Here is a 72,089-nt window from a genome sequence, read left to right as displayed (position 1 = left end):
CCGGCTTGCTTGAATCCTGATAGAGCAGTGAGAAAGGGACTCATGTCTGAGTATACCCTGCCACACCTATAGTGGCCAAAAACGATTTACAAAAAGGGGGTGGTGATGAACAGAGTGTCTGAGTTAAACAGACCACTCTTACGCAGTCCAAAGATCAGGGCTTGATCCATCACCGTTATTTATCTCACTGCCCCATCCCAGCTCAGAACCTGGCTATATGCAAATCAGTCTGTCCCTGGCCCAGTGCATCATGGGAACAGGGCAGACTAAACTACCAAGCCAATTCTTCACCAGAAAGGAGACAAGCTACCGGGGACCGGTTTCTGGCATTTCAGCCTTCTTCGGCCCGGCTTGCTTGAATCCTGATGGAGCAGTGAGAAAGGGACTCATGTCTGAGTATACCCTGCCACACCTATAGTGGCCAAAAACGATTTACAAAAAGGGGGTGGTGATGAACAGAGTGTCTGAGTTAAACAGACCACTCTTACCCAGTCCAAAGATCAGGGCTTGATCCATCACCGTTATTTATCTCACTGCCCCATCCCAGCTCAGAACCTGGCTATATGCAAATCAGTCTGTCCCTGGCCCAGTGCATCATGGGAACAGGGCAGACTAAACTACCAAGCCAATTCTTCACCAGAAAGGAGACAAGCTACCGGGGACCGGTTTCTGGCATTTCAGCCTTCTTCGGCCCGGCTTGCTTGAATCCTGATGGAGCAGTGAGAAAGGGACTCATGTCTGAGTATACCCTGCCACACCTATAGTGGCCAAAAACGATTTACAAAAAGGGGGTGGTGATGAACAGAGTGTCTGAGTTAAACAGACCACTCTTACCCAGTCCAAAGATCAGGGCTTGATCCATCACCGTTATTTATCTCACTGCCCCATCCCAGCTCAGAACCTGGCTATATGCAAATCAGTCTGTCCCTGGCCCAGTGCATCATGGGAACAGGGCAGACTAAACTACCAAGCCAATTCTTCACCAGAAAGGAGACAAGCTACCGGGGACCGGTTTCTGGCATTTCAGCCTTCTTCGGCCCGGCTTGCTTGAATCCTGATGGAGCAGTGAGAAAGGGACTCATGTCTGAGTATACCCTGCCACACCTATAGTGGCCAAAAACGATTTACAAAAAGGGGGTGGTGATGAACAGAGTGTCTGAGTTAAACAGACCACTCTTACCCAGTCCAAAGATCAGGGCTTGATCCATCACCGTTATTTATCTCACTGCCCCATCCCAGCTCAGAACCTGGCTATATGCAAATCAGTCTGTCCCTGGCCCAGTGCATCATGGGAACAGGGCAGACTAAACTACCAAGCCAATTCTTCACCAGAAAGGAGACAAGCTACCGGGGACCGGTTTCTGGCATTTCAGCCTTCTTCGGCCCGGCTTGCTTGAATCCTGATGGAGCAGTGAGAAAGGGACTCATGTCTGAGTATACCCTGCCACACCTATAGTGGCCAAAAACGATTTACAAAAAGGGGGTGGTGATGAACAGAGTGTCTGAGTTAAACAGACCACTCTTACCCAGTCCAAAGATCAGGGCTTGATCCATCACCGTTATTTATCTCACTGCCCCATCCCAGCTCAGAACCTGGCTATATGCAAATCAGTCTGTCCCTGGCCCAGTGCATCATGGGAACAGGGCAGACTAAACTACCAAGCCAATTCTTCACCAGAAAGGAGACAAGCTACCGGGGACCGGTTTCTGGCATTTCAGCCTTCTTCGGCCCGGCTTGCTTGAATCCTGATGGAGCAGTGAGAAAGGGACTCATGTCTGAGTATACCCTGCCACACCTATAGTGGCCAAAAACGATTTACAAAAAGGGGGTGGTGATGAACAGAGTGTCTGAGTTAAACAGACCACTCTTACCCAGTCCAAAGATCAGGGCTTGATCCATCACTGTTATTTATCTCACTGCCCCATCCCAGCTCAGAACCTGGCGGTGCGCGGACGGGCGCAGACGACTTGCCTTTGGCGCACCATCAGCGCGCCGCCGGCGTGCCCGCTGAGCCCATTCTCTGCGCGGTTGCTCCAGAGTGACTCTAAATTCGCAACACTGTGCGTGAAAACTAAAGCGCTAACCCCACAGCTCGGCGGGCCCACTCTAACAGGTGGACACCGCCGGGGTTCGAGTGCGCTATTGGCGTCAGTAAGTTATAGCTAATTCACCACATAAAAATGCTAAGAACAACAATCAATATGTGCAGTGTTAAAAATACTTTAAAAGCACAGCTCGTACAGCCCTCCCAATCACAAGCGATTCCCAATGTCTTTGAGGCGCAGTCGCTCCTGTGTGACACTAAATACGCGACACTGTGCGTGAAAACTAGAGTGCTAACCCCACAGCACGGCGGGCCCTTTTCTGACCTTTAATGTCTTAGATCAGTACTACTCACATATTTGGAGCCCCATCCATCCTTTTTTCTCTGCTTAATATTTATAAAGCGCACAGCTACCTCCGGAGAGGTGTCCCGGTGCTGGGGGCTGTTGGGAAGACTAAGCGTTCTATTGCCCCAAGTCACATGATGCTGGGCTATCCTGCCACCGGTGCAAGGGATCGAACTGTGAACCCCATGGTCTGGAGGCAGGCACCCTGGCCGCTGTGCCACACCTATTCCATTAACACAGCAAGTTCCATTGAAAGTACCATAACAACATGTGATGTTGCATAAGGTAAGTAACTGGGCTCAAAGAGGATGTTTAGTGTAAACTGGCATATTAATTCTGATCGCCCTGCTTGCCAGATGTTTAAAAATGGAATGAAACTGTGTCCGATTGATTATATTTTTATGCATGCCTGGTTTCCTTGATAAGATTTATCAGCTTCAGAGTAAAGCAGATAGAGAGAAGTGATCATTACCCCAACATTAGGAAATAACCATAGGGGCCAACAGAAACAGAAAAATTGTACTTTCCCTACAGGCAGAATACCATAAACGTCTCACCATGACAATTATTGAGGAACATCTGGCAGAACTGGCTAATTTCCAACAGAGTTAAGATATGACACAAAGGTAGCTCTGAGAAAGTGTCAGGGAATACTTCTCTATTCCATATAGCAGCAGCAGGATTATTATGATGATTGATACACCAGTAAGCATGTGATGAAAGAGCCTTATTTGAGTATACATCTCAGGTGATAACAGAGGCTAATGCCACTATGATAGTACTGGGCTCTTCTTGTGGTAGGCAGTGGGCAGGGTGAGGGAGGAGAGGAGCCTTCATATTTATCATCTGCAACTCCCAGAAGGGCTGTTTCCTTTAAAGATTAGCAAGAAGAGTGTACTGTTAACTACTGCAAAAGACTGATAGTGTTTAAACTATAAAATATCAAATGATGTGGGAGAGAAGCTCCCTTGGATCCAGACAAAGGATTTTGACATTACATCTCAGATTGTTGAATTTACTTGAGGCAAAACGCGTTCTGATTGTGTCCAATTTGGAATTCCAGCTTGATGAAGCACTGCAGTGACTGAACCACAGGAAGGTAATTGTTTATAAGCTTTCTCAACTTTTGGAACTTGTGACTCAGGTTTTGGTGCTCTTCAATTAGCACCTGGAACTTTGTGCTCAAATAGAGCATCGGCAGAATATGGTGTACAGAAATATTGTCAGACATAAATACTGATCCCAATTAACATTTACCAAAATATTGTCCCATTGTGTGCAGATTTTCTTTTATTATTATATCAATGGGGTGATATTTTTGTAGGAGATGTTTAGGGCATGATATTTACGTCAGGAGATATTCTGGCGAGACTCTAGTACCGCACTCTTCTGCGCAATGAGTCTGCGTATTTCACCTTTTCCAATAAGTTCCAGACAGATAATGAGAAACAAAATATATTGGCAATAATAATACCATGGTGCCCAGTTTAGTCATGAATTCCAAATGTCTTTATTATGAAATTCATGGCTAAACTGGGCACCCTGGTACTATTATTACCAATACTTTTTACGTCTCTTCCTCTGTCTGGAATCTCTTTATTATGGTGATAGAAATTCCAGTCCTACTTCCCCAGGGGTCACTATGTTCTGCTGTATATGGAGAGGGGTGCTCAGAAGGGACGAGGTTCCGTACATTGAGTTTGGCGGAAGCACATATTTTATGGCAAATTCATCATTCGCTGCTCTCAGGAGAAAATCTTCAGAGTTCAATTAAATGTCCTGTGCACGCTATGAACTACAAATTCTTTAATATTTTCCTCTGGAGGTAGGTGTGATTGTTGTACGTTATAGCTTTCAATCCAGTATTTGTCTCTGTGGCATTTTATGTTTTAAGATGGTATAAACTACCAATCCACAATGTAGGAACATAAAAGAGATGGTCATGGACATGTAAGGCTTTCTGTTTAAATGATATACAATATGCTGCCATGTATGCTGTAGACATTATGTAAATCGACATGAGAGGGCTTTCTGTCATGGCTTAAATATAGCCATATTTAGCACATTTAGCAGTTTGTGAAGAGGAAGTCCCTATTACTTGAAAGGCCCAGTTGTGAGAAATCAGGACCTGTTTGCAGTGTCCCCCCACTTTTTGCCCTCATTTTGACTACTAGTTGCAGGCTTTCGAACTCTGATTCTGATTATGTCCTGGGCTCAGCTAACCAGACCCTCGGCATGTCCTCTGAATAAAAGTACGTAATTAAGTATCATTATAATTGGCAATGGCAAACCCTGTAAGTCCCTAGTATATAATAAGGCAAGGAGAATTCAAACGACCTAAAAGTCCCTACTGCATGCTAGGGCAGGGAGGTTTAGATGCCCAGTGGAATACCGACATTAGAGTATGCACTGCTGTGTTGCCTGCTGTCATTTTAAAAAGCCTGCGTTGCCTTGCAGAATAATTTGGCGAGATAGAGACAAGGTCCATAAAGTCACATTAAATCTTCTCCAGCCTAAACATTTATCCTTATATATTTCACATTGCTTAGATTTATTGTTTCACATTACTGTGGATCATGGTATTTTTTGATGGGAGAATAGCATTACCTATCTTCTGGTCATTCTACCTGCACCAGAGGATCCTGTATCATCTAGGCTCCATCTAAGCGCTGGACTTCCATGTATGATAGGTAATGTACCCTGTATGAATATCAGTTTTTTATTATTATTTTTATTTTTACATCACTGGTGTTGGTACAGCTCTATTATGTACCAACTTTGTCTCTACCATGTTGTTCTCATTCAGAATCGTCGAGCCAGTCTGAGGTTCCACACTACCCTCAGCTATAAACTCTTTGGGGTCCCACGAGGTGCATAATGAATTATCTACTTGAGAACTCCTTTATAACATGGAGTTACTGGATTAATAACACTTATTATTTTTTCTATTCTCTTCTAATGTCAAAAACCTTTCACAGACTCTGTTCTTTCGTCTCATCTTTGGGATATCGTTCTTTCATCTAATCTCTCACCCTTAGGTGTCTTTGGTATTGTTGGCCTTGTTCTATCTCTTGGTGATGGATACTTAGTAGATATGGCACAATGCCAAGCTTAACTATTTGATATGTGTTTTTGATAGCTATAATTGGTTTGCAATTAGTTTTTTTTAACCCTTTCAGTCTCATTCGTCTGAGTTTTATCTGCCCCAAATCTCTTGGTAATTTACAATGCAGTAGGATCGTCTTTTTTCTAAATATTTATTCATGTTTTGTTTGTACATGCACCCTCTCTCTAGGTTTCAGTTATTTTGTACATGGTTTCCTGATGAAGGCACACAGCCGAAACGTGCGTAGGACACAGATTTCCAAGAGCCATGCCAGAAATGATTGTCCTCTGTACACATTGATATGATTATTTTGTCTTTATGTTCTTGACATTAACTGTATCATGTTAAACAGTTCTTCACATACCAATGATTTACACTGTGCATATTGTATCTGATATTTGATCAATACAAGAATCGTATCTCTGTTATTTGACTTCTTGAACCCAGTGTGAGCATACTTATAGATAGATATCCATTTATATAATGTCATGCATTGCTCTATATACATTATGAAAATAGAGCAATAGTCCCAATTTTCATTCAAAAACAATTTGAAAGAGATATGCCAATCATTTTTACCTTACGTTCATGCCAATATTAACCTATGTTTTAATGTTTTCTCTAAAAAACAAATATTATCATGTTTGTTGCAAATTTATTGAACCAGTCTTACAATTACATATTTTTATAATTAATATATATATGTGCGCACAATAGTACTGTTAAACAAAGACAGAGCATAGCGCTTTAGGAGTATGTCTTCCATGCCTATTTACATCACGTGACATGGGAGAACCATAAAGACTGCACTTTCACGAGCACTGTGGGTATGAAAACAATAAGCAGACTACGTTTCCGCATGTAAGCAAGGTTACTTTGTTAACCGAAACATGTCATAGCTGGAATAAAGACGTAAAGTGCCACGAAATCCTGGTGTCCATAACTCTGCGTCTTTTCGTGACCGGCCCGAAGCAAAAGAAGTGGAATTAATTGCTTCATATTGAATTGCGGGAGGCGGTTGATCCCGCCGAAACAGACCCCCTCCCCGGAAGAGGCAGCCGCTCACAACCATCTTTGAATTGGGATCTTGCAAGGGTTATTAGCGACTACCCCCGCAAGCAGTTAGAGAACGGTAACCGGACGAAGTTACGACAGCCGCAGTGTCGGAGGGCCCTCCAGCGATGCATACACTCAGGTGAGTGTTACAAAAGATTTGCAGTGGTGGGGGGGGTGTGGACAGGCGTAGCTGAGCCCCCATGAAGGAGCGAAGCAGACTAAGCAGCTAATATGTCAGCGGAAGTCGTCCGGGAGCGGGAGGCGGCAGCTGAGGAATTGTTCAACAACTTGCCAAATGTGCCCATGAGAACAAATGCATAGGTGAGTACAAGTGCAAGAGCAGATGATACAGCCAAAAACTTGCTAAAAAAATTTGAAAAATGCATGAGAATGGAGATAACCAAGTGGTGGGAAAACAAGTTGCTTAAAAAGTATCAGTAGGCAGGGCGGGTAACTCGTGGGCTCAGGTTCCTTTTGGCGCTGAGCCATGAGAACACGGACCCTGCGATGCTGAAAGGATGGGGCGAAAGAGCCTGGAAGCCTCAATGAACCTAGTTGTTATCCTCATAAGCAAAGCTCATCAAAGAAATTGAGGCTATCAATGAAGCCCTGGGGAAACTTGAGCCAGATGATTTCATCACAAAAACGAGAAAAGAAATACAGGAGCATTTGTCAAAACAAGAAGAAAAAATTAAAGAACGCAAGGTTTTCAAATTCGTTCGGGACTGAGTGGACTATGTACAAGGCCAAGTATATACATTTGCCCGGAAGTTTGCATCTGCCAAAAAACATAAAATCGACCCCACAATCACGGCCAAAAATGTAGGTCAACAACAATCGGCAGGACCATCTACAGATCCGGTAACTGACAACAGTTCTGTAATTAGTGAAACTAGCTCTGACTCTAGTTATAGAGGTACAAATGATGACATGGGGAAAATAAGAAGACTTTGGGCCGAATGTAGGTCACCAAATACCGGTCGGTAACGGCCGAATTCGGCTGTTACCGACCGGTATTTGGTGATTGAGATGTAGAGGCCATTGTTTTACAAAATCGGTAAATTTACCGGATCGGTAAATTTACAGATTCTGTAAAATACAGAATCGGTAATTTTCCCGATTCGGTGAATCCCATATGTAGGTAGCACTGTTTACAGTGCTACAGGCCTTCAGAATTCGGTATTTTATCACCCAATACCGAATTCAGGTGTACATGCACATCTGTGCATGTACACCTGTGCCATGTGACACACAGACATGCCCTTAGGGCATGTATGTGTGCCACATGGCACACAAGCCTGGAATTGGGGTGTTACAGGGTGTCAAAGTGACACCCCGTTCACCCTTGCAGGATTCTGTATTTACCGATTCGGTAAATACCGAATCGGTATTTCCCATTGATTCCTATGGGCTTCAAGGCCCATAGGAATCAATAGGAAATACCGATTCAGTATTTACCGAATCGGTAAATACCGAATATTACAGATTCGGTAATTCAAAAATAAGAATTACCTACATCGGCCCCCTTCCTATTTACCTACTCTTAAATACTGAATCGGTATTATTCGGTATTTAAGAGTAGGTAAATAGGAATTACCTACATCGGGCCCTTGATCTGGGAGAAGAAATTGATTTATTAGTCGTGGACACCCTGAGGACGCGGAAGCAAACACAGCCTACCGGAAGCAACGAAATGCAAAAAAAGCAAATTCTAACCCAAAAAGAAGATAGTGGCACAATTGAAAACTGACATTAAAAATGACAAAACCATCATAAACCTTTCTACAATGGAACTAACAGACAGAGAAAAACAAATACTTCTGCTGGGCCTCTCATTTTGTCCACCTAATGATTTTAATTATGCTCAGACTCGTATCGATATCTTCAATTTTATTCGGAAACTCAAATTAATAAAGTTCTTTACAATAAAACAAAGATTGGAAAGTAATCATGTTGAACAATCTACAAAATAAGGAAGTAGTCTCAAAGCCTCAGATGTCCCTACCTATCTCACAGCTCAATCTGTTATGCTTGAGTCAAGTGGAGAAACGGATAATGCAAACCTCTCTACACAACAACAGTTCCTACATGCGGACATCTTACGAAAGGGAGCAGGGAGCAACCCCTTTAAAAAGAAATCCACATTTATACCACAAATGCCAAAAGATTCAATTGATATCTTCTATGAAAGGATCACAGATGATATAAAACAACTGTAATATCGAGTCAACCGGAATACACAACAAAAAAATAACAAAGAAATTGAATACACATGACTTATCAATAAACTGAGCATAAATCATGATGTAGTGATAAAACAATCGGACAAAGAAGGCAACATTTTGCTCTGGCCCCAAAAAGACTATATCAAAGAAGCGAAGCGACAACTGGCAGACCAGATTTGCTATAAACCGACCACTATGAACAAAAACAATAATGCGAAAGAGATGTTGGTTAAACAACTGCTTAAATTTGAGCGTGATGGAACCATATCAGTGGAAGAATATACATTTCTCTGGGTAGAGCATCCAGTTATTCCATCCATATACTTTGTACCCAAAATGCATAAAAATGTGAGCCCCATCCCCGGACGCCCCATCATCTCAGCGATTAACAGCAGCACTATGAACAAAAACAATAATGCGAAAGAGATGTTGGTTAAACAACTGCTTAAATTTGAGCGTGATGGAACCATATCAGTGGAAGAATATACATTTCTCTGGGTAGAGCATCCAGTTATTCCATCCATATACTTTGTACCCAAAATGCATAAAAATGTGAGCCCCATCCCCGGACGCCCCATCCTCTCAGCGATTAACAGCATGGGAGAACACATATCACAATATGTTGATTATTTTTGCAAGACTTAGTAAAAACTCTCCCATCCTATGTTAAAGATACCGGAGATTTCCTCATAAAAAATCAAAGACATCAATTGGGGTACAAATATGCAATTCATCACTGTAGATATGGAGTCATTGTATACCTGCATTGACCACAACATGGGGCTCAAATTAACAGAAATTTTTGGGGGGACCAGACCGGCAGAGTGCTATGAGCACAATAAAACAATATTCAAATGTATCAGCTGGTGCTTTAACAACAATTCATTTATCTTTGGGTTATAAATGTACAAACAATTCAGAGGTGTGGCAATGGGATCCTGCTTCTTCCCCAGCTACGCCTGCTTGATTGTAGGCTGGTGGGAGGAGCAGATCCTATAACCAATACATCTCAAAAAATACGCTGGACAGGTCAAACATTGGTTCTGGTACATCAATTATGTTTTTGTGGTATGGCAGGGCAGTAAAGAAAGGGCCAACTTATTTGACAAGACATTAATGATAATGCAGCTAACTTAAAGTTCCCCTCATACATTAGTGAACAGGAAGTAGACTTTCTCGATGTTAAGGTCTACATACATGAAGGAAACATTTACACTACCCTTCATAGAAAAGCTACCGCGGGAAACTCAACGCTACATGCCTCAAGTGCACACCCACAACATCTGGTACAAGGCATTCCTTATGGAGAGCTTTTAAGAATAAAAAGAATATGAAGCACTAGAGAATATCAAAAAAGTTGCACTAGGGATGCACTTCAAAGATTTCGAGAGAGGGTATAAAACATCTACCCTCAATCAAGCAGTAGCAAAAGTTAACAATAGGGAGGAGCTACGCTTGCAACCAAGATGGCCGCTTAGGCTCCCGGCTCCGCCGACCTCCGTCCCCCGCTGGATAATCCTGCTACATATCCTGAAATTCCGCCCTGCCTCCGGGTGTGTGAACCGTTACGCTGCACTTTGGTGCGATCCCGGTATTTCTATCAGCTTTGTGGATGAAGTTACGTCGAGTTTTAGTTTGGGGCCTACACCAGCTTGTGAGCCGGGGACTCAAGTACTGGCCCAGCCGGGTCCCAGTTGTACAACATCGGCTGTGGGTGAGCATCAGGGTCCGGTCCCTGGACGTGGAACCATTTTTAAGCCCGATTTTGACGGCGGTTGCTGCTCTGGCTTACCATCGATGAAGGGTTGACGAGGCACGACAGTGCGCTGTGGGTGTGGGTCCCTGGCCCGGGGACCCGGTTTGCCTCCGCCGGTGTTTGACGGGTTGGGATCTACGCTTGTGGCACCGGAGCCTGGATCGCGACCTTGGTAAGTCCTCAGTCTCCCTCTGCGACAGTCCGTTCTAAAAGTTGTCGATTCCCTCGGGGTAGGCCGGGCCTTGGGGGGGACGCGACCATGGGTGTCTTGGGACAAGATTCGGCGGGATGGACTGAGTATGAACCATCGATACGATCTATATTGGCAGCCATCGGGACACTACACTCCCATGTGGAGTCCGTTGTCCGAAAAATGACTGCGGCTGCATACGGACTCGGACAAGAGGGACCGGACCCAGTGCTGTCTCAATATCCTGATCAGCTTATACCACCCACGGCGGTCCCTGTAACGGCAGTGGGCCCTGTGCCACGAGAGGGGTCGGAGCTTCATGGCAATGTGATGGCTGACAATCGTGTACTCGACGTGCTCGACGGATTGCCAAACCCACCAACATCGTCTACTAAGTAAGGTTTAATTGTCGATGCCCTTCCGGACACTCTTGATGGAATCTATCTATGGAACGATTCAATGTGTATTCCCTCTTCGTCGCTTTTGTTATCCTCACATAGACAACGATGTTGGGAGCTTATGTCGATGAGGGTCATCGTTGATGCCGACAGGGTTCCCAGAGTCTTTGCAACTTTGCCTCTTCTCGTACGGAACTTTACTGAACTGTTTCCATATTTCGAATATCATGTGGAGGCGAAAATCTTTCTGGAGGGGGCTCGTACGCCTGATCAGAAGGGTCAAGGATCAGACTAATTGTTGGGGTGTAGCACCATGGGTTTTCTGAAGTGGGATTCGTTACCATTGTGTTTACGGGAGGCAGGGTGGTAGCTGCTGTTTCCCCTGTTTAATTTGAACTTTGCCTCTTAACCCCTTCGCTGCGGCGGCTATTCCGCCGCAGCTCTAAGAGGGTAGGGTGGCCGCACGGCGGTCACGTGCTTGTGACGGAACCGCTCCGTCACGGCACGCGGATGAGCTGTGCTTGTGACGGAACGGTTCCGTCATTAACGCGCCCGCTCAATGGAACGCGCCGCGCAGGTGCGCCGAGCGGGCCGTGACGGAACCGTCCGTCACAAGCACAGCTCACCCGTGGCTTGTGACGGAGCGGTTCCGTCACAAGCACACAAGGGGTTAATGGTGTCGTGTGTTTCTTATGGGGACTCTTGGTTCTGGCACGGGGAGGGGGTACCCGGGGCCTGTATTGAGATGTCCTCCTCCAAGTTTTACTACATTTAGTACCTAGTTAGATGGGGCAACAGGCACACAGCTAGTTGGGGATAGGGCGCAAGCCATATGCTGGGGTGCAGGGTGGGGGGAGGGGTGTTTCGTCCACCTTTGTAGTTTTTATGTTTGAAATCCTTCAAAATCCTGATATAGGTGGTCTCATTGAGTAGCGGAGTTGTATTAAGGGGTAGACGGGTTATGGTGGGGATATCATTTATGTGAGTCAGTCGATAGCTACGTAATTTATTAACGTGTTCGGTATGTGGATGTAACATCGTAACCTTATTGTCGCTGCACCCTTCCCCTCCCCCCTACTCTGGGCCGTTACTCAATGTTTATCCTGGTTTCCTGGGGAGGTGGGGTTGGTGGTAGGCAGCTGCTTGACTATCCTGATTGTAGCACGGACACATGCAAGATGTAACTCGTGATCGTACATTATTGATGATTCTCCGTCTATATCCCCTGAATGTATATTATTGATCCTTCATTATGCGATGTAAACCACCTGTTATTGTTTTTTTTTGTTTTTTTTTACCCCTGTTTTTTTATCTCTTCAATAAAAAAATTAAAAAAAAGTTAACTATAGATCTAGAGATTCCCTGTTAAAACACTTCAAAACCTAAGCTGAACAAACACAGGCAACTAGTACGCCCAGACTCATCATCACATTCACTCAACAAGAGCGTCAAATTAGGGCCATTATAAAATGCAATTGGCCAATTGTCTTAACAGATGCAGTCCTGGCACCTGACCTATCCAAATGCCCTACCATCACCTTTAGAAAAGTCATCTCTATGAGAACGCAAATAGAGAGAAAAAGCCCAGAAACCATTACCAAAATGATGACTTGGTTACAACCAAGACAAGGTTTCTATAAATGCTCCTCTTGCCAAGCATGAAGATTTGGTATAACCACCACCAAATACATGACCCCATTCAGCCCCAATGAGTACAGCATCAAAGGTAGTTACAACTGCAAAACCGAGTATGCCGTATATGTTCTGACATGCAGCTGTTGCCTGAGATATGTGGGCAGCACAAAACTACAGGTGCCTGTCAGAATTATACAACACTTACGTGCCATTGTCAACAACGATACGGCATACCCGGTAGCTAAGCACTTCAAAGCGGTGCATAGCAATGATCTCAAATGCCTAAGCTATTTTGTAGTTGCAGCAATCCCCTGTCCCAAAGATGGGGCAACCAGGAACAATCATTGAGACAACTGGAACCCAAGATGATCCTAGAACTAGATAGCAAACATCCAAGGGGCCTTAACAACACTGAAGAACTCCACAATTGTCTGTAATGCTAACTGCAGGGACCAGCTGAAATATGCCTTTCCCGTTCTTTAACAATTTTAAATTTGAAACACAAAAACCCATTGGTGATGGAAAAATGTTTTGCACTTTTGCACATTTATACAGCACTTTATATACAGCGCATTGCACTTCATAGCCTCATATACCTAGGTAAATAGGGTGCTATCTAATTGTTTACACTTTGCTAAATTTTGCACATGTTCTTTAGTTCCTACATGATTATATTATGCTTGGCACTGAACATCATGAATTTATTCAGATATACTAAGATGTTAAACAAATGGCTATTGGGGGGTCTTTTTGCTTTTTTGCACATGCAAATATCAGTAAATAGGTTTTAATGCAATTCTATTTATTGTTTTAAAGCATTATATTATTAATATATTTTATCTATTTATATCATTTTAAAAAAAAACATATTTTATTGATTTTTCAACACGTCTCACAATACTGTGAAAACATGGAATATCATCTCAAATATCACATCTCCCTATTCCCCCTCCTCCCCCGATTGGAGCTTCGATTATTGGTGTCTCTTTGCCATCCTGGTGATTAACATGTGATAATAACATTTACATTGTCTTGTGGTCTTAATTATCAACTAATATATTCCCAACTAACACCTAATCTATCCCTACCCCTCCCACAGGTGTGTCTGACATGATCATCAATTCTGCCTCTTATCGTGATTCAGCCTTTAGTACTCGCCTTGCTCAAGGTACCTGGTAGTGCGGCGACTCCTCCTAAATCTCATCTATCTGCACCTATGCTTCCTCTGCATGATGACCCACCAGTGCTTGAACCAGTGCTTCTCACGCGTTAGCGTAGACTAATGCCTTATCATTATTTAGCCGTCTTGCCTGTTGGTATCTAATCGTGCTCTCACTTCTTGCCCACTTTATGAACTCAGCCTTCCATCTCTCACTACTGGGCCTGCCTTTTGCCTTCCAATGTCTCGTTATCTCTCTCTTTGCTAGTAAGAACCCCATGTCAATAAATTTGCTAGTCACCTTATTCTGGAGGTATGAGGGAACCAGTGTAGTATGCATGTTGCTATGTCATAATTGAACTGTCTTTCTGTGATCGTGTTCAATATATCTCCTATTCCCTCCCAATAGTCCCTCCGGTTAGGGAATTCCCATAACATGTGTTCGAGCTCTACTCCTTCTCTCAAACATCTGGGGTACTCTGCTTCCTCTACTTGAAAATACTTCCTGAACTTACCCGGTGTTAAATACGCTCTATGCAGGACATGGAAATGTATCAATTGAAACCTTGCATTTCTCGTGCCTTTCCACGCCCTGCGCATTATTTGATCCCATGCTGTCTCCGGTATAGGCCTCCCTATTCCCTCTTCCCATTTCTCTCTTAAGGTATCTAATGGCTTCAGCTCTTCAATCAGCATTCTAGAGTACAGGCATGTTACCGCTTTATAAGTCCCAGCCGCTATCGTCACATATTAGCATGCCCTCGTCGTCTTTGGGTCCTCTGTACCCCCTCTTCAGTGCATTCTCAACGCACGAACCAGGGCATCATGCAGCAGGAACCCCCCTCCCTGGCAAATCAAATCTTTCGATCAATGTTTGGTAAGGCATCAGTGCCCCATCCTCATACAAATCCCTGAGTACCTGGATCCCTGCTCCCAGTCCTGTAATGATGCCCAGTCTCCTCCGTGGGGGAGCACGGTCACCATGCCCAGTGGGATTTCAGGCACATAAGGGTGCAGTACTACCGCCCGTCGCTGCGATCGATTCCAACACAATCTCAAGGTATTCTCTTCCATAGATAATTCACTCTGGACCAATTTCTGTTGCATGACTAGTGCACATGACGTGGTATTCGTGTGCTTCTCAGGTGTTCCGGGCCCCTAAACTCCCTTGCTATCGCCTGTGTCAATCAATATCTGGAAGTAGTAGAGTTCAAAATCAGGGACCGCTAGTCCACCCTCCACCTTTGGTCGTATTAATGTTGCTTGGGCTACTCTTCTCCTCCCAGAACCCCATAAGAACTCCACTGTCAGGGATTTCAATGTTTTAAACATTGAACATGGCATCCAAATAGGAAGCGTTCCTAAAAAATATAATAGCCTAGGTAGTGGTACCATTTTTAATAGGGCTATTCGGCCCATCGCCGATAGCGGGAGTGTCGCCCAGAAGGCCATGCTACCCTTTAACGCTCTAATACATCTCCCTATGTTCCCTTCCAGCATGTTATTAGCTCCATGATAGATGTGAACCCCTAGGTATGCCAGACATGCCGGTTCCCACCGCAGCTCTCGAGTGATCTCAGGTGCCAGCTCTTCCGGCCTCACCGGAAACAGACATGTCTTGGACCTGTTCACTCGCAGGCCCGAGATATCTCCAAAGTCCGAAAGCAACCCCACGGCACCCTCCAGTGCCCCTTCTGCATCCTCCAGATACATTAACAAATCGGCTGCATATAGCGAAATATATTGTTGTCTCCCTTATATATAAAGCCTTCGTACCTCTCTCCTAACCTGGCGTGTGCCGCCAGTGGTTCTATTGCTAAGGCAAACAAAAGGGGCGTGAAGAAGCCCCCCTGCCTGGTCCCACGGGCCACTGGGCATTGAGCTGATATCAATGTTCCCACCCTTACTCTCGCCATCGCAGATGAATAAAGCACCTTTGTCCAAGACACAAAGTCTTCCCCCACTCTGAACCGTCTTAGCGTCTTGTAGAGGTACATCCACTCCAAGCTGTCAAAGGCTTTTTCTATATCTACTGAGAGGATCACAGGTTGTCGCGCTTCCGATTTATCTTCCTCCAATATCCTCACTAGGCGTCGCACATTAGCAGCTGTGTTTCTTGTCGGGATAAAACCTGCTTGATCCTCATGAATCAGTGCGGTCATATGCTGCTGGAGGCGAGTTGCTAAGATCCTGCTCAGGATCTTGTAGTCAGTAGTTAGCATTGCTAATGGTCGATAAGAGGCTGTGTTTGTCCCTACCCGACCAGCCTTCAACAGTGAAATTATCAGTGCCTCTCGCATGGAGCTAGGAAGTCGCCCTAAATCCTTCGCCTCTCTATACACCTCCAACAGCCTAGGAGCCAGTAGGTCCACGTATTTCCAGTAAAATTCCACTGGACGGCCGTCTACTCCCGGTGTCTTGTTGCAGGCCATGTATTTAATAGCGCTTCTGATTTCTTCCAGTGTTATTGCACGGCCCAAATCTATTGCCTGCTCCTCTTTTAACTCCGGGAGCAATACCCCGTCTAGGAAAGCATCAATGTCCGCTACCCCTGCCTCCAATGTACTGCTATATAATATCTCATAGTACTGCAAGAAGCTATGGACTATCGCACTCTGGGTGTGTACCACCGTCTTTATTTTTCAGTGCCAATATGGGTGACCCTCTCTTTGTTGGATTGGCCAACCAAGCAAGCAATGTTCCTGCTTTATCCCCTTCAGCGTGCGTTTTCGTAAAATAGGTTTTGTAATCAAAGCACTGTAATCTCTCTGTTTCGGTTGCCATCCTCTCTTTATCGGCAAACAACTCTGCCTGCACATCCGGGTGACCAGGTCTATCTAATTCCGCCTTCCGTAGTCTTTTCTCAGCTCAGTCTACATCTTGTAGAAGCACTTTCCTCACTCCTACATGCTTGCTAATGCAGAGCCCTCGTATTACCACCTTAAAGGCATCCCATTCCATCGCTCTTGTGGAAGCCGAACCAGTATTCTCAGTGAAATAATGTTTTATTCCCTCAGCAATTTCCCTGTGAAAAATTGGGTCCTCTAATGCTTCAGGTCGCAGTCGTCATGTGGGGATGGCAGTCGTCTCCTTCACCCAACGCATTGCAAACAGCAGCGGGTTGTGATCCGACTGTCCTGGCTAGGTATTCAGTGTGGACTATGGTGGTTGCTATCCCTGTGGAGCATAGGACTGCATCTAATCGAACATGTAGGTCGTGCACCGCCGAGAAGTAGGAGTAGTCACGGTCATATGGGTGGTGAGTGTGCCATACGTCTACTAAGTCCCAACTAGCTTGCCAATCCGATCTACTCTTGGCTAGCCTATATACAGGTGAGTCCGCCAGTGGAAGGGGCGATCTATCCTGTGATACCTCAGCTATGGAATTAAAATCGCCTCCCATTACCAAGGAACCTGCAAAATAGTGTGCTAACGTGCTTGACATCCGCTCGAGAAAGTGCGCTTGGTCAGTATTTGGCGCTTATATGCTACAGAGTGCAATATCTCTACTGTGCAGTCTTCCTTCTATTGCTACAAACCTGCCCTCAGGATCTATTGTTTGCCTTGTGACCTGAAAAGGAACCCCAGCTCTAATCCATATCATTGTTCCTCGTGCAAACACAGAGTATGCCGTGCTAAACACCTGTCCTCTCCACCTTCGCTGTAACGCTGTAACGCAATACCCTCTGCTTTTGTGAGGTGCGTTTCTTGAAGCAATGCTATGTGTACCCCCTTCTCACTAAATATGCATGGATCTTGTGGCGACACATCATAGTATGTAGGCCTCTCACATTCCAGGTAATACATCTTATATCAGGTAATGTCTCCATCGCTGTCACTTTGTATCCACATTTTAATCCTTGTCTCAGCTTCCACTTTGGTGAGTACCAAAACCCCTCTATCCTCCCAACCCCTCAACATTCCCTCCCCCCCAAGAACAGGACCTAATACAAACCAGCTAGTTCCCATCCAAACCCCTAACACACACAACACACAACTAAGCCCACCAGCAGTAACTGAGGGCATGCTTCAGAGGGGGACTCAGCGCAAACAGGTTGCCGCTGTTTCCTTGTATCCATTCCGCTCTGTGTACCCGAAATATAACATCTTGCGCTACTCCCTCACCCACTTGCCACCTTCATCTCAACAAACAACAACACCCGGTACGACCAGGCTTGCTGATCTCAGCCCTCTTGACACGGAAACATCTCCCGCCCCCTTCCCCCCACAGCACAGCCCAGCACCCGAGCTTGTTAGTTCCCCATGTCCGCGATGTTCCCTACCCCCCTCACCCCTCCCAACAACTCCATATCTTTCTTTGACCGTTCATTCTTCACTCATCCAACATCCCATCTGCTGTCGCCGGTGTTACTGGTGGCATCTGTACGCTGTCCACTTCCGAGGCCTCGGTGTCCGAATGCTCCTTGTCCTTCTCCGAGTCCATGCCCTCCTGGGAGTGCAGTCCCTGATCTCCCGATAAGGCAGATACCGCCTCCAGGGCTCCCTGTCGCTCCGTTGCTGTTTGTGATGTCGTGGGCCTTGGTAATCTTCATCGTCTTTGTCGCAGCCTTTGTGATTTGCGTTGTGGTAAGCCCTCCCAGGAGGTCTGTTTCCTTTTCTCTGGACCATCTTTTCCAGCTCTATATGATTCTAGCCAGGTCCATGCTTCCTCCGGAGTGTCATAGAAGCTGGTCGTTCCATCTAAAATTATACTTAATTTGGCGGGGAAAAAAAATGAATACTGAAGACCCTCCTCCCTCAGCGACACCGCTCATCCTTCTTGTCTATTAAAAAATAGACAAGAAGGATGAGCGGTGTCGCTGAATCTCAAAGGTATAGTCTGGGAATTATTGACCTGGCTATTGCCAACATGATAGGGTCCATCAGTGTGGGCCCTCTGGAGCAACAGATCCCTGTCCCGGAAGTGCAATAGTCGGGCGTACACCGGCCTCGGGGGCCTCCCCTGTTGCGGCAGTCTTGCCGGTACTCTGTGAACTCGTTCTAACATGTAGAAGGCTGAAAGTCCCTCCGGCGCTACTATTGTTTTCAACCAGCTCTCCAAGTATTTAACCTTATCTGCCCCTTCGGCTTTTTCAGGCAGCCCCACTATCCGGATGTTATTCCTTCAATTTCTGCTTTCGGCATATTCGGCCCGCTTTTCCAGAACCCCAATTCGGTCCAAGACGTCTGTCACTGTAGCTTTCAATGCCTTCTGGGCCGGTTCCGTGTCCTGGAGCCCTCCTTCCACCAGCTTCACTCGTTCTGCTAATTTAGAATGGTCGGCCCATAGGAGCCCCAGGCCCGTTGCTACCTGCGCTATATCCTGTTGCAGTGCAGCACGAGAGTCCGCTATCGCTTCTAGGATTTTAACAAACTGCTGCTTCATGGTGGGATCCTGCTGTGTCTCCTGCACCTCAGATTCCGACGTGCCCGGGGGTTCACTGTCCGATAATTGCTGCGCACCGTCTTTCTTTCCCTTTGTTTTCCCCATTAGGCCGCTCGTGTTCTGTATCCTTGTCTCAGTTGGGGAGTCCTGCACTTGTCCTCCTCTATGCTCTATGTGTCTAATTCGCTCCCACGCGCAGAAGACCACCGCACCACCACTACTGCTGTTATGTCTGGTCTATCTGCCGCCCCCCTCTCTGCTACGCCACCAATCCAGGCCCAGGTTCCCACTGCCACGGATTCCAGCAGATTGCAAATGTCTCTACTCGTTAGGGGCCAGCTAAAGACTCCTTAGCACAAGTTTTATAGTCCAAGTAGTATACATGTGATTCCACCATACAGAAATCATACATTCATAAATAATTCAGATCCTTTTTAGTCAAGGTTGTCGTTGGTGTTGTTTAATTTCTGGAGAAGGCGCCAATCGCCAGTAATGTAACACCCTACCACTACCTAGAATCCCCTTTGAAAACACACTTAGAGGACGTGTTGGGGTAAGGCTAAAGATTAAGCAAGGTTAAAATATATATACTTAACTAATAGTATATTCAGACCACATCGGCATGTTAAGGTATCGCTTGAGAGCAAATATGGTTAAAATATTTTTCCATGAAGAATAGCACATGATGTCAACAGGCTACTAAATTCATATTACTTTAACTTTTTTATGGAAAAACGCGAAACACAAAAATGTAGTGTTCCACCGTATGGTGGTTGCGTGTTTTGCCTTATTAAATAATAACAATACTAAATGGCAAGACCAAATGGTTAAGCAAGACTGCCAAATCCAGAATAATATCTAACTGGCATCCTTTGAATTTTGTACTAATAATAAAGAGGTTATTTTATTAAATAAATATAAAAACCTTTTTCATGCACGCTAACAAATCCCCAACTCCCAAACTAAAACGCTATAACCGCAAATTCTATGCGTTTATAACTAAAAATATGGCAGATCTATAATTGATGTATAAATTGAATTACAGCTGCCCATCTGAATAACCAACACACTGGTTACAACTGAAAGAAACATACTCCACGAACGAAGTCCCCAAATAGAACCCCTTGAGGGTTGGAATTATCACCTCAACAATTGTAAGTATGTCTTATGCAGACAAAGAAAAGAAAACGTTAAATGTGAAGACGCCTATAATATACTTAGGTAGGTTTTTAATTTCCTTCCATTTTCTTCCACACAGAAAAAACGACAATAAGGAGAATAGGTACCCTAAGCATTTCTTACGTTATGCATGCTATCACAGGTAGAGGCACACCATAGTAGCACTATCTGTTCGAAAGAGATCACTCTGCACGTTGATAGTCATGCTGCACGGTGATAAAAGGAAACACTGGTTTCTCCATATTCTCTCAATGGGCCATACACCTTCTGTATTTTCAGAAGAATACTATGTATACTGCCAGTTAAACATCATTTAACCATGCACTTATATTTGTAATAATCAATGTACTTAATGCAAAAACTGCATAACCCTAAACACCACCTAATCACGTTTGTAAAATTGATACACTAAATGTATTTAAATGTACTGAACACCATGTAATGATCAAAACAATATGTTACATCGTCCATTTTCTTTACCTAACAGCCTTGAGAAAGTCGTGGGTTACATTCCCCTAACGACGAAACACGTGTTGGCTGTGACGTCTCCAGAAATTAAACAACACCAACGACAACCTTGACTAAAAAGGATCTGAATTAATTATGAATGTATGATTGCTGTATGGTGGAAACACATGTATACTACTTGAACTATAAAACGTGTGCTAAGGAGTCTTTAGCTTTGTGTGGCTCTAGCCCAATCTAGAAGAGGGAGTGTGGTTCTCTTCTCCTTGTAGCACTGTCTTAAGAAATATCCATTTAGAATTACGTAGGTGGATTTTCCCTTGTGGCGCCAAAACCTAGAAAAAATACCACCAGCCGAGCCCAAAAAAAAAATCAAAAAAATCGTTAGGGGCCAGGTCAGGCCTCAGTCGCTCCTCTGGACCTTCACCGCCAGCGCTCACCCTGCTGCCGAGTTGACTTTCAAAGCCGCCAGCAGGTCCACACCACTCCGGTACCCCAGGGCGAGTCCCAGACCAGTGGGCACGTAATCCAATGCAGCGGTGGTCACTAGTCTCACTGCGGCCCACTATCACATCGGGCCTAGGTGCACCTCTAGGCCTCCCCCACTCTCTGGGCTCTCAACGTGCTAGTCCCTGTTGAGGTTGGAACGCTTGCGGAGAAGGTAATGCTCTAGCACAGTGCAGTTTTACCGCTTTCTTTGGTCACACTTGCCAGCTTGTACAGCTTTTACAGCGTTTTTTCATTACATTGGATCGTGGATGCGGATTAATAAGGCATTCCAAGAAAAAAGAATACAGCGATAAGGTAGGCTACGGTCTCAGCCTTGAGCTATGAGCACGATGTTTTGTATAACGATTAAAGAAAACGGTTCCTCCCCTCTAAAGCGCATTTCTAATGCCTTTTCTAGGAATATAATCTATGGTTACACGTCATGAGTAACCTCGCCGGTCGACGGCAAACAAAAGGGAGCGAGGTATGTTTATTATGCCGTGTTTATTATGTTGTTTTTAGACACTAGTGAGGCACGCCAACTATGAGCCTGGTCCACTAATCTACAATCTAACAACTTTTTAGATTTGCCTGCCCGGCCTCGAATACTGAATGATTCCCCAGGCCCCTGGATTTGGACACTACGAAGTTTACCTTTCCTTTTCCCTTCTAAATGAATCTGGTTTGTAGCTATTCACCCGGTGTAGCTTACAACTGAAGCCTAGAGGCTTTCATTGAAATAAATAGTTAAAAACTCTCTCTCTGCATCTTTCAGATACAAAGATTAACAGCCTTGAAGAGAGACCAGTGACCTTGGGCCTGGTCTCGAAACGCGTCAGCAGTTTTTGGGTGGAATAAATTACTACTTTCAAGATACTAGGACCGGCTGGTCCAGATATTATTATTCCTTGAGCCATTCATTTGGTTATATTCCACCACTATTTGATCTCTTTCATTCATCGATTTATATGTTTGTGATATTGCCGTTTGTGATGTATTTATTTTTTTAGTAGAATGTTTGATGCAAATACGTTATTATATATATTCTTTTGACATTGTTTGTTTTTATGTGTGTAAAAATTATGTATATTAGTGTAAATATTTGATTGTACAGTTTGTTTTCATTTCTGCTAATTTATGTGAAAAATGTGAAAAACTACAAAATCATTGGCACTAAATAAATATATATATAATACATATATAGATATAGATATATTAAATATGTTTCTAACCCTCCAAAGATTTGTTTAAAATAATTGTGGTTTGGGCAAATTGTGTGTTGTACATTTAAAAATGGTCTAGCCTCAACCAAGTTTCTATAGACCTATCCCCTTTAGTTTTCTAAGTTCTAACCTTCCTACATATGGCATGGGACTGTCCGGTCATTACTGACTATTGGACTGGGATATTTGCAACTATAAACCAGATTTTGGAGGTCTCACTGTCTCCATCTCTACTATTGGGCTTGCGGGGTATGTTAAAGACACACACATCAAAAAACACAAACTACACGCACTGCTGCTTCTTTTCGCCAAGCGTCAAATAGCCCTGCTATGGGGTAGAAAGAGAAAACCAACTATCAAGAAATGGATTAGAGGGGTCACATATGGGCAAACGCAGCTGGCCACGTTCTGGGAACTGATGCCACCAGCCTCTAGGCCTAAAGACATCTGGGGCCATTTATAGACTGGGTTCGGGAGCAGACGGGTAGCTCTGGTGCGAAGTAAACTCTGACAACGAAGCTGGCCCAAATTGAAGGTATAATGATCACAAGGCCAAATGGAAAGTGTCACTGGGATATAGTCTGGTACATGGCATGCACTATGGGAGGGCCATATTTATTGTCAGGTCACTTGTAACGATGGTTTTGCATCTACTTGTCACTGACCATGTTTAATATATACAGCGGTCACTAATGCGATCTTGGAGATGTTGATGTTTTCTGCAATTTCTTTATCTTGTGTAATTTTGTTTATATGGCAAATGCACTGTTTTCTTTTTTTCTATTTCTATGGTCGTTTCTGCTTTACTTTCTATCAGATCTGTAACTGTACGAGTTTGAAAATCAATAAAGAAATATAAAAAAAAATGCTTTATACACCTGTCTCCTAAGTTAAGCCTGCCTGCTCACAGCCAGATAACAAGGGTTGAGCAAGGGAATAATTTATTGAGACCTTGACTGACCCTCTTATTGTGCTTGTGGCCTTATTACTAGTAGTAAGTCACTACTTATCACTACTAATTATCCACTTTCCAATGCCAGGGTTGAAAAATGTACCTCTCTTTGTTTACTCTCCCACCCACAAAAGGGTATTTTGTTGGTTCCAGCCTGAAGCTTACATGTATGGTAGCAGAGATGGCATGGACTTGCCAGCACTGCTTGACTTCTGTCTGCAGTATCTGTGTGGTGTTGTGGATGTGTCTTTAGCTGGAAGAGTGCGATCAGTATTTATTGTCTTGTGTAAAGCGTATGGGATATTACTCAAAACGAGAAGAATGAAGAAGAGAGAAGTGCTCAAGGGTGGTAAATAACATACAGATGATTTGCTGTTTAAAGCTCTTATTCCATCCCTACATTTTGAATGAAACAGTGGACCGTCGGATCTGCAAAAGATGTGCCGCTGCGCCAGCACAGGAAAGAAGAGATGATCTATAATATTTGCTTCCATATCTTTAATAACATAGCAATATTTTCTTAACCAGCACTTAAGGAAATGCTGATTTATCTATTATCAGTCTGAATACATCTAGCGTTTGAAAATCAATTTCCATTTTGCAGTAGTAAGAGTAATCTGGCCGAGTGCAAGTTTAGGTTGAGCGCTCTGGTATCTCTGTGTTCGCCGGCATTGTTTAAAACATATTCCCTATCAACTGAACTCTATCCTGTCACAGTTGCTAAGAAACACATTTTGCATTGAAGGAAGGCAAAAGGGAAATAATAAAGTCCATCACAGTATGTTTTCCTTTACCGCCCACATGCAGCACAAATACACACACACCCACACACATACACTCTGCACTTCTGTATGTTCCTTTGTTCTGCTGAAACACAGCAATGACATATTTCAAAAGTAATAACAATTATCCAAGTCATATTTCCAATTAACATTTTACAGAAATAATTCATTTTGGGCCTGATGTATGCAATTTTATAAAATTCCAGCTAACTGTTAATTTGTTTGTTTGTGACAGAAAATATATACACTGAAAGAGTAAAATTACAGATCTGCAAAAAAAGCATAGCAAATAGACAATGTAGAGATTTGGAAATGTAGTGATATTTCCCATTTGCGAATCTGAAACTACAATTTACAGTTGATATTTACCAAAGGTTTATAATTTGCAAGAAAAACTGTTTTTTTCCCCAAATTAACCAGTGGAAGCAAGCGGTAGCCCAGTGTAAATAGGGGGCCAAAGGCATATTATTTTCACAATGGTTTTACTGTATGGAATAGTGAGCAGAATGAGGATTTTGACTGGAGAGCAGAAGAAAAGACAGAGACAGGGGAGGCTTTTTAGGGTAAGAGTTACACTCTTTGACCTAATAGAGGAGGAGACTTACAAGTACAGACTGATAAGTAGGGTATCTTAAGACCGAATAATTGAATTTGACCTGCTGTTAAGGTTAAACACTTATAGAAGCCAGACCATATCTACTTGTGCATGTTCATTACACCTCCTTTTGTCAGGAAGCTATCAGGGCATAGTATCTGTGGCTGGGAAATATCACAAGTGCACTCTCCAGGGTCTTTCATAATTTCCTAGAAACATTGCTATTTAGGATTCCCTCCAACCCTTTCATAACCCAGGCATTGAGTTGTCGGATGCCAATGTGGTATTTTATTGCACAACACACTTCCCACAAGTATTTGGCTACGTTGATGATACAACCATATCAATGTGGCCACCATCAAGGATAAACTTGGTATGTAAGAACATGAAAGAACACACTTACTAAATATACTGGTAGTATGTAACTGTAAGACTGTCATTAGAGATCTTGTTGCATATTACGCAGGAAGAATCCCTGATTCACGTATGTTGTTCCATTGTGCTGTTTATAGCCTGTTTACAAGAGGGAAACTTGGCGATGGGTACTTGTTTGGTAATAAAAAATCCCATACCACACCATATGTCATTTATATTTGCATTTTGAATTTGTAAAGGGCAACAACCACCGATTAGGGTATCCTGACACTAATAGACCCAAGCAAAAGATAGATTCAAGAGAACACAGACAGCTATGGGCCTTGAAAGACAATGAATGATAAAAGAGAACTATCTTACTTCTAACGAAATGTCAAAAATGAAGGGCCTGATCTTAAGTTTGAAGGATGGGTACTCTGTCAGATATCTGACGGATAACCTGTCTGCCCTTTTACAAGTGTTGTAGGCTGTAATACTCTTGTAATAGGGAAGGCAGGATATCTGGCCCCTTCGTGATGGAGTAACCCTTCCGCCGAACTCTAAATCTCGCCCAAGTCTTTTAATAGTTTATGAACTTTGGTAAATTTGACTCAGTCAAAGCACGCTTTATTCGATTTACAAAGAAACCATAAAAAGCACATACAATACATATACATTAAAATCACATTTCATAATTAAATGATACAACGAGATGACCTAAAATTTTACTAAACTACATCATGTCTAATACTAATAAAAGATACCTTATTTACAATAAAATGTTCAGTGGAGCTCGTTTTTTCCTAAAATAGAAGGCTTCTGCCAGAAAACTGGCCACACTAAAAGTAATGTAAATATTGCCCAACATCTGGAGGTAAATTAAGGCAGGTCTAACTTGGGTAAAACCAGCCTCCCTCAGCACAGGTAATAGATGTTTTTTCCTGGCAGCAGTATAATACTCACAAAACATCGTAAAATGCATGGTATCCTGCTCGGAAAATTTATCACAGTCACAAGGGGGTGCATCTTTTGGGTGATTCCATGAAGGGTAGTAACCGAGAGAGAATTGGATTAAATTAAACCTAAATCTTGTTAATAGAAATCTGTGAAGGGGTTTTGTAACAAAATTCAAATATGGTTCCAGGGTTGGGGTAGTAATTAACATGGCATGGGCTCTTATGGATGGTTTCATCATTTCCCTCCCCTCTCTACTAAGGCGGGCCCTATCTGAAAAATGGACTTTAATCCACCTTACGTCCTCTCTCTTGATGTTACGAGGCAGTAAGAAAAGTTCCTCTCTACCCAAAGCTGAGAAAGTGTTTTTTAAATACTTCAACCAGGGTATTTTTATGGCATGGTCCAAGGACATGACGTCCTCCAGAATAAGATGGTTTAAAGTTAATTCTGGGTTCAGCCATGTCCTTGCCCATAATAAAAGAGGGGCCAAGTTCAATTTGTCTGTGATATAACTCAACCCTACTTCCTCATGGATAGAAAATGTGGGGGACGATTTTGGCACTGAAAGCAATGTTCTAATTAGCCTGTTTTCTACCATTTGGATTTTTTCTTGATTAACATAACCCCACAGAGCGGCTCCATAGGAGGCAATGGGGATGCACTTAGTGTTATAAACCTTCAAAAGTGCTTCCATCGGCCTGGCCCCCAGCCTTTTGGCAAAACCCAACAAAGCAGATGTTGAACGGGCTAGGGCTAAACTCTTTGCCTTTAGCTGTGGGGCCCACGACCCCCTTTCATCAAAAAGGACCCCCAAATATGGAAAAACCGGAACCCTGGAAACCACCTCCCCCTTACATTTGAAGATTTTAGATCTTAATTTCCCTTTCTGCTTCCCCACTACCATTGTGTGGGATTTTTTCGCATTTACTTTCAGGTCAAGTTTTTCCATAAAGAGGCCAAAACTATCCAATAATGTCTGCAGACCGATGCCTGTACGAGCAATCAGTACCGCATCATCAGCGTATAGGAGGGCCGGAATCAACTGTCCTCCCGCCCGCGGCACATCTGCGCCCCCCTCCTCCAGCTGTTTTTCCAACCCATTTATATAAATGGTGAAAAGGAGGGGGGCCAGAATGCACCCTTGGCGGACCCCTTTCTCTGACCTGAAGGTCCCCGTACATCTCCCCTCATTTGTGACCCTTACTTTGGCGAATAGCTCCTGGTGTAAGGAGGCTAAAAAAGCAACCAGGGAAGAGTCTATCCCCATCTCAAGTAGGATTGCCCATAATTTGGACCTATTTACCAAATCGAAGGCCGAGGAGAGGTCCATAAAGGCCAAATAAAGGGAACCCTCCCCGGCCACCGCATATTTGGCAATTAAAAGGTGCAAATTCAAACATTGGTCCAGGGTGCCTCGTTTCTCCCTGAAACCATATTGTATGTTTGATAGCCCACCACAGGTCTCCAAATTTTCCCTAAGTTTAGCCAGTAAGACTCTGCCCAAGATCTTAATGGCAGAGTCAAGAAGGGAAATGGGTCTATAACACCCCGGGTCATCACGTTTTCCTTTTTTAAAAATTGGCACTATGATAGAAATTGCCCAGGTATTTGGAAACATCTTATCATTTGCTGCCACAAAGACTTTGGTTAGTATCTTGGACCAGATTTTCGGGGAATGTCTATATAAGTCCGCAGGTACACCGTCGGCCCCCGGCGCCTTATTTTTTGATGTCTCCAATATGGCCTTTAAAACTTCCTCCTCTAAAAAGACTATCGGGGGAGCGGCCTGCGCTGTCAATTGGCAGTGCTGGACTATGCCATTCTTCTCACTGTAGATATCTTTAAAGTGACCCACCCACTTCTCGTCCGGGATAACACAGTCGGTGGTTACATTTGATTCATCTGCAAAAAAAGGGTGGTTAATAATTTCCCAAAATTTTTTGCTGTCACGCAGGACATCAACAGAAAGAAGTCTATCCCATGCGTCACTTTTGATTTCATCTTTTCTTCCCTTTAAAGTATTTTTATATTCCCTCCTCAGGCTGGCAATAAGCAGCCTATCCCTTGGTATAGCTTTCAGTGCATGCATTAAACGGGTATGTATCCGTGAGCAATCAACATTAAACCATTTTGACATATTAGGAATTCTCTTAGAGGGCATAACAGTCAGATCCATCTTGACTTGGGCACATATGGATTCAAAGGCTTGAACAATTGAGCTATTAGAGGCCTCTTGATCCAAACATACCTCTATTTCACCCTCAATTTTAGGCGATAAGATTGCCATAAAGTCATCTGGGATCACCTTGCCCCACTTGAGCCTTCTCCCTTGATCAGAGGGCACGGGTATTGCCTGCACCTGTTGGCAACCCGACCCCACTCGTTTAAGCTCTCCCCAACTCATCTTCATTACCACAGGGTTATGATCACTATAAGGTGACTGAGTTGTTCTGTAGTTTAGTACCTTTGATAGTAACACCGGCGTGGCAAATATGTAGTCAATTATGGACCCTTGCGGAGATCCTTTATATGTAGGGACTCTTTCCCTCCCATCTGTGTTTAGGGGTTCATAAAGGTTAAAACTGGCCATTAAAACTTCCAGGGCCTCACCAGATTTTGTATGTTCAAAGTGGGGTATGAATGTTCCAGTTGGTCCCAAATGTTCACCCAAGTGACAGGGAAAATTGCATAAATGCGTATTAAAATCACCTAACATGATAAGCTCAGGTACAGTGTGCTTATTAAGACTGAAGTTATATAAAAATGTCTCTAGGTGTGCAATGTGGTCAGTATCCATTGCCCTCTCCCAGGAATTATAAAAATTAAGTAATAAAATTGAATGGGTCGAAGAAACAGTCCATTCTACAATCAAAAGGTTAGGGGAACCTGAGTCTAATTGTTTAAAGGACCCTGCGAGGTTAAGGGAAAAAAGAAAAATTAAACCCCCTTTAGCTCTCCCAGCTTGACTGGGTATCGCTGGAACAAAAAAAGTAACAAAACCATCCAACCAAACATCACGTGAGGTTTCCCAAGATTCTTGTAAAGCTATGACATCAAAGGAGGTGATAAAATTGATCCATAGCGGGTCATCCTTTTTGGCTCTTAGACCAGCTATGTTCCAACTAAGGAATTTACTTGAGTGCGTGTCGATATCCTGCATAGTCCCAGAAATAGAGGCAGTTGGGGAACTCAGTCCACTGCTTGACACTCGCCTCGGCTCGGACCTATTGGCAGGGGGCCCCGACCGTCATTCACAATCGTCTAGCCCAGAGAATACTTCAAACCTATTTGAGGTTTCAAAAGGGGTAAAGGGCAACAAATGATTCATTCCACCTACACTTTGTGGATGGTCCATACCTCTATAATTATTCCTGTTCTCCCTATGTGGTACAATATTCCATCCAAATGGATTTGGCATTTTATAGTTTGGATCCTGCCACATATATTGGTTATTAAACATCCCGGGAGGGTTTTTAGGAGGACCAAGAGGTACCCCAATGGGTGTTATTGCAGGCACCTGGGATCTAGGATAGAAATAGGTTAAATCACAGGGGACAATAAGTGAGCCAGTTGACCTTGGTATCCAATTAAGGATGTGTGTCACGGCCCTTGGATCTCTAAAATTTATAATTATTAAATCCCCATCTCTATCTTTTACTCTACTCCCCAGCCAGGGGAGTCGCCTTACATGGACAATCTCGTTGTTGATGAAACATGGGAGTGGTCTATGTTGCCCAAGCCAATGTATAGTTTTATTTTTTAATTGGCTAAAACCTTCCCTCTTGTTGTCTGCCAACCTAGGGACCCCCGTAAGTACCACCACGTAGGGAACTGCCTCTGGTGGTAATTCAACATGGCGGACCCTCTGATTCCCTTCTTTACCTGAGTATACTTTCCCACCTACCTCCTGGCTATTTCTAGCAACCATTGTGCTGGCCCCTTTGTTGTTATCCTTCTTGGTAGTTTGGGTGGGCTGATGAACTGCCTTGGATGGATTCACCCCTTGGTCAGTACTGTTCACAAGATTACTTTGAGGCTTTAGAATCTTTTGTATAAGGGCTGTGGGCGTAGAAACTACAGCTGTATGCGTTAGAACTTGCTTTACAGGTACTGCCAACTGTCCTGTTTTTTTGGTAATCGTTGTTTCTATGACCCCCAAACGGTCCTCTAACCTCTTCAACCTCTCTAATATGGGGGATGTGAATGCCCTCAATAGATGTTCAATATTTTCGAGGGAGAGTGTTGACAAATTATCAGTAGGGGGAGAAATAGTACCCGGTATTAAGTTTGGTCTGACTTCAGGCAGTATAGAGGTATTCGGGGAGGATGCTAAGTCATGTGGTGCGACCTGTGCCAGGTCAGAGGGTAGGATCCCAATATTTGTGGGTACGGGAACAGCTGTCACTAATCTTCCCTTACCAAAATCAGTATGGCTGATTTTGGCTCTTTGCTGAACCCCTCCCTTCCTCTGTCTCTTGTTTGGTGGCGGCCCAACAATTTGGCCAACCCCCTGTTTCCCAGGTTTCTTTTTCCCAGATGGTAATATTCGTGTGTTAGTAGGTATAGTTTCTTTTAAAATGGTAGTATCCCTAGTCCCCACAGTGTTGCTTCCTTCTATACCACTGATGACTAATGATGGTGGAGGGGTCATTTCTCGTAGGAGCATGGGATATCCCTGTGATAGTTGTGAATCTTCATTTACTTGTGTCAAACCCTCTACCCTTTGCACTAGACTGTTCTCCGGTGATACGCCCCTAATCGGTTTGTTTTTAATGGAATCAATGGAACGTCGGCGCTCTGCCCTTCGTTCTGCCAGATCACATTCCCTATCTATATCACCACCGAGCTTTCTAAAGTACGTGTCCAAAGTCCCTTTGTTGTTTCCCCCAGGGTCGGGCGACGAAATTTTCCCATTCATGGTAGCCATTAAATGAAGCTAAGTCAATGTCTATGATAAAGGTGAGCAAACAAACGGCTTACTTGTCAATGAGAATGGTGGAGCAGAAAAATAAATGTTGGAGGGCTGGCCCGGCCCGGCCTCCTTCGGCCCCCGAACGGCCACAAAACGGTCCCGCCCTTGTCCCGGGCTTCTCCCGCGCGCTCCCGCGCAGCGGCTAAGGGACCACCTTCTTATCAATAGGGGAGGATGGCGGATGGGGGGGCGGGGCCGGCAGGGAGAGCAGCCCAGGTGTGTACAATGGGGCTCGCAGGGACTCCTGGTAGCTGGAGTCCCTGCTCCGCAGCTCGCAGCCCTGCCGGTGACAACACACACCCCAATGACCTCTGCTCCTCACTGACAGCTGATCCGGGTGCAGGGCGCTGCTGGACCCGCGAAGCGGGTCCGGCGAGATGTTAAACTCCTGCAGTGATTCCCAGAGTTAGTGGCAGCACCAGGTTCGGACGAGCACTAATTCAGTCAGCAATTCCCCTGGAAAGGGTCCCGCATACAGAAACTCCAGGCACCCTTTTCACTCCGTGGATGGGGGGGCGGGGCCGGCAGGGAGAGCAGCCCAGGTGTGTACAATGGGGCTCGCAGGGACTCCTGGTAGCTGGAGTCCCTGCTCCGCAGCTCGCAGCCCTGCCGGTGACAACACACACCCCAATGACCTCTGCTCCTCACTGACAGCTGATCCGGGTGCAGGGCGCTGCTGGCGAGATGTTAAACTCCTGCAGTGATTCCCAGAGTTAGTGGCAGCACCAGGTTCGGACGAGCACTAATTCAGTCAGCAATTCCCCTGGAAAGGGGAAATAGTTTATGAACTTTGGTAAATTTGACTCTTTATTGAGATGTATTGAGATAATGACATAGATTTCCAGATTTGAGTTGCACCACTGGAAAAAGGCAATGCCATCAGCTGTTTTCAGATGAAATTTAAGAACAGTCAAGAGAAATTTCGGTCCCACTGAAACTGATGACGCAATGGAGATAACTAAGAACAAAGAAGGGATGGAGTCCATATAACATTCTAGAGCCTAGGCTACACCATACATATTTGTGAAAAACATAAAAGAGCTCTAGCAGAAACAATTCAAAAGTTTTGTACAGAAATAACTAACTATTTGTTGCCGCTGGCGGTAGAGAAATCGAACTTGCTTACTGTAATTAATTTAAAATAAACTTAAGGAGGATTTGAATCTCCTAGCTGGAAGAGGGCAGTACTGTACAGATGTTTCTTTATTTTTATTTTTTATAGTGTTATTTTTAATGATCAAAATCTTTTACAATGTGTTACTTAAAAAACACCGACATATATATACACAAAACATCGCTCAGTACGAAAAGGACATCACATTAAAATAAAAAATTGGTGTACACAAATAACCGCTATGGTGGATTATCTACCCTTATTATTGCAATAACAATTGAAGAATTCAGTCATCAGGTATCAACGTCAAATCAATTTATGACCATCTAGTGCATTGTTGGGAATATTGCCTCAAATAACATCTCTATGGTCACACACACTGTGATTTACATAAATGTTTCCGGAAAGATTGACGTCAATCCTGGAAAATAGGAGTCCACGCCAGGGCCAGAATGGCTGTGGTGAGCACAGGGCATTTTCCCTGTGGGCCGGAAAGGGTGGGAGACAGTTTTGGACCGGTGGAGGCCGTTTGTGTTATGGGGGGCGAGTTAATTGCCACGGCTGCTTCACATTCCCAGTCTGGCCGTGATCCACGCATGCTGTGCAACCAGAAGGGCAGTCAGGGATTCTGGTTTCACAGCATGCCGTTGAATTCTCAGATCGCCTATGGAACCGACTCCGGAAAACTGTAGACTGTTATGTCCCGTTTACTCAGTTAACCAGAGCACGTGTGTTTAAAAACACCTGCAATTTTGGTGCAGCCTCGAGATTTCATCGATTCCATTAGTGCTCACAAACATACCTTGCGTCCCAGTACAACATAAATCAATTTGAGTTTGGGTGACGGTAGTCCCGCTTTGTCCTGCAGAGACCTTAAATGGTAGGCCGAAATGCGTCAACTCCTATTTTCCAAGATCAACGCCAATCTTTTAGAAAACATTTATGTAACTGACAGAGTGTGTGACCATAGAGATGGTATTTGATATGTTGATACCTGATGGCAGAATTCTCCTATTGTTATTGGCATAATAAGGATAGATAACCCGCCATTGCGGTTACTTGGTGTTTTTTGTTTTTTTGCAATGGAGATAACAGACGGGAATAGATGACCTTATGCAACAGGCACATTGAAATGTAAAATAGCATATCATTACTGTCAAAGTTGATGATGGATATGCAGGAGCGTGTCGCCCCACTGCCTTTCAGCATGGCACAAAAGGAAAAATAAAATGATGGTGACACAATGTCATTATCATTTAATTTTTCTGCGCAGGGGCAGTTTTGTGGGGTGGGGCAGGGTTGCGCAGGGGGGAGGAGTGGTGGCACCCTCCTGAGTGTGCATGAATGTTCTCCACCCAGGCTGCATTACTGCCTAGGTGGAGAACATGCCCAGTCTTCCATTCCACATCTGAGCGCTGAACCACAGCGCTCAGACCATTCACAAGGCTGCATTGCAGAGTTGTGATTGGCTTAGAGGATCCTAGGTCCTTTCCAATCACAATGGTGCATTGCAGCATTGTGATTGGCTCAGGGGGGCCTATCATGCTTCCTGCTCCAGCAGAAGCCAGGAAAAGGACGGAAGAGAGGCGGACAGGTAAGTGATTTTTTTCCTCTTTTCTTTTTCCCACTTACCCCCTTCCACCCCGCCCTCACTACTGTGGTTATATGTCATTTGCCTCTGTCTTTAAACACCATTCCTTCAACCACCAAGGAAAAGGTGGTACAATGTTGCAAATTGGTAAATACGATCTACGATTCAGTGTTTATTTGTCTTGCTAGAAGGTCGATTCCAGTGCCTGCACAAAAGTGGTGGAGAACTGCATTATGCACCAGGAATTTGTAAAATTAATGCATGTGTGCTATGTTGCATAACATTGCAATCAAGAAAGGACTTCCAGCTGTACCACTGAGGGGTGATTCTAATGATAAAGAACCTCCACCCCCTCGGCATGTAAACCAATGTCAGCAGATCAGAAAACGCCAACCACTATTATGCAGGTATGTGTGATATGCTTTTAAAAAAAATAAATGTTACATATTCATATTAAAATATACTTCTAAAAACATAATGCTTATATATCTTCACAAGTAAAAGATAAGCAATAACAAAAACAGAAGTGATTTGAATCAAAATAAATGTATAAAACATGCATGTTTAATCTCATATATATATATATATTCACTGAAAAAACCGTAGGTTTCACACCAGTTATAGTTAGCTGGACATTTTACTCATACAAAACCATTGAAATTCCCCCGTTATAGTTAGTTGTACTCACTATAACTCCCACACCCGCAATCCACTGCAGATGATGTCACATATTACATCATTCATGACATGGCCAGTGACATCACTGATGACATCACTGATGACATCTCAAATGACATCACTAATGACATCACTGATGACATCATCCATGTGACAATCAAATACACCTCATCACACACTAGTATAATCTTTCATCACTCACTGTAAAATAGAAAGTGCCATATTTGAAACCATTGACACACCAATAGAAATTTCTAAACACCCACTCAGTTATTCATAGAACTATACACACATCTAATCACTTACCTATAGATTCAGTGTTATATGCAGTGAATAATCAACAGAACACTATCAAATATACTTATACACCTATTTCAACATTACACACCAGCACACATTGTATTCACTTATAAAGACATCCTTCTGACTTATGCAAACAATTGATTATACTTACATTTACTCACCTACACACTTATACAAACACCACTTCATCTATTTATATAGATAGTAACTCACACTTAGTGTGTTATAAAATCACTATTACAAGTATACAGTTATCCATATAGTGACTCATACAATACTAAGTCTTAGGCACACTTAATTAGATATAACTGTCACATACACTGCCTTTATTTTTCAAGTTTAATGGAGATGTACCATTGAGAGAAATATTTCATCACCACCACACCCATAAACATATACACTCACTGAAACAACTGTTATAACATGTAGTCCTAACCTCATATACCTACTGAATGAACTATTCACACATTTTTTGGCAATCACACCCCCCCACCAAACCACATAGACATTCATTTACCCATACAAATACTCAGTTAAGAAACCAATAACAAATATAGTCTTTAACATAGCAATTAAGACAAAGCAATAAAGACTTTCACAGTTTAGTAACTACACATTATATATAGTGAGACTCTACAAATTAGTCAAGGAAACAATCAATGACACTGTTACTAAATCCACCATCCACACATTTATATTTATATATCCACTCATTGTTCAATGCAAAGTAGTGTCTTTATAATACATATTTAAATATCAAAGCAAACCACATTCACTGGATGATGTCATCAGTGATGTCATTTGAGGTGTCATCAGTGATGTCACTGACCATGTCATCATGAATGATGTAATATGTGACATCATCAGCAGTGGATTGACGGCGCGCGAGTTATAGTGAGTGCAACTAACTATAACGGGGGAATTTCAATGGTTTTGTATGAGTAAAATGTCCAGCTAACTATAACTGGTGTGAAACCTATGGTTTTTTCAGTGAATTTCAAAGTTTTTTTAAATGCTAATTCCTAACTATAACGAATGTTAAACTTATGGGGCCTTATTTACGACCCCCCTGTGCCTCCGGAACGTCACTTTTTGTGACGTTCTGGTGGCGCAGAAGACTGAGTGATATTTATCAGGCAGGACTAAGCCACTTTTTGTGGCGTAATCCTGCCTGATAAATATCAGTCCCTTTAACGCAGTGTCCTGCGTTAAAAGGGCGTGCAGTGGGTATTGCTGGGGGCATTCCCAGCAGCATCCATGGACTTGAGTAATTTATAGCATCCTCAAAGTCAGTCTTTCAAAAATACCAAAGTATAGGATATGATAATCCAAATCCAAATGTTTCTCAAGAAAAGTCATGAACCGTGTCCATGGGTCATATGTGCCCAAACGCCAATATTCCGAACGATTGAAAATGACTTTTCTTGAGAAACATTTGGATTTGGATTATCATGTCCTATACTTTGGAATTTTTGAAAGACTGACTTTGAGGATGCTATAAATTACTCAACTCTGCCCGAATTCTGTGGGTAAAATTAATACCTAGTCACTTTGAATAAGAATGTACTTACGACTCTTCTAACATTTGGAAGAAATATCTAGTTATATGACAACAGGATACCAACATAACTTGAAGGAAATAAGAACGCCCTGAAGAAGTTCTGTTGTACAGAACGAAACGCGTCGGCTGGCTGTGGTACATAAACTTAAGGGAAATAAAAGCATTTGAATATACACCAAGATTCAGCGCTTCAATAAGGACTCTAAGTGATATGATTTGATTGGACTTGTTGTGCAAGTGGTGCTGTGCCAAACTTTAGAATATTCTCCACTACTCTCTAATACTCACTCTCTACTACTCATTCTCTACTACTCTACTACTCTCTACTACTCTCTCCCTACTACTTACTCCCTACTACTCACTATCTACTACTCACTCTCTACGACTCTCTCTCTACTACTCACTCTTTACTACTCACTACTCACTCTCTACTACTCTCTACTACTCACTCTCTACTTCTCACTCTCTACTACTCTCTACTACTCACTCTCTACTACTCTCTCTCTACTACTCTCTACTACTCACTCTCTTCGACTCACTCTACTACTCACTCTCTACTACTCACTCTCTACTACTCTCTACTACTCACTCTCTACTTCTCTCTCTCTACTACTCTCTACTACTCACTCTACTACTCACTCTCTACTACTCACTCTCTACTATTCTCTACTACTCACTCTTTACTACTCTCTACTACTCACTCTCTACTGCTCTCGACTACTCACTCTACTACTTACTCTCTACTACTCTCTACTACTCACTCTGTACTACTCTCTACTACTCACTCTACTATTCACTCTACCTCTCTCTACTACTCACTCTCTGCTACTCTCTCTACTGCTCTCTACTCACTCTCTACTCTCTACCTCTCTACCTCTCACTACTTCTCTCTCTACTAGTCTTTACCTCCCTACCTCTACACCTCTACCTCTACACCTTTACCTCTCTACCTCTCGCTACATGCACACATATACACATATATATATATATGCATATGCATTTATATATATATATATGTATGTGTATTACCTACTGGCGGTCGCCAGTAGGTATATATAGTTAGGATTTTTTTCCTATGGGATTTCTGAAAATTCTATGTCGAATAACTTTGGCGTTTGTGGACGGAATTGGCTGAAATTTTCAGGAAAATGGCACATTTTGTTTCTGAGCAGCCCCTAAAAATTTGGGGGGGGGTTTGTCAAGGGGGGGCCGAGAAAAAAGGGGGTCCCAAAACGTGTTTTTCCCATTCATTTTTCCATAGGGCGGTTGGAATCACTTTTAGCTCGAACGGCTGAATGGATTTACACGAAACTTGGCAAAATTGTAGATATGGTTTGCCCGACATGCCTTTGCTATGTCTTAATATATGTGCTCCAGTGGATTTTGAGAAATTAACGTTTCAAAAAACAGATATATCTGTAACAGCGCTCCGGTTAGCGCTCCGGTTTGCGTACCTGACGCGTAACGGAACTTCGCTAGGAGAAGCGGATTGGCTCCCCGGTGACTGTGAACATTCTAAACAGTCTGGAGCGGCCGCCATCTTGTGTCTCGGTCGGATCGAGACACAAGATGTGGCAAAAACAAAGGGGGAAATGAGCATAAGGGGGCGGAGTACATCCTCCCTGACCCCCTAGGTTTGATGAGGGGGCTTTAAAAGGGCCCCGCGGGGAAAAAAAGAAATATTTTCGTTTTTTTTGCGGGGGGAGCGCTCGGTACGCGCACCGGGAAGCGGTCCGGGAAACGTAATATTGGGAAAATAGGATGAAAGAATGTTCAAATATTGTATGTTTATTGATTGTTCTTTTTATTTTTTTTATTTTTTTTATTTAAGTACCAACATGTAGGTACCAATGCAGAGTCTAAAAATAAAAATACACCGTTTTCTTTGTAAATATCTTGCATGTTGTTTCAGAAGTTATTGTGGTATATGGAATTCATAGCGTAGTCTGTCAGGAAAGCAGAAACACCATAGAGGCAGGAGATGATAAAGAGATGTTAAATACACATTGGAGATAATATAGTGAAAGAAAGGAAGTAACTATGAGCAAACTTACTATGTAACACAAAAAAGTTGCACAGTATATTTTAAGTCTGATTTTACATTATAATCAATTTGCTACTAGTTTACAAAATACATATAAAAATGAATAATGTCTCAAACAATTTTTGAATTATTAAATATCAATTTGTTTTTCTGATTCGTTTTCAAAATTAAAAAGAACTTCTAATAATTCATTGTCAGAAATTTTCTCATTTTCAATTAGGAAATCTACTGTTTCTACACATTGCAGAAGTTCAAAGTCCTGTGATTCATCATAGAATTCAGAGTCAATTTATGTATCTGTGTTGCTTTCTGCAACAATTTCGAAGTTATTTTTTTTCTCTCCTTCCATTTTTGTGCTGTAAAATGAATTTTTAAAAAATATATCAGTACAGATAGGGCACTGTTGGGTTTAAGTACAGACAGGTAGTTTGGTTTTTTAAACAGTGATTTTATCTTTGGGCAGTGTATGGTATCAGACTGGAAGTAGAAATATAAAAAAATGTATGTGATAAAGCCTAAGTTAATTCTTAATTATACAAGACAAGCCTCACTCCATCCATAACTAAAACAGAGAAGTCTATCTTATTCTATAACTATTACAGAGGGATAGTATATAACTACAAGAAAATGTTTTCCAAATTAACTTAAAGTGCAGAACATACTTCAGTTTTTAAAATAACATCTTACCTTTCAAAAAGAAGTTTAAGGTCTCAGTTGAAATGCACTTGATATGTACTTAAGGAAGTAGTAGTCAAAATGGCTGTGTTTCTCTCTCTTTCTTTATATATATTCAGGTACATAACCAATCAAATGTCATGAAATAATAGAAGATATTGAAAGTAGCATTTTGATTGGTTGTCAATTCTAACACTTCATAAGTGTTTTTGTTAGGTAATTTACCTCAGGATATTTAGTCAGGCTTACAGCATAATTTTCTCAATGGAATTCCATCAAATTTGGGTAAATGGTAGGGACTGCTATGTAGTAGGGCCTATTCTATATTTGATGAAAGTGTCTGTAGTGGTTTTTCTGTAAATTACTTTCCCACCTTTTTTTATCGAGCGCTTACCGGTGCGCTCCCCGGTACGCGAACCGGCAGCGATACGGGAGTCCTCCATTTTGTGTATCGGTAGAATTGAGACACAAGATGGAGGACAAACAATGTTTGGAATGGGTAGAAGGGGGCATGGTAGACACTTTGTGACCCTCTAGGTTTTCTGAGGGTGGATTAGGACGCTGATATATGCAAAAATAAAAAAATAAAATTTTTGAAAATTTCGCGGTGGGAGTGCCCGGTACGCGCACCGGTAAGCGAACCGGGGAGCATACTTTGGTGAAAAAAAAAAATTAGAAAAAGATAAATGTTTTGAATGATCAGAGGTAGGGTAGCTCTGAAAAGAGCTATTGGGTTCTGTGGCTAATTTTGCACACTTTTAAATAAAGGACGAATATTCTATTACCTTCATCGGAGAAGTGCACACCATCTCTTCTATAGATGTCTTGAATGTTGGAACGCAAGTTATTGTTGTATATTAAACCCATTCCATAGTCTCTCATGTAAGCAGAAACAGATTTATTCACATGTTTCCGTGCTTTCTCAAATTGTGGAAAAAATTGGTTGGACCACTTACATTTCTGTCTTTGACATATATTGGAATATACCAAGGCAGTTTGGGGAAATAGTGTCATCAAATGAAGAAAGGTGTTCTTTAAAAGCATTTCTAGACCAACCCCAGTCATAGTGCCCAAATCATTTCCACCACAGTGCACTATTAAGAGGTCAGGGTTTGGCAGATGCATAAATTTTTTTTATTTAAAACATATAAAATATATTTTTGCATTAAAATAAGAATACATTTTACAGCTTTTGATATTTGCTAATAAAAAACCATTGAGATTCGCTGAAAAAACCATAGGTTATAGACCATATATAGTTAGGAATTAGCATTTACAAAACCTTAAAAATTCACTGAAAAAACCATAGGTTATAGACCATATATAGTTAGGGATTAGCATTTACAAAACCTTATTTTACTCGCACAAAACCATTGAAATTTGCATATATAGTTAGTTCCACTAACTATATATCGCGCACCCGCTAATGATGTCACATATTACATCATTCATGACATGGTCAGTGACATCACTGATGACATCACTGATGACATCTCAAATGACATCACTGATGACATCACTGATGACATCTCATTTGACATTACTGATCATATCACTGATGATATCATTCATGTGATAATACGTTGAACCTCTTCAGACTCTAATATAACCTTACATACACTCAGTGTAAACAGACACTCACAGACTGTCACTCATCCATGGAGTTATTCACACACCTAGTCAGTCATGGAAAGAATCAATCACACCTCCATTTCCTCAACTATACAGTTAGACACACCTTACTTATTCAAACATATACTAACACATATTTACTCTTTTATACAATCCTTGATTGAAGTTCACAATGATCCATACAGCCACTCACACATTCACTGGCTCTTATGCACAGTTATTTATATATGTCAACTCTCACATGTATTGTGTTTTACATATGTACTTACTTTGACATGTAGCACTGAGATATCCATTCACTCACCAATACACTCATGCACACAGTCAACTGCCCATACAGCTGTTTCCACCTGCACTTTTGAACCCATACATCTAGTGAATCAACTGCTCACACATCTATGCACAGAGTCATACACCTCCCAGCCACCCACACACATACTCAGTCTCCCATACAAATACTTGGGCAACCAATCAATAACCCATATAGTTACTCATATAGCTACTGATCAACACATGCAGCAGCTTACACAACAACAGACATACTGATGCACAAATTAAGACAGTTTAGTCACTAACCCATGCACTCAGTGCGACACATTTAATCACTCACTCATACAGTCAGTCATGCACCTACTAAATCCTTCATCCAGACACTTATACATCCACTCATTCTTCAATATGTAAGACATATTTTAACTTTACAGAAACATACAGTCACTGGATGTTGTCATCAGTGATGTCATCAGTGATGTCACTGACCATGTCATGAATGATGTAATATGTGACATCATTAGCAGTGGATTGCGGGTGCGGGATATATAGTTAGTGGAACTAACTATATATGCGAATTTCAATGGTTTTGTGTGAGTAAAATAAGGTTTTGTAAATGCTAATCCCTAACTATATATGGTCTATAACCTATGGTTTTTTCAGTGAATATATATATATATACATACATATATAAACATATATAATCTGCATATCTATATCAATACAAATATAAATGCATGCATACATATACATATATGCATATATATGCATGTTATTTACATGAAAGTTTGAAAAACACTAATAAAAGCAAAGCTAAAAAGCCACCTCATTACAAACAGAATGGCTTTAACTTAAACAAAGGCGAGATCTATTGCATTTTCAATGCTTGTTTACTTTGGTTCCATCAAGAAGGTATTCAGATGTGTCACACATTTGCCATAAATTCTGAATGTTAGCACTCTAGTTGCTCATTAGATCAATGTAGTAAAGCTACTGCTCACCAGGGAAGTCTGCTGCTGGTATTCAAAGTGCATGTTTCAGTCTGCATGTCAGAATTTTTTTAATGAAATAGAAGAGGATATGCTGAACTTGACTCATCCCCACGCACACAACCTCGGCATCATCTTGCACAGCAAGCTGTCTATGAAGATGCAAGTAAATGCAGTCTCATCCACTTGCTTCCACATCTTACTCATGCTCTGCAAGATCATCAGGTGGCTCCCAGTCAATGGGCCGTCGCGCAGGCCCTTGTCACCAGTAGGCTGGACTACAGGAACACATTCTGCACAGGAATCACCGCACGCCTCCTGGAGAGACTACAGACAATACAAAACTCATATGCATGACTCTTCCTCACCCTCCCAAACGGACTTCCATCACACCCCACCTCAAGAAGCAACAATCCAGAAGAGATGCCAGTTCAAGATGTTGCTCCACTCATACAAAGCCCTGCACAAAAGGACAAGCATATATAAACAAATGCCTGACCTTCCACCAACTAACTAGACACCTACGATTCCCCTCCCTCTTCCTGGCAGACACCTCTTGAATCCGTCAAAGCAACAGCGGAGGACACTCTTCACACCTAGTGGACAAAGCTTGAAACGACCTTCCCCTGCACCTGAGGGCAGCCACATCGCTCCAGAAATTCAGGAAAAAACTCAAGACCTGGCTGATTGAAAGAACATATAATCACGAAGCAGCTAGCGACTTGAGAACCTCACATGTGATTTGCTGCGCTTTATAAATCCCCGATTGATATATCCAATAGGATGATAGTCCCCGCTATGTGAATACTAACCAACCTTTCAACCAAGCTGACTAAAGTACTACGTAAAATTCTCTTATTGTGCTCTTCTTTTTATTTAAGGGGGAATTGGTTCTCCAATATGAAATGGGGAATGTCTCGAGGGTAGGTTGGCTGCTGAGAAAACCTTTAAGGAAAGTACAGCTTGGTTCACCTGTTTAGTGGTGATACATTGTTTACTAAGAAACATTCATTCGTTGTTGCACTCTGTTGGCAGTTCTTTCTAGGCATTTATCTGCAATTTTCATTTGCTGGATGACATAGCGATTCAATGTACTCCGTAATGGAGTTACTGCCTCATACTGCCTCACTTTCTGGCACTGTCTTTAATGGAGACCATTGTTTTCTTATTTAATTTAATCCATTTCTCATATCATTGAACCAATATAGCCAAAGACTTTTCCTATGTCCACCGATTTATATTAGCTTGTATGAACACTTTACCCCTGCTCTGGGTTAGTTTGAATATACAGTTTTCTTACAACCTCATAAAATATATGACTGCAGAAACAGAAATGTGAGCTGTCCTTGTTCAACAGAATGACTCATGAATAAGATAAAAAGTGTCAGTCAGTCAGTCAAGATACTTTATTTCGATAATTCAATATCATAATAAGACGGTGATACATTATATATACATTATTAACACATTAAAATTATTACAATAAATATATTAAAATAAAAAGTTTTAAAAAAATATCCCACAAATTTCATAAGCATTAAAAATCACATCACAAATAATTTGCCTCCTTATAGCATTTCCCAATACTCATGAATAAGATAAAAAGTGAATCATGACATCTGGGTGAAAGACAATATCATAGTAGGGTTCTTTCCATTGCTCAGTACATAGTCTGCTTTGATTCTGCTTCAATGAATATTTCCAAGGCACTGGGGACCTGATACATTTGAAAATATGCCATTTTTCCAATTATGTGTGGATTTCTAGAGAGTACTGGAATTCTTGATTGGTTTAAAGAATTCAGCCCAGCTGTCACTTTCATCATTCTTTTCATGCTTTTTAGTGGGATAATTCAAATGTCACAGGGATATGGTATGTTTCTGCAAATGGCGTATTCTTTGCTGCACACAATGGCTGAATGTACTTATTGACTCTAGCTAAATGCTTAAATGAATTGGATTAATCTTAACGGTATATGTGAAAAGTAACAACTGAGATCTATAATATCAGAAAAGTAGATGTACACTGAAATAAATCAGCCCTGTTGATAATGCACCTCATTAATTCATTGACCAATTTGAATGCTGACAATTTAGTTTTATTTGACCGTTCTAAATTTTCATCATAAGTATACACACCATCTTCTGCCTCGAGATGATACTTCTAGTTGTATAGCCCACTTTATGTCACTGATCTCTGTAGTTATTACTTACTTTTATATCAATGAAAATTCAAAACTGTTTAATTATCAGACACTGAGCTGTTAATTGGGAGGTAGAATATCTCTATCAATTTATGCGTGGCATAGAGTGCCGTCAGCAGCACATAATATGAATTTTTTGGCATGAGACCTTAGCATGAACAAGGATGCATACTTGCTTCTGAAGTAAGAGGCCACTGTAGGAGGACTGGTGGCATGCTCGGCTTCCCTCGATCAGAAGTTATAGCAGGTGGCTGAATCAGAGTGCACAACCTCTCCTATCGATGGCTCTCTGGCTGGCCATGCCAGTCCTGGTGGGATGTCACAGTTGTTTGTAATAAGTATTACAAACAAGTAATTATGTAATTTTCTTTTATTACAGGCTCCATTACATGCCTATATTAAGTAACCCTGGATGAAATTCATGTAGCAGCGCAACACGGAACTCCACGGAGTGCTAAAATAACTCTGCTGCACTACGCAGAGTTCCACGAGAGGGCGAAGTTGCTTTTCCTGCCCGTTCGCTTGACGTGTCTGTGGTATGGCAATGCAGATTGCATGTTTGTGGGGAAATATTGCGCAAACTGCACCACTCAGCCATCTTGTTTTATTCTCTGTTATGGAGCTGTGGCCTGCTTTTAATACTGCCTAAATCTTTTCAATTTGTTTTTCCCAAAACGTTTTTCTGATATTTTGTATTTATTATCATTCCCTCGGTCTTCTTAAGTGTGTATTTTGCATTTATTTCTACTTTTTGAGTGTTTTGTACTGTTTTTCTCTATAACTTGCTTTTACATTTTTTCACTTCCTTCCTTCTTTACCCTTAATTTTTTATACTTTCTTCTTTTCTTTTCCAACCCACATCCCCACCATCATGGCAGAGACCTGTGCCAAAAAGGCAGCAAAGAAGAGCTGCCTTCTTTGCTGAAGGTGACGTCTGGAAGGGGTGCCGTCCGGGCCTTGTTTTTCGAGGTAGAGGAGCAGGTAGCAGCGCTGTTTTTTTTTGTGCAGCACGAGCTTCCCTCCACTCTAGCAGCAGGCGGCAGGCCTGGGTCCGGGCTCCGGGAGGGCCAGCCGCAGTGGGCGCCGGTGCGCCTGGCAGTGTATCGCTGCTCTGGAGTCCAGCACACCCACAACCAGCTAAGGAATCAGTGGTCCGACATCCTGGACCGAGAGCCGGATCTGCGGGACCTGCTAGAGGTTGGGGTCTCGGGGCTTGGTGATTAGCTAATTATTATTGTTATCATTACTATTTTGTGTTCCATGTTATTACTAATTCTTTTCCTGAATAGGAAGCATGCTGCTCACATGCAGGTATGTTATGTAACGTTTACAAATCTTATATCATGTGATCGTTATTCTTGGCAGGTGCACAGTGCTACCTAATTGAACTTGTTTGCTACTTTGGGCTCGCTTCCGGTGTTTATGTAGGAACTTAAGTTAAGTAATGCAGACAAGCGAGAGACTCCTTTCCTTTGTTCTGTCACTAATAGGATAGTAAGTATTAGTAATTTAGTGGCGCGACCCTCTCACTTCTATTCTTAGAACCTTTTTGTAGCTTTTACATTGACAAGTAAACAGCCAATTTGATGTATGCATGCGTTCATCTATGGATTTAAAGACAAAATGCAGACTTCGTGAATTGGCCCATCAAAGGTGGTTGAGCATGATTGCGAATGAGATCGGAACTTAGAAGCAAATATCATTTGTTGAAATGTATTCTTTGGACTAGGCAGGCTAGGTAGGTTTAGGACCATCTGTGATACTAGTCTACTACAAGTCGATATGATTTAGGAAAGTTCAATGTTATTGCGATTGATGTTTACTTTCCAAAAATTGTTTTGGAGCGATTATTTATTTACCACCAAATATTTCTTGTCTCTTTAATTATGTTTTACATGCATCAGCATTCATAGACAAGATGCCGTCGGAGGTGGGTGAGGGAGCTGGAGGTGCCTCCCAGCAGGAAGAACGCTCCTCGGCCGATGACTTTGCTGACCTCCCTAAGAACTCCTGTTGTCAATATGAATATATATTTCCCTAACTATTACTGCTCCTTAATTTGAACTATTTTCTACCTGTTTCCTAGTTTTATTTTTTTCCCAACATCTCTTCGATCTATCCATTTAAAAAATGTTGTTATCCCTGCATCATCTGTTATTTTATATTTATAGTGTCTCTATTTCACCTCAAACTGCCTGTTTGTAGCTTCCTTTCTTCTGTTTTTTCCAGTCAGCTTTCCCTCTCCCCATATATATTTTGTGGACTGCCTATTGGTGGTGCTGTAAGACTCAGAAAACCCATTGGTCTATACTACTCTACTAGTACTACAACTAATACTCCTACTCTGCCATGCAGAATGCATGCCCAAGTAAGGTATCATACACATGTTTGTTGAGATGAGTAGGCTTTCTTTTACTTTCTCATGCTCAATCAGTCATACAAAAGAAAGTGGCCATGGCCAAATTGGACACCCCAAAGTTGTGTCTACTTCATATCCAGCCCTAGTATTATTAGCAGCAGTTGATGGTGAACTGATTACCGTGCACCATAGCTGGAAGGAAGTATGAGGAGGAGGAGGATGGCACCATTACATTGGCCAACCAAGAAAACTTTATGTCCCTTTGTTCGGCCAGTTGGCCACTCTTATTTCTTTTTAAAAAAACTCAGCCACTTTGTTCAGTCCTTTACAGGTTGTCTTCTTGAGACAATTAGTAAGTAACAAATGAAGGAGGCCCCCTTAACTGTCAGTTCTGGGACAGGGGAGAATAGGTAATCAGGCAAAGAAGTCCCACAGTTGACCCTGATTGGGTGGTATGACCTTGTAGGTGCCCAAACTTATGTTTTTACAAATACCAATCACACATTGTTGTATGCAAAACCTAATCGTAGCTCTATTAGCTAGTGAGGCGGCCAACACCTAGATACAAACAATTCAGAAGATTTTTAGTGCTCTTACTTTCCTTTAGTTTTATCAAGTTCTAAAAAGGACAGGACGTGTAGGTTTTTAGAAAAATATAACAATGTATATTTATTTCAAAATGAAAAAGTCATTCGCAAAACACAGGTAATTAAAAACAATTTATACAATAGCTAGATTAAAAACAAGATTAAAAATACAGTGGTGTGTACTTCAAAACGAAAAATTCATTCATAAGAAATATGAACACAACAATTTATTACAAGAACAGGGGTCGACGCGGCATTTCGGTTTTTGGAGAAACGATTAAAAACCTTCTTCAGGACCAAGTTCTAAAAAGAAACATATAATTACTTTTTTGCGTGTGACAGGTATCAAGTACATATACAAAGCATTTTTTCTACTACTTTTTCGACCTAAAACACATCCTGACAATTATGGAGACGGAACACCTTGTTTCTATTCGTGGTTGGCCGTGACCTGTTTACAGAACTAGGTAAACATATTGGTATTTGTAAAAGACATGTTGATTCCAAGGCGGGGCATGTCGCTGGTGGGTACAAGAGATAGGTATTATAATATCTCTCCGATAATGCTAGCAATGATTGCATTAACAACAATTTAAATAATTCTAGCATCTCATGGTGCTCTTAACTTTGGTTGCTACTTATTCACCTAGTTGTGGGTAGCTCATGTCTCTTACCCAAGATAAATAAGTATTTAGTAAGGTTAGATTACCTTAGTTATACAAAGCTCTCATCCCGATAAATCCGGGGAGACTGTCTGCCCAAGTACACTTTTGGGTTTCAACAGGGCTGCATGTTGCCAGGTCTGCAGGTAGTTGTAATTCCTGTAGAAGAATGGAGTTGAAAAGGCCTATGTTAGACTAGGCAAACTATCTAAAATGAAGGGCTTAATGGTGGGTTATAGCTACCTTATAGTTTCTTTAAGGAAGTTGTTGCGTTAGTAGTAGGAGCCACCGATATATGTATTTCAAAGGGCTGAAAAATAGATTGGTAAGAGAATGTGCTCAATCTCTATTTTTTAGAGGTTAACTCGATATTCCGAAAATAGAGGGGGGCTGTATTGTATTTATATCGTATTTAACTTACCCAGATATTTAATTACTGGATCCCCAAGTCAACACCACCTTTTCATTTGGCGCTGTGTTGATAAGCACTGCCTTATATTAATGCGCTGCTCCTTGCACTGTGGATGAACAAGAGGGAGGAGTAGTTTATAAATTACTGCTGAAAACCTGCTACTATTCTGCAGTTACATCTTTTAATGATGTGAAGTCGTCGTGTTTAGCTGTTATATTTATTTGTGTGATAGCTACAGCTATATAAACACTATCTGCGAGTCTGTTATTAGTGGGTCCAGTTTTATAAAGCCCTGAACGTATAGGAAACATGTACTACGTCCTAAACTCATCAGTTCTGGTTTATTTAAACCTTGAGCGTGTTTGGTGTATTTCCTGAATCTTATATTCTTGTGTCCGAGCGCGCTTCTTTTATTTATTAGCACCGCAATGCCCGGTGTGTTTCTAAAGACATGAAATGTGAGAAACAAACAGCTCTTTATATCGACCAACCGCTAAGCATGTTTATTTACCTAGGGTGCTGGCGGCTGTTGAATGGGTTATACCCTATGTGATCACGTATTTCCCTTGATTCGGGTAGGTTTAAATAGCGAATCAAGTTAGCAGCAAAGGGATCGCGGGGGTTCTTGCTATGTTTCTAAGAAACGGCGAGGTCAGTTATGCCGAGCTTACCTGAGTTTTGTGATTCGGCCTCCCTGCTCCTACTGCTACGGTCCTTCCGGGATCTGTGATAGATTGATATGTGGAAGTAGGGGCCGTCAATGTCGCTCTTATACACCGGCGCTTACAATTGGGCGGCAGGTAGCTATATTTTGATTGGCTCTCTGGGGATCACGTGTCCGCGAGCTGTGTTTACATTCTGCTGTTTTTTTATTTATTTTTTAGCGGACTCCTGTGTTATATATAGTGTGTTGAGCTACTCGTTAATCTGTGCTAATATTACACAAACCCATAAGGGTCTTATGGCAAATGAAAAAGAGGATATTGTGTGCGCTTCGGTTTTTCTTTTGAAAGCAGTGCAATGTGTTTTTGTAGATTATGCACACCATATTAATTTGGCGAAATGGTGGGGTGGTCGAGATAAAAAAAGGGGGGGGATCCGAAAATAAAACATAGGCTTTATTGTTACGGCCTATTAGTGGAATTTAGGTATATATTAGTGTCTATTGGGGAGAGCTACTCGTTAATCTGTGCTGGTATTACAAAACCCCATATGGGTCTTTATGGTGAATGAAAGGTATTATTACGGCCCACTAATGGAATTTAGATATATATTAGTGACTATTGGTGGAGACTGTTAATTGGTCTGGTTTCGGTACCTATCTGTCCTTATTTCTTCAGACTATTCTCTCCCAGTCTTCCCTGCTGTTCAAGCCAATGCGGACACTATTACATCTGGACATGTAGAATTGTTCACGTCTTTTTCTTTTCTGTGTCAGATTGCCACCTCTGATGTTAAGATTTACGTGTTCGACACAGCACCAACGCAGGTCGGTGAGTTTGTGTTTAGCAGTTTTCCAGTGCTCAGTAAGGGGAGTCCCTATTTTGTTGGTACGTAGGGCCGACCTATGTTCATTAAGTCTAACCTTTACTTCTCTAGAGGTTTCTCCTATGTAAATCAAGTTACATGGACAGGTGATAAGGTATATCACACTTTTGGTACGGCAGTTCATGAAGCTAGTGGGTTTGATGACAGAATCTTTGATGGTAATAGTGTCGCCACGGATGATGTCATTACAGTTATTACACCCTGAGCAGGGAAATGTACCTGTAGGTAGGGGTGCGTTGTTGATACAGGGTTGGCTACCAAATTTGTTTTCCCTGTACGTGTGAACTAAGCTGTTCCTGATTGTGTGATTCCTCCTGTAAGAGAAGCGTGGTTTTGGCAGTGTGTTATGTTGTTTGTCCGTGATAAGGTGCCAGTTCCTATTTATAATGTTCTTCAGTTTGTTGCTTATTACGTTATAGTTAGTAACAAAAGCAATTGGTTGGGGTGTATCTTCTTCATGGTTCTTTGGTAGGGACAGATTATCGCGGTTATAATATTTGGCACGCTTGTATGACTGTCTTATTAGTCTTTTTGGGTACCCTCGCTCAAGAAACTTGGTTTTAAGAATCTCCGCATGTTTTTCAAAGTCGTGCATTGTGGTACAGTTTCTCTTCAATCTTAAGAACTGCCCGAATGGGATATTATTTATTTGGCTGGGGGGGTGGTTGCTTTTGTGGTGCAGCATAGTGTTCCTGTCCGTAGGTTTTGTAAAGAGTTCTACTGTTAGTGTACCATCAGTATGTTTGATGATGATATCTAGAAACTCCGTCCTTTGGTTGTCAATATGGGATGTGAACTTCAAATTTTGGTCACCAGGGTTTAACCAAGCAATAAATTCTCTCAATGTCTCTACGGGTCCCGTCCAGATAAAAAAGACATCATCTATGTAGCGTGACCACATAGATATGTTCTCATAGAAGGGTGACACCGTGTTGTATATGTGATGTTCTTCAAAGTTTGACACGTACAGACAGGCCAGACTGGGGGCACAGGTGGCCCCCATGCTGGTCCCCTTAATCTGTCTGTAAAGTTGTTTGTTAAACAAAAACAAATTGTTTCTTAATACTACAGATATGCAATCTATAATGAAGGTTTCGTGTGCATCAAGATCGCGGTCTTCGTTATTGAGCATAGATGTAATTACTTCTATTGTTGCATTCTGTGGGATATTAGTATAAAGTGCTTCTATGTCTAATGTGACAAGAAGCTGGGACTCTTGAGACAATTGCCACCAACAAAAACAAAATGCCCAACGGATATTTTATTATTATTGATAGGACGTACTATAACTGTACCCAAATTGCTATTGATGTATGTAGTGTATGCATTTTCAATTTTGCTATGGAAAAAAATTATTTGGGGGAGCCGCATATGGCACCTAAAAAAGTTTAATATTTATTCTAGCCACACCGATCACCAGTTCAGGGGCCAGCAGGGACAGCGACGCCATCCAGAGTGTAGATGTAGCAACTGCAGAGGGTGAGCCAACTGCAGTGGTAAGTCAAATTGCTTGCTTATTGACAATTTATATACTTGCTGCAAGGGTGTACATTGTACTGTGGAGACTGAGACTAAGTTTTGAACAGTTGAAGACACACCTTTTTACTTAGCCATGGCATATACAGCAGGAGTTGAGTACATAATGGTGGCCTCTTCTATCTTCAACTCAGCAGAGAAAGTTTCATGGAGAAGAATCACACTTTGATGGGGTGATGGGAAAGAAGGATGGAAGGAGGAAGGATGGGTGAAATGTAATATGAGTGGCAGAGAAGTATGTGTGGGTGAAAGGATACATAGGTGGCTGATAGGATGCATGCATTGGTGGGTGGGTGAAGGATGTGTAAAAAGTGAAAGAAATTATGCCTTTCTGCGTGGGTGAAATTGTACGGGTGAACGGAATCCTCCGGGCAGTTTGATGGGTCAAAGCAAGGATGTATTGGTGGGTAAAACGACAAATGTATGGTTAAAGTCTAGTTGAGAATGGTAGCCTTATTGGATGGATGGATGGTACTAGTATTCATAGTGAATACTGGATGAAGAGAATGTAAAACTTAAACAATGACTGAGTAGATGAAAGATGGAATAAAAATGGAAAAATCCCTGGGTAGAAGAGTAAACAAGGAATGTTTTTTTGTCAAGGTTTTTGATTCAAAGGTTGCATTTCAGACTACTCCCTTGACTCACAGTAGTTTTCAAGCACACCATATATTATGTACCTCTATCCACCCATCATCATCAATCGCATCCCTTTGAGGCCCACTCCCTGTCCATGATTTCTTGCCAGTGCCAGCGATGGGTGGCCTATTGGCTGCATGGTTACAATAGTACCTCACATTGTGCCGTATATCATTCTTACTTTAGTAACTATTCATCTGCTTTGTTGTAGTCAGGGGGAAAGTGAAAGTGAACTTTTGATTTAACAGCGCATGGCCATCATAGGAAAATAGATAATTGTGTAGTACAGCTGCCACACCTGCAGACAGTAGCAAAGTATAAAGCAACACAAGTATGTCTATCTATGGCACAAGCTGAGCTGGCATGCCTACATTAATTTAGCTAAACGAGAGAGAAGAAGAATACTTGTATACCCCATCGTGCTTAATGCTGGAACTGTAATCACATCAAAATCGAATGGGCCAAGGAATCGAGGATACCAGCAAATTATATGTACTGCCAGTGCTACTGTACCACTATATCATTATATCTGTTACTGTTTTACTAAGGGTATGGGTTACAATTTGCCCTTTTTCTTTCTTTATATAGCTACTCCTGTCAATCCACCATCATCCGACAGGCAGGAGAGAGCAGCCAGGACCCAGCAAAGGAAGCTGGAGGCCATCAGGGGCAAATATTAGTGGCTGGTGGCCGAGGAAGAGGAGGAGGCAGTGTTAGCGGCTGTAGCCTCCAATGCCCTGGGCCCCTGCCAGGCCACAGTGCCTGCAGTTGTATGGTGCCGTGGTCAGGCAGCCATTTGTCACCATTCATTAACCGGTGCTGCTCCCCCTATGCACTCTATAGAGCCTTTTAGTGCTGTATGCTCCTGAGGTATGTGCAAATGGAAGGCAGAATTGTTCGACCAGTTGGAGAGGAAGCTGCCAGCCCTCTTCTCGATCTTTCTTGCCCCTTTTTTTGATCTTTTGTTTGCAGGATGGGACTTCTTTGGGAGAGAGGGAATGTCGGAAGTTGAGGAAATCTTGGGGTTTTTGGCATTATTTTATTGACATTTTTTGGGACAATTTGGACTTTCTTTACTTTGGACATTAGTTGAGGTTAGAGAGTGGGTGGGCCAGGTGTTGTGGGCTATAGTTTATTTGTTAAGGAAATACATGTTTTTATGGCTGTACATATGATTTGTTTCTTTTTAGGGGTTACTCTTTTACTTCGTACCGTTTCCTTTGCCGCGCAGGCCCTCAGAAAGTTTTTAAAATCTGTCGCTATTGGCACACATCAACAGATAGTTATGCAGTAGCCTCACTTGTCTTACTACTATCTCCTCCTTGTCTCTGCAGTCTGCAACTATATTAACCCCTTAGGACTTGGAGGGGGTGTGGGTGTTTGAATTTCTCTAGTATATAGATTATTGTATCTCAACAATACTCCACAGTTCTTCTCTTACCTGTGATTAGGCGAAACAATGGCTGCATGGTTTCCCAAGGTGCCATGGTGGTGGTAGTAGACAGTGGCAGCATGCTTGTGGACTATTCATCGAATACTAGTGAAAACACCAGATCCAGAAGCAAGGTCCCACTCCCTCCTAGCCAAACTCTAACTGTAGGATGATGAATAGTCTTCACAGGGAAATAATTAAATTTAAATAAAAAAACGGAGTTAATGACATTATATATGCAAGATTTGCACAAAAAATTGAGACAGTCACCAGAGGGAGACTAGAGTACAACTAGTAGTAGTTCACAAGAAGAAGACTGTCAAACGGGAAAACATGATAAGCAATGCTAAAGTAAAATAAATAATCCGAATGGATAGCTAGTAAAAGCTACAACCTGAAGTCGACTTGAGTCATGAAGTGGACAAGCGTAACCTTTAGTGCTGGAAAGATGATGATACTGGCAATTATGAATTATGTTCCTCTATAATATTAAATACCGTGCTTTGGTGGACAGGCTATACTTAGAGTAGAAGTAGATCCTTACCTTACCATAAGTTGTTGTTGCTTTCACCACATCCGCACCACCAAGTGGGTGAGCAATTAATGTAAATTTAATTTAGTCACACCTCAATAATTCACACAGCCCTGGGAAGAGGGAGAGGGGCTTCTAAAGCTGGGATAATCAATCTAGTTGTGAATATGATCCTCAATGCCACATTGCAGAATGGGCAGGTGCCAGACAGATGGAAGATTGTGAAAATTCTCCCTCTACTAAAAAAGCCTTCGGCCGACTCTTTGGTGGCCTCCAATTATAGGCCAATATCATTACTGCTCTTCTTCTCCAAGGTGTTGGAGAAATATGTGAATCTTGTCACCACCGAATATGTGGAAGTCAACCACGTGCTCTATCCCAGCCAGTCGGGTTTTAGAGCAAATTCTAGTACATAAATAGCCCTACTGGAAGTCTCTGAGGTCATCAAGGAGACATTAGATAAAGGAAGCAAAGCGGTGCTGATGCTGCTCGACCTATCCGCGGCCTTTGATATCATGCCCCATGACCGGCTCCTGCAGAGACTTCAGGAGTGCGGCCTCGGTGGCACAGTACTCAAGTGGTTTTCTTGCTTTCTGAAAGACAGACAGCAAACAATTTGGAGTCCGCCCTTTGCTGCCCCCATTCCACTCATGAAGGTAGGGGTTCCTCAGGGCTCAATTCTGAGCCCGACACTCTTTAATTTATATATGGTCCCCAACCGCACCTAGCGGAGGCACATGGCCCGACAATAGTATCATACCCTGATGATACTCAATTGCTGTATACTTGTGACAAGGGCGCTGATTTCAGAGGGGACGAGATAAACATCTGCCTGTCAGAGGTGTTCTCCTAGTTATAAACTGAACCAATTGAAGTGTAATTCGGAGAAACAAGAGATCATTTTCTTTGGTCCGTCTCCCTGTGATGTGTGGCGCCAATGGTGGCCTTCGGACATGTCCCCCCCCCCCCGCAACCTCAGTAAGGATAGTCAAGAACTTAGGGGTCAAACTAGATGAAAATTTGTCTATGGAAGCTCAGACCCAAACAGTGGCTGGTTCCAGCTTTGGCCTGTTAAAAATGCTAATGCACTTTCTGCCCCTACTTCCGGTTACTCACATAAGACTGTAGTACAGGCTCTGATTGTGTCGAGGTTGGAGTACGTGAACGTCCTGTACCTGGGCCTCCCAGAATATTTATTGACACGTCTTCAAGGGGTCCAGAATGCTGCAGCTAGGGTGAATCTTATGCTAGGACCCAGAGTGCAAATGTCATCCCATTTGAAGACCCTGCACTGGCTGCCGGTCCGTTAGAGAATTCAGTTCAAAGTTCTGGTTCTGGCTTTTAGAGCTCTACACAACACTGTTGCCTTTTATATTAGGAAAAGAGTTAAGCATTACATACCGCGAAAGACTCTGAGGTCCTCATCACTGCAGCAGGTGTCCATCCCCAACTTCTCCCATGCTCGCATAGGTGGTCTCTAAGCATGGGCGTAAAATCCGTTCCGCTCGCGGATTTTGCGGATTTTCGGTAAATTTGCGAATTTGCAAAAAATCCTCAAATTCGCACGCGGCGGATTTTTTTGCTTGGTGATACAGTATTGCTGTGCGCCGGGTTCACTTACTATCATTCAGCGTTTGCCGAGTTGTTTTTCTCTATATTTTGCGAGTGCTGCGCCATTTTGGATCTTGCTGCGGGATCCAGCGGAGGAGTTTGGCGACCGCGATTACGTCATCGCGGCTTGCCACCTTGCACAGCGAGAGTTTGTCAACGCGAGTACGCCGTGATCACGTATCGCGGGAGTTTGTAATTGCGAACACGTAGATGCGGCGGGCAGCAACAATCTTGCACTCGCGAAAGTACAACATTTGCAATTCTGCACAAGAAATCCACCAGCAAGCAGCATAAACCTTCTGAAAATGATGATTTTTATCAGAATAACTCCTCAGGTTGACATTTGCCTGCACTTTTTTTTTTGCAAGGAGTCCATTTTGGGGGGGGGGGGGAGGAAGTGCCCCACAGTCTCCAACTTCCTGTTCCTGTCCAGCAGGCTCCTCCCAGGGCTTTCTTCATGTGCTGGTCACTTTCGTTCGGATCTTGACCTGGAAGGATTACTTTTTGTGGATGCTGCTGGATATTTGGATTTGAGGCCTTTTTGACTTTCTTTGGATCACTTTTGGATTAGAAATTTCACAAGTAAGTTTGTTTGGGGCATTACAGTTGCTGCAACTACAATTTTTGAATTTTCGATTTTGGTCTGTTGTTGGGGCCTTTTGCCCAGGGGTAGTGAGTGGTGCATGAACTGAGTCTTTCTGTGGGGTCTCTTTAATGTAAACATCATGGAGGGCATAGATGGCATGGGATTGTGCTGATTTTTGTGTGTTTTTCGATTCTTTTGGCTGCTGTTGGGGCCTTTTGCCCAGGGCTAGTGAGTGGTGCATGGGCCTAGTCTTTCTGTGGGGTGTTTTCAATTTAAACATCATTGAGGGCATGGATGGCATGGGATTGTGGTGATTTTTGTGTGTTTTTCGGTTTTTGGGCTGTTGTTGGGGCCTTTTGCCCAGGGGTACTCAGTGGTGCATGGACTGAGTCTTTCTGTGGGGTCTCTTTAATGTAAACATCATGGAGGGCATGGATGGCATTGGATTTTTGTGATTTTTGTGCGTTTTTTCGATTTTTTGGGGTGTTGATGGGCCTGTCCATGTGGGTGAGGGCCATTTGAGGACTGGTACGGGCAGGGCCTGGCCATGTGGTGGGGGTCTAGGGGCCATTTTGAAGCCAGGCAGTGTGCTTTGTTGTGCCATAGGCCTGCACCCAGTCTGCCATGCTTTCATCCATTATGCCCAGGGTACTCAGAGGTGCATGGGCCTAGTCTTTCTGTGGGGTGTCTTGAATTTAAACATCATTGAGGGCATGGATGGCATGGGATTGTGGTGATTTTTGTGTGTTTTTCGATTTTTGGGCTGTTGTTGGGGCCTTTTGCCCAGGGGTACTCAGTGGTGCATGGACTGAGTCTTTCTGCGGGGTCTCTTTAATGTAAACATCATGGAGGGCATGGATGGCATTGGATTGTGGTGATTTTTGTGTGTGTTTTCGATTTTTTGGGGTGTTGATGGGCCTGTCCATGTGGGTGGGGGCTATTTTGAGGACTGGTACAGGCCGGGCCTGGCCATGTGGTGGGGGTCTAGGGGCCATTTTGAAACCAGGCAGTGTGCTTTGTTGTGCCATAGGCCTGTACCCAGTCTGCCATGCTTTCATCCATTATGCCCAGGGGTACTCAGGGGTGCATGGGCCTAGTCTTTCTGTGTGGTGTCTTGAATTTAAACATCATTGAGGGCATGGATGGCATGGGATTGTGGTGATTTGTTTGTATTTTTCGATTTTTTGGCTGTTGTTGGGGCCTTTTGCCCAGGGGTACTCAGTGGTGCATGGACTGAGTTTTTCTGTGGGGTCTCTTTAATATAAACATCATGGATGGCATGGATGGCATTGGATTGTGGTGATTTTTGTGCGTTTTTTCGATTTTTTGGGGTGTTGATGGGCCTGTCCATGTGGGTGGGGGCCATTTTGAGGACTGGTACGGGCAGGGCCTGGCCATGTGGTGGGGGTCTAGGGGCCATTTTGAAGCCAGGCAGTGTGCTTTGTTGTGCCATAGGCCTGCACCCAGTCTGCCATGCTTTCATCCATTATGGCCAGGGGTACTCAGGGGTGCATGGGCCTGGTCTTTCTGTGGGGTGTCTTGAATTTGAACATGATTGAGGGCATGGATGGCATTGGATTGTGGTGATTCTTGTGTGTTTTTCGATTCTTGGGCTGTTGTTGGGGCCTTTTGCCCAGGGGTACTCAGTGGTGCATGGACTGATTCTTTCCGTGGGATCTCTTTAATGTAAACATCATGGAGGGCATGGATGGCTTTGGATTGTGGTGATTTTTCTGTGTTTTTCGATTTTGTGGGGTGTTGATGGGGACTGGCCATGTGGGTGGGGGCCATTTTGAGTGCTGGTACAGGCAGGCCCTGGCCATGTGCCTGGGGGCAAGGGGCCATTTTGTATGCAGGCAGTTTACTCAGGCCTGCACCCATTTTGCCTAGCTTTCATCCATTATGCCCAGGGGTAGTGAGTGGTGCATGGGCCTAGTCTTTCTGTGGGGTGTCTTGAATTTAAACATCATTGAGGGCATGGATGGCATGTGATTGTGCTGATTTTTATGTGTTTTTTCGAGTTTTTGGGGTGTATAACTGAACTGATGTTCCTCTGTCTTCCATTGCTGTTAGATGCACAAGACTCAAGAGAACCACCAGTGCCAGGGAGAAGTCCTGCAGCAGTGTGTGTGTGCAGCATAACGTCACGCGACGTCACGTCTGGCCACAGACAACTCTGCAACTCGTGCAACTGCGGCCTGCTGTTCTGACCTCTGAAGAAGATGGCCCCAAAAAAAGTTCCCCGTAGCTCCTCTAGCAAGAAAGTTGCCAGTAAGGAACAGAAGAAGCAAGTTACCAAGGAGACTGGTGTGCCGCCCGCCACATTTTTGGGGAATAAAAAAAAGTACGCCTGCAGCAGCAGCGGGATCTGCTGGGGACCAAGCTGGGAGCAGCACCCCCGCTCCATTGGGCTCAGTGCCACCACCACCACGCCAACTTAAGTCCAAGCCCTTGAGTGCTGCAGAGGCAGCCAGTCTACTTGTTCAATCACCATCGACCAGTGATGTTGGCTCATCGCAAGAAAGTAGCAGCAATGTCCCTCAATCAACACAGGTTGTTGTAACTCATCTGACGAGTTTTGAACAACCACAGCCGCAACAACAACCACATGTGCAAGAACAAGCCCAAGTACATGTGGAAGGAGAGGCAGCGCAAGGAGATGCGCAAGCAGAGGTGCATGGAGGGGCACAAGTGCCCACAATAGTTGTTCCTCCCGAAGTAGGGGCACATCAGGAAATCGAAATTCAAGCTGAGGCATCATTTGAGGAAGCCACTCCTCCTGATGATCATGCATTGTCTTCCACATCCCTAGCAAGGAAAAGATCAAGGATGGTGTCTACATCTTTTTCAAGCCCACCTCCTTCTGATGATACGGATCAAACTTGGGAACCACCACTGCCGTCTGAGAGTGAGGCACACCATGATCTGACAAAGGTAGCTAAGCGTAAAAGGAAGGTCCCCGAAACTCTCATAGTTATGGAGTGTGATGCTGATGCTGAACAAGAAGTGGCGTATACTCCTGCTGATGAAGACTCTCACGAAGATGACACAGTCATCATAGACATCACTCCAGCCTCAGCGGGCATGCAGCAAACAGACATTTTGACCCTAGCCCGAAAAGCTGCTGAGCGTGATGATGTTGTCGACGAGGAGGCAATGGGAACACCACCATCATTGGAGTTAACTAGTACACCACCACCTACCGCTTCCATATTTCTTTCTCGCCAGAAGGGACCTCATCCACCTCGACCTCAATTAGTGGTGGTGCAAGTGCACAATGTAGTAAAGTTTGGCAACACACATCCTCCACTTCATCTGGCATTAGCAGCATGACCACCACCAGTATCGCCTCCTCCGCCCCCCACAGACATTTCAAGTCCGCAGTTTGGGACTTCTTTAGTGTTTGCCCAAAAAGGGAAAACATAGCCATTTGTAGCATTTCTAAGGTTGCAGTTAGTCGTGGTAAGTTTGGTACCAACTATGGTACCAGAGGCCAGAGAGGTCATCTTGAGGGACAGCACACTGTCCAATAGCTTGCGCACCTAAAGGAGATCAAGGAAGCCCGAATTGGAAGTCAACAAACTGTACACGTTGATGTTTCATCTGATGATGACGAGGAGGAAGAAGCGTCAAACACTTCACTTACACCCATTACCCCTGTCAGGAGCACACCCCCTGTGAGCCACACTAAGAGTGTGGGAGAGAGTGAGACACCAATGCGAAAAAGTTCATCCTCGAGCGTAACTGGGTCGAAGAAGTCATCTTCATCCCGTAAAATGGTCCAGCCCACCATTAGAACCATGTTGTTTTCAGAAGCGCCATTTGAACGCAACCTTCCACTGGCGCGTCTGTATAACACTAAGCTGGCTAAAATGCTAGCTCTGGACCTTCTCCCTTTTTATTTTGTGGAAGGGATTGGTTTTCTAGAATTAGTGGCAATGCTCAGCCCTAAATGGAAGGTTCCTAGCCGGTTCTATTTTGCCAGAGTTGCGGTTCCAGCACTACATGAAGATGTGCTGGAGGTGATTGGGGCAGCTTTGCAGAAGAGCGCTGTTCACACTATACATCTGACAACAGACATGTGGACCAGTGGCGCAGGCACTGATTACATGTGCATCACTGCACACTGGGTCTCTTTTTCAGGGGTTAAAGCAAAGCTAAACGCAGGTGTTGACCCGGACAACATTTTTAAAGCTGCTCGGAAACATGCAACACTAGCCATGTTTGGCATGGAGACAAGTCATACAGGAGAAAACATTTTGAAGGAGTTTAACACAAAGGTCTTTCAATGGCTGTCCCCAAAAAAACGCATGATTGGTTATGTTTCCACGGATAATGGCGCCAATGTAGTTAATGTCATGGAGCTGGGTAAATATTTCAGAGTGCCGTGTTTGGCGCACTGTATAAACCTGGTTGTTAAAAAATTCTTGAGTGAAGAAAGTCCAGTGTGCGAGTTAGTGACCACCTGCCGAAGAATGTGCAACCATTTCAGCCATTCTTTTAAGGCCCGGAAGCATCTGAGGGGCCTGCTACATGAACGTCGAATGCCAGTGAAAGCACTCATCCAGGAGGAGCCAACATGTTGGAACTCAACCTTCTACATGCTTGAGCGTCTGTATGAGCAGTGTACGGTACTCGATCAGTATTTCTTAACACTGGGTACAGCTCTAAAGGACCTGAGGCTAGATGCGGCGCAATGGAAGCTAGTTAAAAGCCTGACAGACATGCTTCGTCCTTTTGAGGTCTTCACGCGTGCAGTCAGCAGGAAGGACTGTAATTTGGGAAAAGCTATCCTATTGTTGCGCATGCTACAGCACCAACTGAAGGCGGTGTCTTCTATGTTTGAAAAAGATGAAGAAAAGCAAGAAGCTTTTGTTTTGGCGGAGAAATTATTACAGCGCCTACTTGGCGATGAACGTCTTCAAATGATCCACTCAGAACAGCATTACATTTGTGCTACTATTCTGGATCCACGCTACAAAAAGGCACTGACAGGCAGAGCATTCTTTCCTTTTGGTGACACAGAAGTTTCAAAGTACAAACATTGGCTAGCTGTGTCAGCCATGAGGTTTGAAAGAGAACGGCAGAAAATTGAAGGAAAAGGCAGTACATCAGCATCAGCAGGCCATCCCCAGTCAAAAGAATCCACTTCTGCACCTGTGGCTGTGGCAGAAGTGACCTCTCAGCCGTTAAAGACACCGGCAACCGGATCATCTGCACCAGACACAAGAGTAACATTGGGTGAAGAAGAGGATTGGCTAACTAAGCTTGGGTTTGCTTCTCAAAAGGTCCCAGCAAAAAGTAAGCAAAGTGGAGGAACCATGGAGAACCTTGAGTCGATGGTGCAGGACTATCTGAATGACTCAACAGAGGTCTATGTTAATGCTGACCCATTGGCGTATTGGCATGGGAAAAAAGAATTGTGGCCAGAGATCTCCAACCTGGCTATAAACTACTTGTCTTGCCCACTCGCAAGTGTGTCTTCTGAACGTGTTTCCAGTGCTGCTGGTGGCATTGTAACTTGCAAAAGGACCCGCCTCTCGCCCAAAAATGTGGAGAGGTTAACAATGATCAAGATGAATCAGCACCTCATACCACCAGATTACAAAGTACGAGAATACACGCCGGAAGAAGACGAGGAGGACAGCAACTTAGATGAGGGAATTTCTTCTCTGTTAGGTGACCTACTCCCGCCTGAATTCGCAGAGTATGAGGACGAACTCTTATTCCCTGACACCGAGCCCTGAAAATGAGCCAATGAATCAATAACTTTCTTTTTCGTCCTTATTCACTTTTATTCCTGTGTGTCTGTCTTTTTTTGTTTTGCACAGTTAATATAATTAAAACTTGAATCACCTAATCACAAAAACAAGCTCATCAGCAGAACTGTCTTCACTTATTTGCTTATTGATTTGAAGGTGCTGCAGTCTGCATTCCTCAGGTTCACAAGAACATGCTCCTCTATCCTCCTCCTCCAGACTCCTATTTCCCTCAAAGCAGAGGGCTGGATTAAGCCCAATGAAGAAAGACTCTGCACTTGTGGGGGTGTTGTACTTCTTTGAGGGTGAGTTGGCGGGTCTTGGGGCATTGCTGGGAAGGCCTAATACCGGATAAAACTGGTTTGGACAAAATCAGACTTAAAAACGTTTTTGCCTTTTTGCTCACTATCAGGGGGGCCTGTTTGGGGGGGCTTCCTGGTGTTTGTGGGTGGGTTTCGGGGTCTGGGAGCACTGCTGGCACAGTCGAATGTTGATTGCATTTGTTTTCTAGGACATCCATGGTGGAAAAGTGGAGTCATGACCTAGCTGCACAACGCGTTTGGACAGAAGGCCGAAAAATATTGTAAGTATGAGATTTTCCATTTTTGATTTTTGGCTGTTTGGGGGTGTTGTGCTTTTTTGCGGGTGGGTTAGCGGGTCTTGGGGCATTGCTGGGAAGGTCTAATACCGGATAAAACTGGTTTGGACCAAATCGGAGGCGACATTTTTTTTGCGTTTTTGCTGACTTGCTTGTCTTTGAGGTGCTCTTTGGGGGGGGTTCCGGGTGTTTGTGGGTGGGTTTTGGGGTCTGGGAGCCCTGCTGGCACAGTCTAATTTTGATTGCATTTGCTTTTCAGGAAATCCATGGAAGAAAACGGGAGTTATGGCCTAGCTGCACAGCGCGTTTGGACAGAAGGCCGAAAAATATTGTAAGTATGAGATTTTCCATTTTTGCTTTTTGGCTGTTTGGGGGTGTTGTGCTTTTTTGCGGGTGGGTTGGCGGGTCTTGGGGCATTGCTGGGAAGGTCTAATACCGGATAAAACTGGTTTGGACAAAAGCAGACTTGAAAACGTTTTTGCCTTTTTGCTCACTATCATGTTTTCGGGGGCCTGTTTGGGGGGCTTCCTGGTGTTTGTGGGTGGGTTTCGGGGTCTGGGAGCACTGCTGGGTATGTATACTTTTGATTGCAAGAGGTTTGAAGCAAATCCATGGTGGCAGAGGGGAGTTAGGGCCCAGCTGCAGAGCACGCACGGAGTGATTTTGGAAATTGCCCTGGAAATGACTAAGTCCCCATTTTTGTACTTTTGCTTTTTGGCTGTTTGGGGGTCTTCTACTTGTTTTCGCCTGGGTTGACGGCTCTGTGGCCATTGCTGGGAAGGTCTAATACCGGATAAAACTCGTTTGGACCAAATCGGAGGCAATTTTTTTTTTGCGTTTTTGCTGACTTGCTTGTCTTTGAGGTGCTCTTTGGGGGGGTTCCGGGTGTTTGTGGGTCGGTTTTGGGGTCTGGGAGCACTGCTGGCACAATCTAATTTTGATTGTATCTGCTTTTCAGGAAATCCATGGTGGAAAACGGGAGTTATGACCTAGCTGCACAGCGCGTTTGGACAGAAGGCCGAAAAATAATGTAAGTATGAGATTTTCCATTTTTGCTTTTTGGCTGTTTGGGGGTGTTGTGCTTTTTTGTGGGTGGGTTGGCGGGTCTTGGGGCATTGCTGGGAAGGTCTAATACCGGATAAAACTGGCTTGGACAAAATCAGACTTGAAAACGTATTTGCCTTTTTGCTCACTATCATGTTTTTGGGGGCCTGTTTGGGGGGCTTCCTGGTGTTTGTGGGTGGGTTTTGGGGTCAGGGAGCACTGCTGGGTATGGATACTTTTGATTGCAAGAGGTTTGAAGCAAATCCATGGTGGCAGAGGGGAGTTTGGACCTAGCTGCAGAGCGCGCGCGGAGTGATTTTGGAAATTGCCCTGGAAATGACTGAGTCCCCATTTTTGTACTTTTGCTTTTTGGCTGTTTGGGGGTCTTCTACTTGTTTTCGCCTGGTTTGACGGCTCTGTGGCCATTGCTGGGAAGGTCTAATACCGGATAAAACTCGTTTGGACCAAATCGGAGGTGAAATTTTATTTGCGTTTTGCTGACTTGCTTGTCTTTGAGGTGCTATTTGGGGGGTTCCAGGTGTTTGTGGGTGGGTTTTGGGGTCTGAGAGCACTGCTGGCACAGTCTAATTTTGATTGCATTTGCTTTTCAGGAAATCCATGGTGGAAAACGGGAGTTATGACCTAGCTGCACAGCGCGTTTGGGAAGAAGGCTGAAAAATATTGTAAGAATGAGATTTTCCAATTTTGCTTTTTGGCTGTTTGGGGGTGTTGTGCTTTTTTCCGGGTGGGTTGGCGGATCTTGGGGCATTGCTGGGAAGGTCTAATACCGGATAAAACTGGTTTGGAGAAAATCCATGCGGAAAAGCCTTTTGGCACTTTTGTAACTTAGGGTTCGTTAGGGTTAGCACTAGCAGCAGGATTGCATGTGTTTCGGGGTGTTCTAGATTTTTGCAACTGAGTTCTGGGGTCTTAGAGCACTCGTGGGAATGTGTAATTTTGGTTACAATTGATTTGAAGAAAATCCATGGTGGGAAAGGGGGGATTTGGCATAGTTAAAGAAAGCGTTTGCCACTATTCTTAACTTAGGGCTCGTTAGGGTTAGCAGTATTTGTATTGCATGTGTTTGGGCAGGGGGCTGTTTGTGGCAGGGTTTGCGAGTCTTGGAGCGATGCTGGGTATGGATACTTTTGCTTGCTTGCAAGTGGTTTGAATACAATCCACGGTGGGTAAGGGGATTTGGGCCTACTTTTACTTTCAAAGTACGTTTTGTCACCAGTTTTCTACTAGGCCTCGTTTTTTGAGATCTGATAGGGGTCTTCTACATTTTTGCGACTGGCTTTAGTAAGGGTCTAGGTGGGAGCACTGCTGGGAAGGTCTAATTTTGTTCTAAAACACAGTTTACAGTACACCTAGCTTGAAGGGAAAGATCCGCAAAATTAATTTGCCCATATTTATTTATCCTTCAAAAGGAGACTCAGACAGAGTACACACTTTAAAAAATATTCTACTGTTTATTAGGAAACTCAAAGTGTGACTTTTTGCACTACACAGCGTACATACCTTATATTTATTTGTCAGTGGTGTTCTAATATCACTTACTATTTTTCCATCAATAATTACAGGCCGGGTTTCAGTCTGTGCAGTGGGAAAAAAAGGATGAAGTCAGGCTTCACATTAGGGAGCCGCAATTCAGCATCCGCCAGGCAGGCAGTGGACAGGGTGTCTTCTGGTCACCAACATTGATGGACGGAGCGTCAGATGGAATGGAGGAGTCCCGCTAATAAGAGGAATGGTTTGATCCATGCAACTTACCAAATTCAACAGGACAACTACAACAACATACAGATACAGTATCCGTTCTTTCTAATTATCTTTAACGTAATGTTATTGCTGTGAACTTCTATGAGTGTGACTCTGCATTTCTTGGATCTTTGCTTTTAAATTCATCCCTACAGCCATTCTATAGGTTTTACTTCTGCTATTTTTTAAACCTAATTTAATGTAAGAAGTGTTTCTCTGAGTGCAGGGATAGGCAAGTGAAAACGCTGCATCCCTGTACTGTTGCATTCTGTCATTCACGGTTGTCGAAAGTACTACTTACTTTTCAGTAACCATGCATGCAGTAGTGCATGCACTTCCTTTATGTCACTTAAAAGATTTATGGTTAGCTTTGTACCCAAAGATTTCTTTATCTTCAATTATTGTTTGTCCATGCTGTGCTTTTTTTTTCTTCTCTCAACAAATCTTTCCCAAAATCTCCCATTCCCATCCATTTTCCTAACCCTAACCCTCTTCCCACGGGCTGTGTGGTTTTGATTGATGTGTGACTAAATGACAGCAATAATTCCACACACTTGCTGGGGAGGATAAGGTCATAGCAACAGGCTGGTGAAGGAATCCAAGGATATATTCTATTCCTACTCAGCTTGACACTCAGTCACTATTGGCAAAGGAAAGCAGATATTCATGTGCGTCATTAACTTGATAGGTCATCAAGATTAGAACATCCTCCTCCTAGACGTGGTAAATTATTACGCTGCTGTGTCCTTCACCTTCGGTACTATTTCTTGTAGTAGTAGCCAATGTCAAAGAAATTCAACGCAAGTACTAGTTATACTTTCAATACTTTACCATTTGTTAGGCTACATTGTGGCACTGTTCTAGTGTACTGTCACCTGCTATATTCTCTATCGTACCGTTCTAATGCTACGGTAAGGACAAACAAGCTTTCATTTTCTTTTTTTTCAGATGCTGCAACTGCCACTGTGTAACACCACTAGTACCAACGCAATGATGACATTTCATCCGCCCAGGGTTGCCAACCTTAATCGCCATTTGCCGTGCAGCCAGCCCTGTGCCTAGCCCTATTTCCAAACACAAATTACAGGTAAGATAAGCGTTTGGGGGAGGAAGTATAATGGAGTATTAGGAGAGACGAGAGACTGACGCTAGTACTAGTAAAGTCCTAGGACTATTGAATTCACTTACTCTGTGAGAGGCACTTAGTTTTGAAAACATTTGGGCAATTAATTACACAAATTGAATCGAGATGCCACTTAAGTTTCACAAAAACAAAGTTACTGTTAAACCCCCACCCACCAGCCTCAAAAGCAGTAAAAAAAACACGTATGCTAAGATAAAGTTTAAAGTATATTTATATCCCTGACAAAAATAATCTCCCACAAGACCCAACCCTTCCCCACTCCCTAACCCCAACGAATGTCCGTGAAAAGTCAAAAAAAGTAAAAAAACCCAACTCCCAATTCCCACCCCGGAGAAGTCTTTAAACAAGGGGCAAGGGACAGTATCCTCCTACTGCTGGCGTCTGCTGTTGACTTTCCGGGCCAGGTCGGAATGCTCCTTGCGGAGGGTCTCGAGCAGGGTTTTCGTGTTGAGCAGCTCCTGCTCGAGGTAGGAAACCCTCAGGGAAAGGCGGTGCATCCGTTTCTTGCAACTGCTGTGGGGGGCAGCTGATTTCTTTGCTGCTCAGCGGTGGCGGGTGGCTGCGGCAGCAGTACCCCGGCTCCGTACCGCTGGAGACCTGCTGCACTGACTGGGTGACCCAGGGAGCGCGGAGGAGGATGCAGCTGTGCCAGTAGATGTTGTTGTAGACTGTGTGTCCCCCTCCTCCTGGGCCACCAGCCGCCGATATTCAGCGATAGTGGCCTCCAGCCTCCGTTGCCGGGCCCTTCTAGCCAGCTCCTTCCGGGTTGGTTTGGAAGGAGCATCTATATGAAGAAAGAAAGACATAGTCTGTAACCAATGCTCTTTAAGATTAACACAAACTGATTCAGCAGAAAGTTGTGTCACAGTAGAACTAGCAACTTGCAAGTGCAGTACATAACTATTGTGGCCAGTATCAATCTAACCTCCCACTTCTTCACCCTTGCTCTAACATTAGTGGGAGTTTAAGGAATCAATTCTACGAGCACTATGGACTCACTCCATTAGAGTCGACTGTGACAGTACACCAGTCTTATTCTTCTTCTTCTCTCTTGTTTAGCAAAATTGGTACGTTAACTTCTGCAAGCCGGCATAATGCCAGCACAGTCAACTTGCACCCAAGAAAAACAGACGCCCGCCATGATGAGTGAGACAGACTTGCGTTACTGTACCAGTCCAGTGCATGCAGGTGGTGATGCTCTTACTTTTCTATTACGGGTGGCACTGAGAATATTCTGTTACAAGGGCTACTGCTTAATTAATTTAACTTTCTCCCTACAGTGCCAATGAATACTAGAAAAGGAAAATGAAGAAGATAAATAATCTGATTATCTATCACTGCACATGGTATGTATTTGCTTACATATGGGATGACTTTAGGTGCTTTGCTTTTTATTGAGTGAACAGTGATACATCCACACATGAATGACCGAATTCTACTAAACTTATTAACAGAGGTAATGAGTGGCCATCATAATAGCCGGATATATGCTGTGCTTGCAATACAAACTACTGCTACTATTCATGGTAGTATTCGGACAAAATTACAACTTCTTTTCCTTGCCTTTCCTGCACTGGGACGGACGTGCGGGTTCAGTGTTACATGCTCAGTGACCGTCTACTCTCTCTAGATACACATATGCTATCTAAGATTCAGATAGTACCATGATCCAGGCATCCATCCATTCAAACTATGGGGCAGATTAGGATTAGGACTCAGGTCCATCCGCCATCATAATAGGCCCCTAAATGTCAATAATTCTTCATCATGTCTCTCATCTGGACAAACCTTACGTTTTCTCACGGGAGCAGCACACTATGCAGCCTGCAATCTCAATAAGTAAGGAATGTAAGAGCTTACCACTGCCCGCCACTACCGTGGCAACCCGCACAGCAGTTTGGTCCGGCACTTCCACCGCTCCTCCCCAGAGCATTCCTCCTCCACCTCCGCTCTGGGCCCAGCACCAGATGTTCCACCTACAAAGTACATTTAAGAATGTTAGATGTCATAGACATACACCACTCACTTGTATTTTTTCTAGGAATGAAGAAATGTAAATACAGAAACCAATCTAATAATTTGTGACTGTCTACTCTAAAGTAAAAATGCCCCTTTTTCCAGGGAAGGGTGTTGTCTTGCTGCACTTTTTGGCACAACTGATGAATGCTTGCTTCTTAACACACACCATTTTTCTCATAACAGACATTAACGAGTCATTAAAATACTCAAACTATCAATCCACAACCACTATTTCTTCTTATTGCCAGGTGTACAAAGGAAGGACTGGACTGGAGTCTATAGGGGCAGATTTACAAGCCCCTTGCGGCTCTTTTGCTCCATTGTCGCGTGACTTTTGTGATGCAGCGGCAGAACAAAAAAGGCGCCATGGTGTGGCGCATATTAACAACGTGACGCATATGGGAGATGCATCACGTTGTAAAGCCCTGCGCCATCAGGGGTCATTCCGGCGCAAGGGAGGGCGTACCTGTGCAGGAACGCATCCTAAAAGTGGCTGAGGGAAATCTACAACATTTCAATCAGTCACTTTTAGGACAATAATGCGTGACTCAAACCCTGCGCCTGCTTGAAGCAGACGTACGGCTTGACGCAGCATTGGGGAGATAGGGCACCCCAGAGCATTGTTGGAGCTGCGCCATCATTGCAACGCAACTCCAGCAATGCACCGCCTTTACGGCACAGATGCGTAACGCTTTGGTGACGTTTTGGGCCCATGGTGCACCGCATTGTAAATACGGCGCACCATGGGTGGTGGTGGCGGGCGCACCATTACTGGCGCATCCCTGCTACTTTGCAGGGATGCGCCGGTAATTAAAAATCTGACCCTTAGTGTCTAGCATTACGCAGTTCTTTGAACTACACTCATACATAATTTCTCAGGCCAATGAAATGAACACAAAATCGAAAACAAATAAGCATAGTAGCAACGCTACTGAGAAGGAGAGCAGTGCACCTGAAATGCACAGAAGATTTTGAAATATAATTTACCTACAATGTAATCAGCAGCATTATTGCTCTTGGTAAAAAACAAAAATTTGCATTATAATAACACACAGAGCAGGAGAAAACAGAGTAGTGAAGAAATAGCTACTACTACTCACCAAGCCCGGGGATCTCAAGGCCGTGCAGGTCAATCAAGTCGCGTTCCCGGTCCAGGAGATCCGTCCAACGGTGGGTGGCCTGGTTGTAGGCGCGCCGGACCCGAGAGTGTTGGTACATGGCCCGGCACACCTTCTCCCACCGCTTCTGGCGCTCCCGGATCCCGTACCCGCTAGCGATCTTGCCGCCTGCCATGATGGTCCTGGGGAGGCGGCGCTGAACATAAAAAACTAGTGCGGCCACCTCCTCCGCGCTGAAGATCTCCCGGGCCGTGACCTGCTCCCCCCTCAAATGCCCGCACGGGAGCCGGGCACGGGGTGCGGGACTCTTCCCCTTCTCAGGATGCTTCCCAGCTCCCTTTACCATGGTCTGGGCAGAGAGGAAGGTAAATAATAAAGAAGAAATAGAATAGGGAAGAATAAAAGAGAAGAGTTTAAAAAGTAGTTTAAAAAAAATCAAAAGTAGCAGAAAACACAAAAATATAGAGCTAGAAAAATAGAGGGATAGATAATAAGTAAAATAGATAAAAAAAAACTTCAAACAAGCAAAGGATGGCAGAGATTCAGAGAGGATACAGAAAGCATGCCCAGAACCATAGCAATGAATGAGAAACAAGATGGCCACGCCCATTCACGACCGCGTCAAGTCAAGTCAAGTCAGAGAATTTATATAGCGCACTACATACCCAGAGGGTCTCAAGGCGCTTAGAAAGGGGAGGAGGATTATTTGTCAAATATCCACGTTTTAAGTTGCTTTCTGAATGCTAGGTGGTTCTGGGTAAGGCGAAGGTAAGCGGGGAGTGAGTTCCATGTTTTAGCAGCCAGGTATGAGAAGGATCTGCCTCCCATGGTGGTCTTGTTGATGCGAGGTACCGTGGCGAGGGCTTGGCTGGAAGAGCGTAGTTGGCGGGAGGGGGTGTAGAAGGACAATCGTGAGTTGAGGCATTCCGGTCCGATGTCGTAGAGTGATTTGTGTGCGTGGGTTAGCAGTCGGAAAGTGATCCTCTTCTCGACGGGTAGCCAATGGAGGTCTTTAAGGTGACCAGAGATGTGTTCGTTGCGAGGGATGTCTAATATGATCCTGGCTGAGGCGTTTTGGATTCGTTGGAGTTTCTTCTGGAGTTTAGCGGTAGTGCCTGCGTAGAGGGTGTTTCCGTAGTCCAGTCGGCTCGTGACCAGAGCATGGGTGACTGTTTTCCTTGTTTCGGTGGGGATCCAGCGAAATGTTTTTCTGAGCATGCGAAGAATGTTGAAGCAGGAAGAGGATACGGCGCTGACTTGTCTGTTCATTGAGAGTGAAGAATCCAGGATGACGCCTAGGTTCCGTGCGTGGTCTGTCGGGATGGGAGCTTTTCCGAGGGCTTCCGGCCACCAGGAGTCGTCCCATGCAGAGGGGGATGTACCTAAGATGAGGACTTCTGTTTTGTCTGAGTTCAGTTTCAGACGGCTTTGTTTCATCCATTCGGCAACTTCTTTCATTCCTTCATGTAGGTTAGTTTTGGCGGTGTTGGGGTCTTTGGTGAGTGATAGGATCAGTTGGGTGTCATCCGCGTAGGAGATGATGTTGAGGTTGTGTTGGCGTGCGATGGCTGCGAGGGGGCTCATGTATACGTTGAAGAGGGTGGGACTGAGTGAGGATCCTTGTGGTACGCCACAGATGACTTCAGTGGCCTCGGACTTGAATGGTGGAAGGCGGACTCTCTGTGTTCTTCCGGTGAGGAAGGAGGTGATCCATTCAAGTGCTTTTCCTTGTATTCCGATGTTTCTGAGGCGCTGTAGAAGGGTGCTGTGGCAGACTGTGTCGAATGCTGCAGAGAGGTCGAGGAGGATGAGGGCGACTGTGTCTCCATTGTCCAGTAGAGTTCGGATGTCGTCTGTTGCTGCGATGAGGGCGGTCTCAGTGCTGTGTTTTGCTCGGAAGCCGGATTGTGAGGAGTCGAGGGATTTGTTGGCTTCGAGGAAGGCCGCGAGCTGGCTGTTGACAGCTTTCTCGATGACTTTGGCCGGGAATGGAAGGAGCGAGATGGGTCGGTAATTTTTGAGTTCGGTGGGGTCCGCTGTGGGTTTTTTCAAAAGGGCGGTGAGTTCAGCGTGTTTCCAGTCTTCCGGGAAGGTGGCGGAGTTGAAGGAGCAGTTGATGACGTCTCGGAGGTGCGGTGCTATGACGGAGTCTGCTTTGTTGAAGATGTGGTGAGGACATGGGTCTGTGGGGGATCCTGAGTGGATGGAATTCATCAGGCGGATTGTGTCCTCAGTGGAGATTGGGTTCCAGTCGTTAAGGGTGTTCACGGGGGGAGAATGTTCAGCAAATGGTAGGGTGGGTTGGTTTCCGGGTTGGTTGTCGAAGCTGTTGTGGATGTCTGCAATCTTGTTGTGGAAGAATGAGGCTAGGGAGTCGCAGAGGGCTTGAGAGGGGGTGATGTCGTTGGAGTT

The sequence above is a fragment of the Lissotriton vulgaris genome, chromosome 3_1 (genome assembly GCF_964263255.1).
Source record: "Lissotriton vulgaris chromosome 3_1, aLisVul1.2, whole genome shotgun sequence".
In the NCBI taxonomy this organism is placed as follows: Eukaryota; Metazoa; Chordata; class Amphibia; order Caudata; family Salamandridae; genus Lissotriton; species Lissotriton vulgaris.
The sequence above is the reverse complement of the archived record's forward strand: the minus strand, read 5'-3'. Positions refer to the sequence as shown.